Source organism: Triticum urartu, chromosome 7A (genome assembly GCF_056163025.1).
Source record: "Triticum urartu cultivar PI428250 chromosome 7A, HENAU_Tu73, whole genome shotgun sequence".
NCBI classification, from domain to species: domain Eukaryota; kingdom Viridiplantae; phylum Streptophyta; class Magnoliopsida; order Poales; family Poaceae; genus Triticum; species Triticum urartu.
Genome location: NC_141879.1, coordinates 8,231,320 through 8,302,766, shown reverse-complemented (window position 1 = coordinate 8,302,766; position 71,447 = coordinate 8,231,320). Strand labels below are relative to the sequence as shown.

Genomic DNA, 71,447 nt, shown 5'->3' with positions numbered 1-71,447 from the left:
AGGTATGTACTCATTGAAAAAACTTATCAAGCGTCTTGATCTATTTCTATAGATCTTGGAGCTCAATATGTAAGCAGCTTCACCGAAGTCTTTCTTTGAAAAACTCCTTTCAAACACTCCTTTATGCTTTACAGAATAATTCTACATTATTTCTGATCAACAATATGTCATTCACATATACTTATCAGAAATGCCGTAGTGCTCCCACTCACTTTTATTGTAAATACATGCTTCACCGCAAGTCTGTATAAAACTATATGCGTTGATCAACTCATCAAAGCGTATATTCCAACTCCGAGATGCTTGCACCAGTCCACAGATGGATCGCTGGAGCTTGCACATTTTGTTAGCACCTTTCGGATTGACAAAACCTTCTAGTTGCATCGTATACAACTCTTCTTTAATAAATCCATTAAGGAATTCAGTTTTGTTTATCCATTTGCCAGATTTCATAAAATGCAGCAATTGCTAACATGATTCGGACAGACTTAAGCATAGATACGAGTGAGAATCTCTCATCGTAGTCAACACCTTGAACTTGTTGAAAACCTTTTGCGACAATTCTAGCTTTGTAGATAATAACACTACTATCAGCGTCCGTCTTCCTCTTGAAGATCCATTTATTCTCAATTGCTTGCCGATCAGTGGGCAAGTCAACCAAAGTCCATACTTTGTTCTCATACATGGATCCCATCTCAGATTTCATGGCTTCAAGCCATTTTGCAGAATCTGGGCTCACCATCGCTTCTTCATAGTTCGTAGGTTCGTCATGGTCAAGTAGCATGACCTCCAGAACAAGATTACCGTACCACTCTGGTGCGGATCTTACTCTAGTTTACCTACGAGATTCGGTAGTAACTTGATCTGAAGTTACATGATCATCATCATTAGCTTCCTCACTAATTGGCGTAGTAGTCACAAGAACAGATTTCTGTGATGAACTACTTTCCAATAAGGGAGAAGGTACAATTACCTTATCAAGTTTTCTACTTTCCTCCCACTCACTTCTTTCGAGAGAAACTCCTTCTCTAGAAAGTTTCTGAATTTAGCAACAAAAGTCTTGCCTTCGGATCTGTGATAGAAGGTGTATCCAATAGTTTCCTTTGGATATCCTATGAAGACACATTTCTCCGATTTGGGTTTGAGCTTATCAGGTTGAAACTTTTTCACATAAGCATTGCAACCTCAAACTTTAAGAAACGACAGCTTAAGTTTCTTGCCAAACCATAGTTCATATGGTGTCGTCTCAACGGATTTAGATGGTGCCCTATTTAACGTGAATGCAACTGTCTCTAATGCATAACCCCAAAACGATAGTGGTAGATCGGTAAGAGACATCATAGATCGCACCATATCTAATAAAGTACGGTTATGACGTTTAGACACACCATTACATTGTGGTGTTCCAGGTGGCGTGAGTAGTGAAACTATTTCACATTGTTTTTAACTGAAGGCCAAACTCGTAACTCAAATACCCTTCTCTACGATCAGATCGTAGAAACTTTATTTTCTTGTTACGATGATTTTTCACTTCACTCTGAAATTCTTTGAACTTTTCAAATGTTTCAGACTTATGTTTCATCAAGTAGATATACTCATATCTGCTCAAATCATCTGTGAAGATCATAAAATAATGATACCTGTCGCGAGCATCAATATTTATCGGACCACATACATCAGTATGTATGATTTCCAACAAATCTGTTGCTCGCTCCATTGTTCCGAAGAACGGAGTTTTAGTCATCTTGCCCATGAGGCATGGTTCGCAAGCATCAACTGATTCATAATCAAGTGATTCCAAAAGCCCATCAACATGGAGTTTCTTCATGCGCTTTACACCAATATGACCTAAACTGCAGTGCCACATATAAGTTGCACTATCATTATTAACTTTGCATCTTTTGGTTTCAATATTATGATTATGTGTATCACTATGATCGAGATCCAATGAACTATTTTCATTGGGTGTGTAACCATATAAGGTTTTATTCATGTAAACAGAACAACAATTTATTCTCTTACTTAAATGAATAACCGTATTACAATAAACATGATCAAATCATATTCATGCTCAACGCAAACACCAAATAACACTTATTTAGCTTCAACACTAATCCCGAAATTATAGGGAGTGTGCGATGATGATCATATCAATCTTGGAACCACTTCCAACACACATCGTCACTTCACCCTTAACTAGTCTCTGTTTATTCTGTAACTCCCGTTTCGAGTTACTAATCTTAGCAACTGAACTAGTATCAAATACTGAGGGGTTGCTATAAACACTAGTAAAGTACACATCAATAAGATGTATATCAAATATACTTATGTTCACTTTGCCATCCTTCTTATCCGCCAATCACTTGGGGTAGTTCCGCTTCTAGTGACCAGTCCCTTTGCAATAGAAGCACTTAGTCTCAGGCTTAGGACCAGACTTGGGCTTCTTCACTTGAGCAGCAACTTGCTTGCTGTTCTTCTTGAAGTTCCCCTTTTTCCCTTTGCCCTTTTCTTGAAACTAGTGGTCTTGTCAACCATCAACACTTGATGTTTTTCTTGATTTCTACCTTCGTTGATTTCAGCATCACGAAGAGCTTGGGAGTTGTTTCCGTTATCCCTTGCATATTATAGTTCATCACGAAGTTCTACTAACTTGGTGATGGTGACTAGAGAATTCTGTCAATCACTATTTTATCTGGAAGATTAACTCCCACTTGATTCAAGTGATTGTAGTACCCAGACAATCTGAGCACATGCTCACTAGTTGAGCGATTCTCCTCCATCTTTTAGCTATGGAACTTGTTGGAGACTTCATATCTCTCAACTCGGGTATTTGCTTGAAATATTAACTTCAACTCCTGGAACATCTCATATGCTCCATGACGTTCAAAACATCTTTGAAGTCCCGATTCTAAGCCATTAAGCATGGTGCACTAAACTATCAAGTAGTCATCATATTGAGCTAGCCAAATGTTCATAACGTCTGCATCTGCTCCTGCAATAGGTCCGTCACCTAGCGGTGCATCAAGGACATAATTCTTCTGTGCAGCAATGAGGATAAACCTCAGATCACGGATCCAATCCGCATCATTGCTACTAACATCTTTCAACACAATTTTCTCTAGGAACATATCAAAATAAACACAAGGAAGCAACAACGCGAGCTATTGATCTACAACGTAATTTGCAAAATACTACCAGGACTAAGTTCATGATAAATTTAAGTTCAATGAATCATATTACTTAAGAACTCCCACTTAGATAGACATCCCTCTAATCCTCTAAGTGATTACGTGATCCAAATCAACTAAACCATGTCCGATCATCATGTCAGATGGAGTAGTTTCATTGGTGAACATCGCTATGTTGATCATATCTGCTATATGATTCACGCTCGACCTTTCGGTCTCCGTGTTCCGAGGCCATATCTGCATATGCTAGGCTCGTCAAGTTTAACCTGAGTATTCCGCGTGTGCAAAACTGGCTTGCACCCGTTGTAGATGGACGTAGAGCTTATCACACCCGATCATCACGTGGTGTCTGGGCACGACGAACTTTGGCAACGGTGCATACTCAGGGAGAACACTTCTTGATAATTTAGTGAGAGATCATCTTATAATGCTACCGTCAATCAAAGCAAGATAAGATGCATAAAAGATAAACATCACATGCAATCAATATAAGTGATATGATATGGCCATCATCATCTTGTGCCTGTGATCTCCATCTCCGAAGCACCGTCATGATCACCATCGTCACCGGCGCGACACCTTGGTCTCCATCGTAGCATCGTTGTCGTCTCGCCAATCTTATGCTTCCATGACTATCGCTACCGCTTAGTGATAAAGTAAAGCATTACAGCGTGATTGCATTGCATACAATAAAGCGACAACCATATATCTCCTGCCAGTTGCCGATAAATCGGTTACAAAACATGATCATCTCATACAATAAAATTTAGCATCATGTCTTGACCATATCACATCACAACATGCCCTGCAAAAACAAGTTAGACATCTTCTACTTTGTTGTTGCAAGTTTTACGTGGCTGCTACGGGCTTAAGCAAGAACCAATCTTACCTACGCATCAAAACCATAACGATAGTTTGTCAAGTTGGTGCTGTTTTAACCTTCGTAAGGACCGGGCATGGCCACACTCGGTTCAACTAAAGTTGGAGAAACTGTCACCTGCAAGCCACCTCTGTGCAAAGCACGTCGGGAGAACCGGTCTCGCATAAGCGTACGCGTAATGTTGGTCCGGGCCGCTTCTTCCAACAATACCGCCGAACCAAAGTATGACATGCTGGTAAGCAGTATGACTTATATCGCCCACAACTCACTTGTGTTCTACTCGTGCATATAACATCAACATATAAAACCTAGGCTCGGATGCCACTGTTGGGAAACGTAGTAATTTCAAAAATTTCCTACGCACACGCAAGATCATGGTGATGCATAGCAACGAGAGGGGAGAGTGTTGTCTACGTACCCTCGTAGACCGACTGCGGAAGCGTTGACGCAACGTAGAGGAAGTAGTCGTACGTCTTCCCGATCCGACCGATCCAAGTACCGTTACTCCGGCACCTCCGAGTTCTTAGCACACGTACAGCTCGATGACGCTCCTCGGGCTCCGATCCAGCAAAGCTTCGGGGATGAATTCCGTCAGCACAATGGCGTGGTGACGATGATGATGTTCTACTGACGCAGGGCTTCGCCTAAGCACTGCAACAATATGACCGAGGTGGAATATGGTGGAGGGGTGGGGGGCACCACACACGGCTAAGGAACAATCACGAGGATCAATTGTGTGTCCTAGGGTGCCCCCTTGCTCCCATATATAAAGGAGCCAAGGGGAGGGGGCGGCCGGCCAAGGAGGGCGCGCCAAGGGGGAGTCCTACTCCCACCGGGAGTAGGACTCCCTTCTTTCCTAGGTGGAGAAGGAGAAGGGGGGAAAGAGGTGGAAGAGAGGAAGGAAAAGGGGGGGGCGCCGCCCCCCTTCCCTTGTCCTATTCGGACTAGGAAGGGGAGGGGCGTGCGGCCACCTCCTGCCTCCTTCTCTCTTCTCCCTCAAGGCCCATGTAGGCCCAATAACCCCTTGGGGGGTTCCGGTAACCCCCCGGTACTCCGGTAAAATGCCGATTTCACCCGGAACAATTCCGATGTCCAAATATAGGCTTCCAATATATCAATCTTTATGTCTCGACCATTTCGAGACTCCTCGTCATGTCCGTGATCACATCCGGGACTCCGAACTAACTTCGGTACATCAAAATGCATAAACTCATAATAACTGTCATCGTAACATTAAGCGTGCGGACCCTACGGTTCGAGAACAATGTAGACATGACTGAGACAAATCTCCGATCAATAACCAACAGCGGGACCTGGATGCCCATATTGGCTCCTACATATTCTACAAAGATCTTTATCGGTCAGACCGCATAACAACATACGTTGTTCCCTTTGTCATCGGTATGTTACTTGCCTGAGATTCGATCGTCGGTATCCAATACCTAGTTCAATCTCGTTACCGGCAAGTCTCTTTACTCATTCTGTAATACATCATCTCGCAACTAACTCATTAGTTGCAATGCTTGCAAGGCTTAAGTGATGTGCATTACCGAGAGGGCCCAGAGATACCTCTCCGACAATCGGAGTGACAAATCCTAATCTCGAAATACGCCAACCCAACATGTACCTTTGGAGACACCTGTAGAGCTCCTTTATAATCACCCAGTTACGTTGTGGCGTTTGGTAGCACACAAAGTGTTCCTCCGGCAAACGGGAGTTGCATAATCTCATAGTCATAGGAACATGTATAAGTCATGAAGAAAGCAATAGCGACATACTAAACGATCGGGTGCTAAGCTAATGGAATGGGTCATGTCAATCAGATCATTCATCTAATGATGTGATCCCGTTAATCAAATAACAACTCTTTGTCCATGGTTAGGAAACATAACCATCTTTGATTAACGAGCTAGTCAAGTAGAGGCATACTAGTGACACTCTGTTTGTCTATGTATTCACACATGTATTATGTTTCCGGTTAATACAATTCTAGCATGAATAATAAACATTTATCATGAAATAAGGAAATAAATAATAACTTTATTATTGCCTCTAGGGCATATTTCCTTCAGGTGGGTGGTGGGTGGTGGGTGGGTTTAGGGTCTCTGACGCGCGGGCCAGGTCGCCTGGCAAGGCTGCCCCACGCGGCGTCTGGTGAGTGGGAACCAAAGTTTGCGCTGACGGGGGCAGAGGGAAGGCGGGTCCTATTTGGCCTCTGCTGCTGATCCTCAAAAATAGAAAAAAAACAATTGGTGTCTGCTACTCGTGCGGCTTGCGGCTGCTCTGCGATGGCGTCAGCACGGCGTCACCCGTGAAAAGACTCTCCCGTATCGGCTAAATTTCGTGTTTTGACCCTTTTCTGAAACTTATTTGAGATTTGACCCCAGTTCGTAAAAATTTCGGGATCTGACCCTTTTTCCTACCGCCATTGTCTCTGGCGGTAAGGTTTAACTGTCTACCACCAGAGATTATGGCGGTAGGCTTTGACTGCGCCGTAATGGACATCTAACGTGGAAAATACTCTACCGCCAGTATCCTTGGGGGTAGCCCATTATACCCTACTGCCAGGGTGCTTGACGATAGGAGCCTAATAAAATGTCAAAGCCCGTGGCAGCTAAAGCTGCGCTGCATTGCACTGCTCCATAAAGTGTGCTACTTTACAATACTAAAAAATAAGATAGATGGTGCATGTATGGGGATGGGTGAATGAATGAGCTGCATGCCATGGATGTGCTGCATGCATTGAGTGATGTGTGCATGGGAGCGCGAGCACACAACAGCGGCAAGTTGCAGGCTAGTAGAATTTTAATTACGCGCTCTCTCTCTCGTGCATGAGACTACTAGGTTACTAGGCTACTGTAGATTATTCAGATTGGCAGGGAGTGTGAAATCTGGCTAGAAGACCATACCGCCAAATACCTTGGCGGTAGGGTTGCATTGCCTACCGCCAATGACTATGGCGGTAGGGTCTTTTTCGTATTAAACGGGCGTGACGGTGCTGGCAAGTCCTACCGTCAGAGACCCTGGCGGTAGGGCCATAGACCCTGGCGGTAGCAAAAGGGTCAGATCCCGAAATTTTTACAAACTGGGGTCAGATCTCGAATAACTTTCAGTAAAGGGTCAAAACATCAAATTTAGCATCCCGTATCTAGGCTAAGCGGACCACATGATTTGATTTCAAATCCAGGTTCAATTCCCAACCCAGATCTGGCTGTGAACAGTGCAGACTTCAGATATGCCAACAACTGTACTACATACGTACGTGTCTGCCGATGTTCACGGTCTGATTGTCACTACTCCTATAAGGCCAACTCCACAGCATGACCCTAAACGGACGTCCGGTTTGGCCGGATTTTGTCCCTTTAAGGCGGCAATGGGTTCGCCCATGTCCGCATTCGTCCGTTGGGTCGTGGGTGCGCCCAACGCGCGGCCGCACACCAAATCATGTCCGGGGTGGAAGTGATAAAAGAAAACAAAAAAACTTACCTAAAAAGGTAAATAAACGTAGTTAAAAAAACTTAAAACATATTTAGGGGTCACGGCCACAAAACGGCCCAGTTTCACGGTCCACTTAAACGGCCCAGTTCCATAATTAACATAAAAATAAAATTAAAAATGCTGCTCGCGTGCTCCTGCCGCGCCCATCGATGTCGTGGCCATCGCCGTCTTCAGTGGCTGCCGGTGTCGTCGTCGTCGCTGACGAGGTCGGCATAGTCCGGCAGCGTCCACAGGAGGGCCGACGGTCCGTGGTGCACGGGGGCGGCGGGCTGGAAGGTGGCAGGTGCCTGCACCACCTCCTCCCGTGGCGAGGCGTCCCGCTCCAGTGACCGTGGCGGTGTGGGGCACCACTTCACGCCCCCACGGCGTCCGCCATCTGCTCTGCAGTGCACGACCAATTCCACCCCTGGCACACAGGCCCGGGTGGAACGCGGCCACCGGCGGCTCCTCCACCACCTCCTCCTTCGGCACCATCTCCAGCTCGGGGATGGCAACGTCGCCGACCGCGGAAAGGGCCGTCATCTCCTCGAGGCCCTCCCATTGGCGCTCGTCGTGCGTGTGCATGGAGTCCTCCAGCACACGTGCCATGAGACGGGCCTCCTCCTCCGCTGTCATGCGAGGAGGTGGGGCTGGCGATGGAGATGAGACGGGCCTCGAGGAGTCATGGAGGGGCCATGGCGGGCACCCTCCTCACCTCCGGAAACACCCATCCCGAGGTAGAGGAGTCCACGCTCCTCAATGTACTGGTATGCCTCCAGCGAGCCTCCAGGCATCATGGAGGGGCCATGGTGGGCACCCTCCTCACCTCCGGAAACACCCATCCCGAGGTAGAGGAGTCCACGCTCCTCCATCGCCTTCTCCCTCCTTTCCGTGTTCTCATACCACTCGTTTCCTCCGTCAATGATGCAGTCACCCTGCTCCAGGTGTGCCGCGAGCGTTGCGATGGTCTGGTCAACCGGAGCGCCGGCCTTGACAAGCATGATGACGACACGTGGCTTCTGAATGGAGTTGACGAAGGATGCAGGGTCATGGAAACCGTAGAGAGGAAGGTTTCCTTCTAGCTTGGCGTGCTGAACGGTCTCATCGACCTTGGAGGTGGTCCTGTTGTAGACAGAGATGGGGAAGCCTTTCTCTGCAATGTTGAGGGCAAGGTTCTGCCCCATGACGGCGAGGCCAGCAAGACCAATTCTGGTGAGAGCCATCTTGTACCTGAAAAAGATATGCACCAAACACAAAGTCAGTTAGATAATTTATTTATGCATGTCTTACTAGAAAGGATAAAAGCCTGTCTATAGAGGCCAAATGATGATGCGTATGCACTAGACGCAAGAACAAGCTTCACTCTGACAAATTGTTTGCAGCGAACAGAGGTTCCAGACAGTAGCCAACGGATAACTGAATGTGAGGTTACAAATGTCAATCAGAGTAGATGCAATCAGTATTGGATGCTATGTTCACTGGATAGATGCAGCAGGGCGGACATGTCAAATTCAAATCCATAACCAACTACAGCCTACTCTTTTATGGTCTACGGCAACATAGTTCACTAGGAAATCAGAATCGCATCGAACAGCGCCGCCGATTTGATTGAGCGAGCCACATGATGATTTGCTCAATAAACCGATAGTATACTGCAACATAATCCATAGTCCGGGTCAATCAGCCGTGACCCACGAGGCCAAGACAGCGCAGCTCAGGCACAAATCCCATGCTGGCTGCTCAGGAACATACTACAACAGCTACTAGCACTGAGATGCTCAAAACATAGCACAGTTATCATCCAGCGTCGATCATATGGTGGCATGGTTTCAGCTACAGCCACCATCACGCAGAAACAACAAGAAAAAAAGCAGAAAAAACAGGGTACCTGTAGGATCGAAAGTATGTCTAGAGGGGGGTGATTAGACTACTTGACCAACTAAAAACTTAGCCTTTTCCCAATTTTAGTTCTTGGCAGATTTTAGCTATCTTAGAGCAAGTCAAGCAATCATCACACAATTCAAGCAAGCATGCAAAGAGTTTATTGGCAGCGGAAAGTAAAGCATGCAACTTGCAAGAATGTAAAGGGAAGGGTTTGGAGGATTCAAACGCAATTGGAGACACAGATGTTTTCCCGTGGTTCGGATAGGTGGTGCTATCCTACATCCACGTTGATGGAGAGTTCAACCCACGGAGGGTAACGGTTGCGCGAGTCCACGGAGGGCTCCACCCACAAAGGGTCCACGAAGAAGCAACCTTGTCTATTCCACCATGGCCATCGCCCACGAAGGACTTGCCTCACTAGCGGTAGATCTTCACGAAGTAGGCGATCTCCTTGCCCTTACAAACTCCTTGGTTCAACTCCACAATCTTGTCGGAGGCTCCCAAGTGACACCTAGCCAATCTAGGAGACACCACTCTCCAAGAAGTAACAAATGGTGTGTTGATGATGAACTCCTTGCTCTTGTGCTTCAAATGATAGTCTCGCCAACACTCAACTCTCTCTCATAGGATTTGGATCTGATGGAAAGAAGATTTGAGTGGAAAGCAACTTGGGGAAGGCTAGAGATCAAGATTCATATGGTAGGAATGGAATATCTTGGTCTCAACACATGAGTAGGTGGTTCTTTCTCAGAACATATGAGTAGGAATGGTGTATGTGTTCTGATGGCTCTCGCCACGAATGAAGAGGAGGTGGAGGGGTATTTATAGCCTCCACACAAAATCCAACCGTTACACACAATCTACCAATCTCGGTGGGACCGAATCAGAAAACTCGGTCTGACCGAAATAGTAAACCTAGTGACCGTTAGGAATTTCGGTGGGACTGAGATGCAACTCGGTAGGACCGATTCGGTTAGGGTTTGGGCATAACGTAATCTCGGTGAGACTGATCGCACAAACTCGGTGAGACCGAGTTCGGCAATTAGCTAACCAGAGAGTTGGTCAGGCAAACTCGGTGGGACCGACTTGCTCTTTTGGTGAGACCGAAAAGTTACAAGAAGGAAACAGAGAGTTTGCATTGCATTCTCGGTGGGACCGATTCGCTCTTTCGGTGAGACCGAAAAGTTACGAAAGGGAAACAGAGAGTTTGCAACCCCATCTCAGTGTGACCGAGATCCTTATCGGTAGGACTGAATTTCTAGGGTTTGGCAGTGGCAAATGACAAGTGAAACTCGGTGGCGCCGGATTGACAGAATCGGTATGACCGAGTTTGGCTTAGGGTTTAGGTCATTTGTGGATATGGAAAGGTGGTTGGGGATTTTGGAGCATATCACTAAGCACATAAAGTAAGAGGCTCATTAAGCAACACCTCATCCCTCCTTGATAGTATTGGGTTTTCCTAAAGACTCAATGTGATCTTGGATCACTAAAATATAAAATGAAGAGTCTTGAACTTTTGAGCTTGAGCCAATTCTTTGTCCTTAGCATTTTGAGGGTTCCACTTTCACATCCATGCCATGCCAATCATTGAGCTTTCCTGAAATAATCATCTTGAAATGGCATTAGCTCAATGAGCTATATGTTGTTATGAATTACCAAAACCACCTAGGGATAGTTGCACTTTCAATCTCCCCCTTTTTGGTAATTGATGACAACATATAGATCAAAGCTTCGACAAGTGATAATAAGCATGAAATATATCGTCGCTTTGAGAAGTATGTGACACATAAGAGCTCCCCCTAAATTTGTGCATATTTAAAATTTGCTTTGGACTACAAATGCACAAGGAGTTAGAGTCATGGGTTACTCTTCCATGTCACATACATCTTGGTGGAGCGCTCAAAAATGATAAGATTGAAATACATGCACTCATCACCAAGAATAGTGAATGATCACAGACAATAGATAGAATGATAACATTTAGCAAGCATTAAGCAACCATTAAGTGTAGCTTATGATCAACCACATGATCATCGATGTCTCACAAACATAAGGACGTAGTATCTCACACACAAGCAAACAAAGTTCGAAAAACCACCAAATAAAAACAAGAGAGAATAAAAGCAACACTCTCTCTCGAAGCCTATGATCTATACATTTTCTCCCCCTTTGGCAACAAGTTACCAAAAAGTTCCTAGAGAATGCATAGTGCTAAGTCGACGCTCAGGCTTGATCTTCAGGTGGTGGTGGAGTCCGGAGCACGCCAAGGACGAAGCCTTCAGTAGATGTGGTAGGAGTTGAGGCTGTGGTGGATGCTGGAGCTGGTGGAATGGAGGCTGTAGCTGGTGCAGACGTTGTAGCTCTAGTGTCAGCAACTGGCAGTGCAGACGACCTCGGACCTCGTGGCACCCTGGCAAAAGCATCAGTTGTGGTTCTGCCTCTTCTCTCGTTCATGTCGTCCTGGAGCTGCTCCACGGCAGTCTGTATCTCAGTCACTTTGATGTCTAGGTCATAGAACCTCTGTTCCATGATCCTCTCTAGGCTCGCCTGGTTCTGAGTCAGGGTAGCTATACTCTGCTCAATCCGCAGGGTGGACGCTATCAGGTAACCGAGCTGCTCTTGTTTGGTCTTCAAGAAGTAATCAGATGCCTCCGCTTGAGTAGGCATCCTGGCAGCTTTCTCCTTCTTCGCCTTCTCCTTCTGAGCTTGTGCATGGGCAGATGAGGGTTCATTCTCAGTCATAACCACTTGGTTATCCTCAAAATCTGGACGGATGGGCAGGTGTTCCTTATCCAATAAATACACGCCCGTGCCCATCTTGGAGTTGATGAGCTCCTGAATCTGTGGGGCATACCCAGAACTCCTCTTCTGGTCCGCAGCTATCCTCTTGATTGTTTCCACAATGAGACTCATGACCTTGAATTTCTGAGGCACGTCAAAGACATGAAGCAAGTTGATCGCGTGACCTCTGATCATCTTGTGATCTCCAGATTTGGGCAGAAGGGTGTGCCTAAGGATCCAGTTGATCGTAGGCAATCCTGAGAGCAGATAGTGCACTGAGCCAAACTTGAACGTGTCGAGCGCTTCATTCGGGATCTCCTTGTACATGTTGGACATGGAGTTGTGATCCATCTTTTTCTTGGCATAAATGTCCAAGTCATCAGCTTGCTCCTCTGGGGCATTGATCAACTTCGCCCATTCTTCAACAGTGGATTGGTACCTTGTACCCTCTGACATCCATGTGATCCTGCCATCCGGATAAAAGTGTGCTGTGGAGTAGAATTGCATGATCAGCTCCTCGTTCCACTTTGTGAGCTTCTGCCCAACAAAGTCTGCAACTCCACATGCACTAAAGCTATCAAATACACCGGGGTAGTACTCTTCATTGTCCTTAATGTAGGTCCAGTCGACCTATCTCATGTCACAAACGATTGGCTTCTTGTCAAGCAAAACAGTTTCATAGAAATCTTGCTGCTCCTTGGTATGAAATCTGTAATCCACGGCAGTCCTTCTCCTAGAAGCATACGGATCTGCTTCTCTCCATTTCCTCAGCCCTGAATCTCTCCTGAGCTTCATATCCTCAGCCACAGGATGAGCATCGTTGTGGTCTGGGATCTTGGGCTTGAGCTTCCTAAGGACAATCTCTTCCTCTTCTTCGATAGCTTCAGGCACTGGGGCCTTGTTCTTTTCCGCAGCTGGGATGCTCCGTGTGTTTCTCTTTGGTGCACTCTTAGGCTTAGATGCAGCCTTAGGTGCTTCCTTGGGCTTGGATGCAGCTGTTCCTGACCTTATAGCATCTCCCATGAGTTTGGCTGCCTTGGGTGCTGGTGCAGCAACCTCTTCTTCTTCTTCCTCCTCATCTACCATGATGGAGGCCTTCCCAAGCACTCTGGCTACAGTCTTCTTCACCCTCTCTTTCCTCTTCTTGCCCTCAGCAACAACTAGCTCTGTGGGTGCAGGCTTCACAGTTGAAGCTCTAATCTTAGACATGGGCTGCCTACCTGCTGGCCTTTTGATTTTCAGCCCTAGCTTTGTGCCTTGAGCTGGTTCAGCTCTCTTTGATGTGGCCTCTTCCTCTGCCACATAGTCTTCATCCTCAGAATCAGACGTTCTCTTCTTCCTTTGACGTGTGGCAGCCTTAGGCAGATTGCTGGGGGTGCTCCTGCTGCCATCATCAGAAGAACTTGAGGGGCTAGTGCCCTCACTCATCACAACTTGCTGCTCAGACACATTCTGGCTGTCACTTTGATCAGACATGTTGCAAACTGACTGCTGACCCTGTGAATAGATTATGGATAAGATAGAGTGGATGAGCATCACAGAAAGCAGAGATTTTTGCAAAAGATTAATTCAAAAACTTAGTTTTAGTTTTCCACAGAAAGCATCTCGGATCTACCAATTTTCAAACTCGGTGACACCGAAGCAGTTTTGGCACCAGAACTGGTGAACTCGGTCAGACCGAGTCATAGTTCGGTGGCACCGAGACTGCTAGGGTTTCACAGAATTCCAAAATCGGTCGCACCGATAAGTTATTCTCGGTCAGACCGAGTTTCACTTGTGCAATGGCAAAAGCCAGATCGGTGGTACCGAGTTTTTCAACTCGTGGGTCCGAGATGGTTTCGGCGGAAACCTAACCCTAAAATTTTCGAATTAAACCTAATCTACGAGTTCATTGACTGGATAGGAGTGTTTCAATCGTGGTAAGAATCATGATGATCACAATGTGCTAGGAATCGGAGTGGAGAATAGCACAAAGATCGAGTCCATACCCTAGTTCGGCAGAGACTCGCTACGGCGGCAACGGCGGGGCAGAATTCCGTTGACGGCGGCGGAGACCAGCGACTGGAGGCTGCTGGCGGCGAGAAGACGATCCGGAGACCACGAAGGCAGAGCAGGCTATCGCGCGGGCGAAGAGGTTTCGGAGAAATTTCCAAAATTTTGCCCGTCACTATATATAGCCCGACCCTGTCGGTGTGACCGAGTGGAACAACTCGGTGGCACCGAGATGCAAAACTGTGTGCAGTTATTGCAACTCGGTGTGACCGAAAAGTTCAAATCGGTTGCACCGAGATCGAAAACCTAGATCAACTTAATGAACTTTGTAGGACCGAAAATGGAGTATTGGTCAGACCGAGATTCATAAAGAGGTTTTGGAAGTTTAAGTCTATGACGAATCGGGGACTCCGAGCGCTCCTCACACAGAGTGGTTCGAATCTGACTTGATCAAGCTTTGTGATGCAGCATGAATAGAGTTTGAGACGAGAAAAGCATAGATAGCTAGAGGAGGTTCTTAGGCATTCTTGTCCATCCACTTGGCAAAAGAAGAAAGCCAAACAATCAAAACAACAAGTGGATGTCCTCGAATGAGTAAAATATGCAACCAACATGCTCACACAATAAGATGGCAAATGAAATATGTGGCAAAGCATGCACAACCAATTATAGCATCTATCAAGCAATTTGCGATGACTAGGTCATCTATATATGAGTATATTGACTTAGGAGTCAAGTGAGAACACTTGATCATAGGTCATACTCATCGTTTAAGCTCAAGTGGGGTTACCACTTTTACATAAAGCATTGTTGTATTCACATCTTTAGAGTTGCTTTAGCTCAAGTCTTAGAGTAAAGCTCCCCCTAGATGTGATATCCCCCCTAAGAGGGATGAACTAACCTTGGGTTTTGTCGATGATGACTTCATGTAGATGTGAAGATGTGGATGCTCAATGTTGATGTAGATCACTTGGAGCTATCCATTTGAGTGAATTGCACTTTCAATACCTACATGGGTTAGTCCCACAAGGAACAAACAAGGATATCCATAGACATAGAGTGATGCACACACAAGATGATGTCCATGAAAACTTTAGGTTACCTTGTCCCTTGTCTTACCAACAAGAGGGTTTGTGACTCCTTGAACTAGTGCAAGATGTGGAAGTTGATTGCACTTGTTCTTGCCAAAATGATAAGAGTGAAGTATGTTGGCGGAGTCACCCTCAAGAACTCTCTAGTTCTTCTTCTTTTGGATCCACACCATCTTGATGGGAATCCTTGGAGTTGTAGTCGTACTTGATGTAGTGGAACTTGAAGTAGTCTTGGGAATCCACTTGACTAAGGTCTTAGGAGCTTCTTCAAATGCATCAATCTCCTCTTGAAGCTTGTCCTTGCCTTTTTGCTTGTAGTCTTGTGGTGGAAGATCATCTTGAGCTTGTGTTCCCTTGAAGGAAGTATCATACTTCTCTTGTTGAGGAATAAACTTTGTCTTGGGGTATTGATCTTCTTCCCATTCAACTCCATTGGCATTGAACTTTCGTTCAAAACCAACACCTTGATTCTTCCGGTGCATTCCTTGCTTGCACACAATTTCCTCGAATTGCTTACTTCCGGCAAGGCTCTTGTAAACACCTTTCTCTATAATTCCCTTCAATAAACTATTTTCTTTCTCAAGTGTAACTTGGCTAAGAGAATCATTAGTGGAATCAAGAGAACTACTAGAAGCAACAATATTGGATTTAGCATGATCATTGTTACTACTAGAGGAAGAATCTTTCTTATTCTTGTTACTAGTCTTGACTTGAGGCATGTAGGTGGATAAAAGTAAACGCTTGGCAATGTGAGAAGAACTTTTCTTGCGGAGATCATCATTGATTGCTTTTAAGAACTCATGCTCTTGCTCAAGATTAACCTTTTCAAAGCGTAGTTTCTCATGAGCTCTTAAAAGTTCTCGATGATCTTCGAAGATAGTTTCATGGGCTAACTTAAGAGTGTTTAGTTCTTTAGTTAGAGCCTCAATCTTCTCCTTACCATTGTCATTCGTTTTAGCATGATTAATTGATATTTCACCATAATATTCTTCACTAGAGTTGTCAACAAGCAAATCATCATCACCTAACAAGTCATCTTCATCACTATTAAAGTCAACATACTCGGGGTGTGTTACCTTAGGACCTTTGGCCATGAAGCATCTTCCAATTCCTTCATTTGGTGAGTCAAATATGTCGTAGGAGTTGGTTGACACAAGTGCTAGACCGGCAACACCTTCATCTTGAGTATCTTCGGAGTCGGAGTGATAACTTCTCTCGGAGTGGCTGTCGGAGTCGGAGCCGGATACCCATTCACCAACATGAGCTTGATGTCTTCGTTTTGCATAGCTCCTTGATGATTTTTCCTTCCTTTCCGAATCCTTGCTTCTCCGTGAGTATCTTCGTTCATAACGATCATCTCTACTCCTTCTCTCTCTTGGTGGAGATCTTTGCTTCTTCTTTTTGGAGAATCTTCTCTTCTCTTGTAGGGAGCCGTACACTCATTGGAATAGTGTCCGGGTCTTCCACAATTATAGCAGTTTCGCTCTCGACTAGAAGATCTTTTGTCATTGTAGGACCTTGACTTGAAGCTTCTATCTTTGTTTCTACTCTTGTAGAACTTGTTGAAGTTCTTCACCATTAAGCTCAATTCTTCATTGAAGTTTTGTTTCTCACTTGATGATGTGGGGACTTCACATGACGCTTTGTAGGCACCACTTGATTTATTGTGAAGTTCCTCTTTATCCTTGAGTGACATCTCATGAGCAACAATCCTTCCAATTACTTCCGTTGGCTTGAGATCTTTGTAGTTGGGCATCATTTGGATTAATGTGCACACGGTATCATATTTCCCATCCAAGGCTCTTAGGATCTTCTTGATGATGAATCTATCGGTCATCTCTTCACTTCCTAAGCTGGCAATCTCATTTGTGATGAGAGCAAGCCTAGAGTACATTTCAGCGACACCTTCACCATCCTTCATCTTGAACTTGTCAAGTTGACTTTGGAGCACATCCAACTTGGATTCCTTGACGGAGTCGGTACCTTCGTGCATATCAATCAAAGTATCCCAAATTTCCTTTGCATTCTCAAGGCGGCTGATTTTGTTGAATTCTTCGGGGCACAATCCGTTGAAGAGAATATCACAAGCTTGAGCATTGTATTGCAACATCTTCAACTCATCTGCGGTAGCTTCACGGTTTGGTTCTCTCCCATCAAAGAACTCACCTTGCAAACCAACACAAACAATAGCCCATACGGCGGGGTTATGTCCAAGAATATGCATTTTCATTTTATGCTTCCAACTAGCAAAATTAGTGCCATCAAAGTAAGGACCTCTAAGGTGATAATTTCCCTCGCTAGATGCCACACTCTCCTAGGTTGTGAAACCAAGGCTATGACCACCAAAAGCTATGGAGATCAAGGCAAATGGAGACCAAAGCTCTGATACCACTTGTAGGATCGAAAGTATGTCTAGAGGGGGGTGATTAGACTACTTGACCAACTAAAAACTTAGCCTTTTCCCAATTTTAGTTCTTGGCAGATTTTAGCTATCTTAGAGCAAGTCAAGCAATCATCACACAATTCAAGCAAGCATGCAAAGAGTTTATTGGCAGCGGAAAATAAAGCATGCAACTTGCAAGAATGTAAAGGGAAGGGTTTGGAGGATTCAAACGCAATTGGAGACACGGATGTTTTCCCGTGGTTCGGATAGGTGGTGCTATCCTACATCCACGTTGATGGAGACTTCAACCCACGAAGGGTAACGGTTGCGCGAGTCCACGGAGGGCTCCACCCACGAAGGGTCCACGAAGAAGCAACCTTGTCTATTCCACCATGGCCATCGCCCACGAAGGACTTGCCTCACCAGCGGTAGATCTTCACGAAGTAGGCGATCTCCTTGCCCTTACAAACTCCTTGGTTCAACTCCACAATCTTGTCGGAGGCTCCCAAGTGACACCTAGCCAATCTAGGAGACACCACTCTCCAAGAAGTAACAAATGGTGTGTTGATGATGAACTCCTTGCTCTTGTGCTTCAAATGATAGTCTCGCCAACACTCAACTCTCTCTCATAGGATTTGGATCTGATGGAAAGAAGATTTGAGTGGAAAGCAACTTGGGGAAGGCTAGAGATCAAGATTCATATGGTAGGAATGGAATATCTTGGTCTCAACACATGAGTAGGTGGTTCTTTCTCAGAACATATGAGTAGGAATGGTGTATGTGTTCTGATGGCTCTCGCCACGAATGAAGAGGAGGTGGAGGGGTATTTATAGCCTCCACACAAAATCCAACCGTTACACACAATCTACCAATCTCGGTGGGACCGAATCAGAAAACTCGGTCTGATCGAAATAGTAAACCTAGTGACCGTTAGGAATTTCGGTGGGACTGAGATGCAACTCGGTAGGACCGATTCGGTTAGGGTTTGGGCATAACGTAATCTCGGTGAGACCGATCGCACAAACTCGGTGAGACCGAGTTCGGCAATTAGCTAACCAGAGAGTTGGTCAGGCAAACTCGGTGGGACCGACTTGCTCTTTCGGTGAGACCGAAAAGTTACAAGAAGGAAACAGAGAGTTTGCATTGCATTCTCGGTGGGACCGATTCGCTCTTTCGGTGAGACCGAAAAGTTACGAAAGGGAAACAGAGAGTTTGCAACCCCATCTCGGTGTGACTGAGATCCTTATCGGTAGGGATGAATTTCTAGGGTTTGGCAGTGGCAAATGACAAGTGAAACTTGGTGGCGCCGGATTGACAGAATCGGTATGACCGAGTTTGGCTTAGGGTTTAGGTCATTTGTTGATATGGAAAGGTGGTTGGGGATTTTGGAGCATATCACTAAGCACATAAAGCAACAGGCTCATTAAGCAACACATCATCCCTCCTTGATAGTATTGGCTTTTCCTAAAGACTCAATGTGATCTTGGATCACTAAAATATAAAATGAAGAGTCTTGAACTTTTGAGCTTGAGCCAATTCTTTGTCCTTAGCATTTTGAGGGTTCCACTTTCACATCCATGCCATGCCAATCATTGAGCTTTCCTGAAATAATCATCTTGAAATGGCATTAGCTCAATGAGCTATATGTTGTTATGAATTACCAAAACCACCTAGGGATAGTTGCACTTTCAGTACCCCTGCATCCTCAACTACAGGCTACAGCTACTTGTAGAAACACATGATACAGTAGCTGATGATGCTACCTACAGATGAGCTATGTCCCTACCTGTCGGGCAATTCATGCTACCGCAGGACCAACTGAAGTAGCATCGCCGTTCTGAGCTTGACTGGCACGTATATGGCGATCTAGCCTAGTGTCGTGGCGGTAGACAGACGCAACCAACGCGAGATTCCCTGCCATGACCCGGTCAAGTAGATTGCTCCCGTCCCATGGATCTGAGGCGGGCACCGTCCAACCCAGCTTCAGCCCCCTACCTACCGCCCGTCCCTAAAAGCAGAAGTAGGAAAAAACTCAGCGACCCGCCTCACGTACCTCGCCGGTGTCGCCTCAATTCCTCCGTCCGCCCCGCCGGAAGCCACGCCCGGGCTGCGACGGAGATCGGGGGCGAACGAACGAACGAGGGGGGAGAGGAAGGGGGGAGATTCGGGAGGGGGGAGGGTGGCCTGACCTGCCTGCCTTGGATGGGATGAGATCTGCCTGCGCTGCGCGGGTCGAGGGAGAAGGAAGGAAGACGAGCGTGGGATGCGGATGCGATGCGAGAGCGACCACCTACCCCTCCTCGACCCCCCTCGCGCCCGGTTAAATAAGAGTCGCACCGCACCCCATGGAGATAGACCCATAGCCGTCGCCGGGCCTGGCGGCTCCCAAGCACGCACCGCACCAGGGGTGGGTGGGTGGTGGGTGGGTTTAGGGTCTCTGACGCACGGGCCAGGTCGCCTGGCAAGGCTGCCCCACGCGGCGTCTGGTGAGTGGGAACCAAAGTTTGCGCTGACGGGGGCAGAGGGAAGGCGGGTCCTATTTGGCCTCTGCTGCTGATCCTCAAAAATAGAAAAAAACAATTGGCGTCTGCTACTCGTGCGGCTTGCGGCTGCTCTGCGATGGCGTCAGCACGGCGTCACCCGTGAAAAGACTCTCCCATATCGGCTAAATTTCGTGTTTTGACCCTTTTCTGAAACTTATTTGAGATTTGACCCCAGTTCGTAAAAATTTCGGGATCTGGCCCTTTTTCCTACCGCCATTGTCTCTGGCGGTAAGGTTTAACTGTCTACCGCTAGAGATTCTGGCGGTAGGCTTTGACTGCGCCGTAACGGACATCTAACATGGAAAATACTCTACCGCCAGTATCCTTGGGGGTAGCCCATTATACCCTACCGCCAGGGTGCTTGACGATTGGAGCCTAATAAAATGTCAAAGCCCGTGGCAGCTAAAGCTGCGCTGCATTGCACTGCTCCATAAAGTGTGCTACTTTACAATACTAAAAAATAAGATAGATGGTGCATGTATGGGGATGGGTGAATGAATGAGCTGCATGCATTGAGTGCTGTGTGCATGGGAGCGCGAGCACACAGCAGCGGCAAGTTGCAGGCTAGTAGAATTTTATATGCTCTCTCTTACGCGCTCTCTCTCTCTCATGCATGAGACTACTAGGTTACTAGGCTACTGTAGATTATTCAGATTGGCAGGGAGTGTGAAATCTGGCTAGAAGACCATACCACCAAATACCTTGGCGGTAGGGTTGCATTGCCTACCGCCAATGACTATGGCGGTAGGGTCTTTTTCGTATTAAACGGGCATGACGGTGCCGGCAAGTCCTACCGTCAGAGACCCTGGCGGTAGGTTATGCAACCCTACCGCCATAGACCCTGGCGGTAGCAAAAGGGTCAGATCCCGAAATTTTTACAAACTGGGGTCAGATCTCGAATAAATTTCAGTAAAGGGTCAAAACATCAAATTTAGCCTCCCGTATCTAAGCTAAGCGGACCACATGATTTGATTTCAAATCCAGGTTCAATTCCCAACCCAGATCTGGCTGTGAACAGTGCAGACTTCAGATATGCGAACAACTGTACTACATACGTACGTGTCTGCCGATGTTCACGGTCTGATTGTCACTACTCCTATAAGGCCACTCCACAGCATGACCCTAAACGGACGTCCGGTTTGGCCGGATTTTGTCCCTTTAAGGCGGCAATGGGTTCGCCCATGTCCGCGTTCATCCGTTGGGTCGTGGGTGCGCCCAACGCGCGGCCGCACACCAAATCATGTCCGGGGTGGACGTGATTAAAGAAAACAAAAAAACTTAAATAAACTACCTAAAAGGTAAATAAACGCAGTTAAAAAAACTTAAAACATATTTAGGGGTCACGGCCACAAAACGGCCCAGTTTCACGGTCCACTTAAATGGCCCAGTTCCATAATTAACATAAAAATAAAATAAAAAATGTTACCCGGGCGCTCCTGCCGCGCCCATCGATGTCGTGGCCATCGCCGTCTTCAGTGGCCGCCGATGTCATCGTCGTCGCTGACGAGGTCGACGTAGTCCGGCGGCGTCCACAGGTGGGCCGGCAGTCCGTGGTGCATGGGGGCGGCGGGCTGGAAGGTGGCAGGTGCCTGCACCACCTCCTCCCGTGGCGAGGCGTCCCGCTCCAGTGACCGCGGCGGCGTGGGGCACCACTTCACGCCCCCCACGGCGGCCGCCATCTGCTCTGCGGTGCACGACCAACTCCACCCCTGGCCCACAGGCCCGGGTAGAACGCGGCCACCGGCGGCTCCTCCACCACCTCCTCCTTCGGTACCATCTCCATCTCGGGGATGGCGACGTCGCCGGCCGCGGAGAGGGCCGTCATCTCCTCGAGGCCCTCCCATTGGCGCTCGTTGTGCGTGTGCATGGAGTCCTCCAGCACACGTGCCATGAGACGGGCCTCCTCCTCCGCTGTCATGCGAGGAGGTGGGGCTGGCGATGGAGATGAGACGGGCCTCGAGGAGTCATGGAGGGGCCATGGCGGGCACCCTCCTCACCTCCGAAAACACCCATCCTGAGGTAGAGGAGTCCATGCTCCTCAATGTACTGGTATGCCTCCAGCGAGCCTCCAGGCATCATGGAGGGGCCATGGCAGGCACCCTCCTCACCTCCGGAAACACCCATCCCGAGGTAGAGGAGTCCACGCTCCTCCATCGCCTTCTCCCTCCTTTCCATGTTCTCATACCACTCGTTTCCTCCGTCAACGATGCAGTCACCCTGCTCCAGGTGTGCCGCGAGCGTTGCGATGGTCTGGTCAACCGTAGCGCCGGCCTTGACAAACATGATGACGACACGTGGCTTCTGAATGGAGTTGACGAAGGATGCAGGGTCATGGAAACCGTAGAGAGGAAGGTTTCCTTCTAGCTTGGCGCGCTGAACGGTCTCATCGACCTTGGAGGTGGTCCTGTTGTAGATAGAGATGGGGAAGCCTTTCTCTGCAATGTTGAGGGCAAGGTTCTGCCCCATGACGGCGAGGCCAGCAAGACCAATTCTGGTGAGAGCCATCTTGTACCTGAAAAAGATATGCACCAAACACAAAGTCAGTTAGATAATTTATTTATGCATGTCTTACTAGAAAGGATAAAAGCCTGTCTATAGAGGCCAAATGATGATGCATATGCACTAGACGCAAGAACAAGCTTCACTCTGACAAATTGTTTGCAGCAAACAGAGGTTCCAGACAGTAGCCAACGGATAACTGAATGTGAGGTTACAAATGTCAATCAGAGTAGATGCAATCAGTATTGGATGCTATGTTCACTGGATAGATGCAGCAGGGCGGACATGTCAAATTCAAATCCATAACCAACTACAACCTACTCTTTTATGGTCTACGGCAACATAGTTCACTAGGAAATCAAAATCGCATCGAACAGCGCCGCCGATTTGATTGAGCGAGCCACATGATGATTTGCTCAATAAACCGATAGTATACTGCAACATAATCCATAGTCCGGGTCAATCAGCCGTGACCCACGAGGCCAAGACAGCGCAGCTCAGGCACAAATCCCATGCTGGCTGCTCAGGAACATACTACAACAGCTACTAGCACTGAGATGCTCAAAACATAGCACAGTTATCATCCAGCGTCGATCATATGGTGGCATGGTTTCAGCTACAGCCACCATCACGCAGAAACAACAAGAAAAAAAGCAGAAAAAAACAGGGTACCCCCGCATTCTCAACTACAGGCTACAGCTACTTGTAGAAACACATGATACAGTAGCTGATGATGCTACCTACAGATGAGCTATGTCCCTGCCTGTCGGGCAATTCATGCTACTGCAGGACCAACTGAAGTAGCATCGCCGTTCTGAGCTTGACTGGCACGTATATGGCGATCTAGCCTAGTGTCGTGGCGGTAGACAGACGCAACCAACGCGAGATTCCCTGGCATGACCCGGTCAAGTAGATTGCTCCCGTCCCATGGATCTGAGGCGGGCACCGTCCAACCCAGCTTCGGCCCCCTACCTACCGCCCGTCCCTAAAAGCAGAAGTAGGAAAAAACTCGGTGACCCGCCTCACGTACCTCGCCGGTGTCGCCTCGATTCCTCTGCCCGCCCCGCCGGAAGCCACGCCCGGGCTGCGATGGAGATCGGGGGGCGAGAGAGGAAGGGGGAGATTCGGGAGGGGGGAGAGTGGCCTGACCTGCCTGCCTTGGATGGGATGAGATCTGCCTGCGCTGCGCGGGTCGAGGGAGAAGGAAGGAGGACGAGCGTGGGATGCGGATGCGATGCGAGAGCGACCACCTACCCCTCCTCGACCCCCCTCGCGCCCGGTTAAATAAGAGTCGCACCGCACCCCGTGGAGATAGACCCATAGCCGTCGCCGGGGTTGGCGGCTCCCAAGCGCGCACCGCACCAGGGGTGGGTGGGTGGTGGGTGGGTTTAGGGTCTCTGACGCGCGGGCCAGGTCGCCTGGCAAGGCTGCCCCACGCGGCGTCTGGTGAGTGGGAACCAAAGTTTGCGCTGACGGGGGCAGAGGGAAGGCGGGTCCTATTTGGCCTCTGCTGCTGATCCTCAAAAATAGAAAAAAAACAATTGGCGTCTGCTACTCGTGCGGCTTGCCGCTGCTCTGCGATGGCGTCAGCACGGCGTCACCCGTGAAAAGACTCTCCCGTATCGGCTAAATTTCGTGTTTTGACCCTTTTCTGAAACTTATTTGAGATTTGACCCCAGTTCGTAAAAATTTCGGGATCTGACCCTTTTTCCTACCGCCATTGTCTCTGGCGGTAAGGTTTAACTGTCTACCGCCAGAGATTCTGGCGGTAGGCTTTGACTGCGCCATAACGGACATCTAACGTGGAAAATACTCTACCGCCAGTATCCTTGGGGGTAGCCCATTACACCCTACCGCCAGGGTGCTTGACGATAGGAGCCTAATAAAATGTCAAAGCCCGTGGCAGCTAAAGCTGCGCTGCATTGCACTGCTCCATAAAGTGTGCTACTTTACAATACTAAAAAATAAGATAGATGGTGCATGTATGGGGATGGGTGAATGAATGAGCTGCATGCATTGAGTGCTGTGTGCATGGGAGCGCGAGCACAAAACAGCGGCAAGTTGCAGGCTAGTAGAATTTTAATTACGCGCTCTCTCTCTCGTGCATAAGACTACTAGGTTACTAGGCTACTGTAGATTATTCAGATTGGCAGGGACTGTGAAATCTGGCTAGAAGACCATACCGCCAAATACCTTGGCGGTAGGGTTGCATTGCCTACCGCCAATGACTATGGCGGTAGGGTCTTTTTCGTATTAAACGGGCGTGACGGTGCCGGCAAGTCCTACCGTCAGAGACCCTGGCGGTAGGTTATGCAACCCTACCGCCATAGACCCTGGCGATAGCAAAAAGGTCAGATCCCGAAATTTTTACAAACTGGGGTCAGATCTCGAATAACTTTCAGTAAAGGGTCAAAACATCAAATTTAGCCTCCCGTATCTAAGCTAAGCGGACCACATGATTTGATTTCAAATCCAGGTTCAATTCCCAACCCAGATCTAGCTGTGAATAGTGCAGACTTCAGATATGCCAACAACTATACTACATACGTACGTGTCTGCCGATGTTCACGGTCTGATTGTCACTACTCCTATAAGGCCAACTCCACAGCATGACCCTAAACGGACGTCCGGTTTGGCCGGATTTTGTCCCTTTAAGGCGGCAATGGGTTCGCCCATGTCCGCGTTCGTCCGTTGGGTCTGTTGGGGAACGTTGCAGAAAACCAAAAAAATTCCTACGGTTTCACCAAGATCCATCTATGAGTTCATCTAGCAACGAGTGATAGGATTGCATCTACATACCTTTGTAGATCACGCGCGGAAGTGTTCAAAGAACGGGGATGAGGAAGTCGTACACAACGTGATCCAAATCACCGGAGATCCTAGCGCCGAACGGACGGCACCTCCGCGTTCAACACATGTACGGTTAGTGTGACGTCTCCTCCTTCTTGATCCAGGAAGGGGGGAGGAGAAGTTGATGAAGATCCAGCAGCACGACGGCGTGGTGGTGGATGCAGGGCGTCACAGTAGCAGGGCTTCGCCTTATACTACGAGAGAGAGAGGTGTAGCAGGGGAGAGGGAGGCGCCAGGGCTCAAGGTGCGGCTGCCCCCTCCCTCCCCCTCATATATATAGGCTCCCCTAGGGGGGGCGCCGGCCCTAGGAGATGAGATCTCCTAGGGGGGCGGCGGCCAGGGCTGGAGTGGCCCCCAAGGCAAGGTGGGGCGCCCCCCACCCCTAGGGTTCCAACCCTAGGCGCATGGGGTGGGCCTAGGGGGGCGCACCAGCCCACTATGGGCTGGTTCCCCTCCCCACTTTGGCCCATGGGGCCCTCCAGGATGGATGGCCCCACCCGGTGGACCCCCGGGACCCTTCCGGTGGTCCCGGTACAATACCGGTGACCCCGAAACTTGTCCCGATGGCCGAAACAGCACTTCCTATATATAATTCTTTACCTCCGGACTATTCCGAAACTCCTCGTGACGTCCGGGATCTCATCCGCGACTCCGAACAACATTCGGGTTACTGCATATACATATCTTCACAACCCTAGCATCACCGAACCTTAAGTGTGTAGACCCTACGGGTTCGGGAGACATGCAGACATGACCGAGACGACTCTCCGGTCAATAACCAACAGCGGGATCTGGATACCCATGTTGGCTCCCACATGCTCCTCGATGATCTCATCGGATGAACCACGATGTCGAGGATTCAAGCAACCCCGTATTCAATTCCCTTTGTCAATCGGCATGTTACTTGCCCGAGATTCGATCGTCGGTATCCCAATACCTTGTTCAATCTCGTTACCGGCAAGTCACTTTACTCGTACCGTAATGCATGATCCCGTGACCAGACACTTGGTCACTATGAGCTCATAATGATGATGCATTACCGAGTGGGCCCAGTGATACCTCTCCGTCATACGGAGTGACAAATCCCAGTCTTGATCCGTGTCAACCCAACAGACACTTTCGGAGATACCCGTAGTATACCTTTATAGTCACCCAGTTACGTTGTGACGTTTGGTACACCCAAAGCACTCCTACGGCATCCGGGAGTTACACGATCTCATGGTCTAAGGAAAGGATACTTGACATTGGAAAAACTCTAGCAAACGAACTATACGATCTTGTGCTATGTTTAGGATTGGGTCTTGTCCATCACATCATTCTCCTAATGATGTGATCTCGTTATCAATGATATCCAATGTCCATAGTCAGGAAACCATGACTATCTGTTGATCAACGAGCTAGTCAACTATAGGCTTACTAGGGACATGTTGGTGTCTGTTATTCACACGTGTATTACGATTTCCGGATAACACAATTATAGCATGAATAAAGACAATTACCATGAACAAGGAAATATAATAATAATACTTTTATTATTGCCTCTAGGGCATATTTCCAACAGTCTCCCACTTGCACTAGAGTCAATACTCTAGTTACATTGTGATGAATCGAACACCCATGGAATTCTGGTGTTGATCATGTTTTGCTCTAGGGAGAGGTTTAGTCAACGGATCCGCTACATTCAGGTCCGTATGCACTTTACAAATCTCTATGTCTCCATCTTGAACATTTTGACGAATGGAGTTGAAGCGACACTTGATGTGCCTTGTCTTCTTGTGAAACCTGGGATCCTTGGCAAGTGCAATGGCTCCAGTGTTATCACAGAAGAGTTTGATTGGCCCCGACGCATTGGGTATGACTCCTAGGTCGGTGATGAACTCTTTCACCCAAATTGCTTCATGCACTGCCTCCGAGGCTGCCATGTACTCCGCTTCACATGTAGATCCCGCCACGACGCTCTGCTTGCAACTGCACCAGCTTACTGCCCCACCATTCAAAATATACACGTATCCGGTTTGTGACTTTGAGTCATCCAGATCTGTGTCGAAGCTAGCGTCGACGTAACCCTTTACGACGAGCTCGTCGTCACCTCCATAAACAAGAAACATTTCCTTAGTCCTTTTCAGGTACTTCAGGATATTCTTGACCGCTGTCCAGTGTTCCTTGCCGGGATTACTTTGGTACCTTCCTACCAAACTTACAGCAAGGTTTACATCAGGTCTGGTACACAGCATGGCATACATAATAGAACCTATGGCTGAGGCATAGGGGATGACACTCATCTCTTCTATATCTTCTGCCGTGGTCGGACATTGAGCTGAGCTCAATTTCACACCTTGTAACACAGGCAAGAACCCCTTCTTAGACTGATCCATATTAAACTTCTTCAATATCTTATCAAGGTATGTGCTTTGACCTATGAGGCGTCTCGATCTATCTCTATAGATCTTGATGCCTAATATATAAGCAGCTTCTCCAAGGTCCTTCATTGAAAAACTCTTATTCAAGTAGGCCTTAATGCTGTCCAAGAGTTCTATATCATTTCCCATCAAAAGTATGTCATCTACATATAATATGAGAAATGCTACAGAGCTCCCACTCACTTTCTTGTAAACGCAGGCTTCTCCATAAGTCTGTGTAAACCCAAACGCTTTGATCATCTCATCAAAGCGAATGTTCCAACTCCGAGATGCTTGCACCAGCCCATAAATCGAGCGTTGGAGCTTGCACACCTTGTCAGCATTCTCAGGATCGACAAAACCTTCCGGCTGCATCATATACAATTCTTCCTTAAGGAAACCATTAAGGAATGCCATTTTGACGTCCATTTGCCATATCTCATAATCATAGTATGCGGCAATTGCTAACATAATTCGGACGGACTTCAGCTTCGCTACCGGTGAGAAAGTCTCATCGTAGTCAACCCCTTGAACTTGTCGATAACCCTTAGCGACAAGCCGAGCTTTATGGATGGTCACATTACCATCCACGTTTGTCTTCTTCTTAAAGATCCATTTATTTTCTATGGCTCGTCGATCATCGGGCAAGTCAGTCAAAGTCCATACTTCGTTTTTATACATGGATCCTATCTCGGATTTCATGGCTTCCAGCCATTTGTCGGAATCCGGGCCCGCCATCGCTTCTTCATAGTTCGAAGGTTCACCGTTGTCTAACAACATGATTTCCAAGACAGGGTTGCCGTACCACTCTGGTATGGAACGTGTCCTTGTGGGCCTAGGAATTTCAGTAGGAGCTTGATCAGAAGTATCTTGATCACCATCATTAACTTCCTCTCTAGTCGGTGCAGGCACCTCAGGAACATTTTCTTGAGTTGCGCCCTTTTCCGGTTCAAGAGGTAATACCTCATCAAGTTCTACTTTCCTCCCACTTACTTCTTTCGAGAGAAACTCTTTCTCCAGAAAGGATCCATTCTTGGCAACAAAGATCTTGCCATCGGATCTGAGGTAGAAGGTATACCCAATAGTTTCTTTAGGGTATCCTATGAAGACGCATTTTTCTGACTTGGGTTCGAGCTTTTCAGGTTGAAGTTTCTTGACATAAGCGTCGCATCCCCAAACTTTTAGAAACGACAACTTAGGTTTCTTCCCAAACCATAATTCATACGGTGTCGTCTCAACGGATTTCGACGGAGCCCTATTTAAAGTGAATGCGGCAGTCTCTAAAGCATATCCCCAAAAAGATAGCGGTAAATCGGTAAGAGACATCATAGATCGCACCATATCTAATAGAGTGCGATTACGACGTTCGAACACACCATTACACTGAGGTGTTCCAGGCGGCGTGAGTTGTGAAACTATTCCACATTTTCTTAAATGTGTGCCAAATTCGTGACTCAAGTATTCTCCTCCACGATCTGATCGTAGGAACTTGATTTTTCTGTCACGTTGATTCTCAACCTCACTCTGAAATTCCTTGAACTTTTCAAAGGTTTCAGACCTGTGTTTCATTAAGTAGACATACCCATATCTACTCAAGTCATCAGTGAGGGTGAGAACATAACGATAGCCACCGCGAGCCTCAACGCTCATTGGACCGCACACATCAGTATGTATGATTTCCAATAAATTGGTTGCTCGCTCCATTGTTCCTGAGAACGGAGTCTTGGTCAGTTTACCCATGAGGCATGGTTCGCACGTGTCAAATGATTCATAATCAAGAGACTCTAAAAGTCCATCTGCATGGAGCTTCTTCATGCGTTTGACACCTATGTGACCAAGGCGGCAGTGCCACAAGTATGTGGGACTATCATTATCAACCTTACATCTTTTGGTACTCACACTATGAACATGTGTAGCATTACGCTCGAGATTCATTAAGAATAAACCATTCACCATCGGAGCATGACCATAAAACATATCTCTCATATAAATAGAACAACCATTATTCTCGGATTTAAATGAGTAGCCATCTCGTATCAAACAAGATCCTGATACAATGTTCATGCTCAAACTCGGTACTAAATAACAATTATTGAGGTTTAAAACTAATCCCGTAGGTAAATGAAGAGGCAGCGTGCCGACGGCGATCACATCGACCTTGGAACCATTCCCGACGCGCATCGTCACCTCGTCCTTCGCCAGTCTCCGCTTATTCCGCAGCTCCTGCTTTGAGTTACAAATGTGAGCAACTGCACCGGTATCAAATACCCAAGAGCTACTACGAGTACTGGTAAGGTACACATCAATTACATGTATATCACATATACCTTTCGTTTTGCCGGCCTTCTTGTCTGCTAAGTATTTGGGGCAGTTCCGCTTCCAGTGACCACTTCCCTTGCAATAAAAGCACCCAGTCTCGGGCTTGGGTCCATTCTTTGGCTTCTTCCCGGTAGCTTGCTTACCGGGCGCGGCAACTCCCTTGACGTCCTTCTTGAAGTTCTTTTTACCCTTGCCCTTCTTCAACTTAGCGGTTTTATTCACCATCAACACTTGATGTTCCTTCTTGACTTCTACCTCTGCTGATTTCAGCATTGAAAATAACTCAGGAATGGTCTTTTCCATCCCCTGCATATTGAAGTTCATCACAAAGCTCTTGTAGCTTGGTGGAAGCGACTGGAGGATTCTGTCAATGACCGCATCATCCGGGAGATTAACTCCCAGCTGAGTCAAGCGGTTATGTAACCCAGACATAGTGAGTATGTGCTCACTGACAGAACTATTTTCCTCCATCTTACAGCTGAAGAGCTTGTCGGAGACTTCATATCTCTCGACCCGGGCATGAGCTTGAAAAACCATTTTCAGCTCTTCGAACATCTCATATGCTCCATGTCTCTCAAAACGCTTTTGGAGCCCCGGCTCTAAGTTGTAAAGCATGCCGCACTGAACGAGGGAGTAGTCATCAACAGTGTCTGCCAAGCGTTCATAACGTCTTGGTTCTGTGGGACGGGTGCGTCACCTAGCGGTGCTTGTAGGACATATTCTTTCTTGGCAGCTATGAGGATGATCCTAAGGTTCCGGACCCAGTCCGTGTAGTTGTTGCCATCGTCTTTCAGCTTGGTTTTCTCTAGGAACGCATTGAAGTTGAGGACTACATTGGCCATTTGATCTACAAGACATATTGTAAAGATTTTAGACTAAGTTCATGACAATTAAGTTCATCTAATCAAATTATTCAATGAACTCCCACTTAGATAGACATCCCTCTTCTAGTCATCTAAGTATAACATGATCCGAGTCAACTAGGCCGTGTCCGATCATCACGTGAGACGAACTAGTCAACGTCGGTGAACATCTTCATGTTGATCGTATCTTCTATATGACTCATGCTCGAACTTTCGGTCTTCTGTGTTCCGAGGCCATGTCTGTACATGCTAGGCTCGTCAAGTCAACCTAAGTGTTTGCATGTGTAAATCTGTCTTACACCCGTTGTATGTGAACGTTAGAATCTATCACACCCGATCATCACGTGGTGCTTCGAAACAACGAACTGTCGCAACGATGCACAGTTAGGGGGAACACTTTCTTGAAATTATTATGAGGGATCATCTTATTTACTACCGTCGTTCTAAGTAAACAAGATGCAAAACATGGTAAACATCACATGCAATCAAATAATAATAGTGACATGATATGGCCAATATCACATAGCTCCTTTGATCTCCATCTTGGGGCTCCATGATCATCTTGTCACCGGCATGACACCATGATCTCCATCATCGTGTCTCCATGAAGTTGCTCGCCAACTATTACTTCTACTACTATGGCTAACGCGTTTAGCAATAAAGTAAAGTAATTTACATGACGTTTCTCAATGACACGCAGGTCATATAAAAAAATAAAGACAACTCCTATGGCTCCTGGCGGTTGTCATACTCATCGACATGCAAGTCGTGATTCCTATTACAATAGCATGAACATCTCATACATCACATATATATCATTCATCATTCATCACAACTTTGGCCATATCATATCACAAAGCACTTGCTGCAAAAACAAGTTAGACGTCCTCTAATTGTTGTTGCAAGTTTTACGTGGCTGCATTAGGGTTCTAGCAAGAACGTTTTCTTACCTACGTGAAAGCCACAACGTGATTTGTCAACTTCTATTTACCCTTCATAAGGACCCTTTTCATCGAATATGCTCCAACTAAAGTAGGAGAGACAGACACCCGCCAGCCACCTTATGCAACTAGTGCATGTTAGTCGGTGGAACCAGTCTCACGTAAGCGTACGTGTAAGGTTGGTCCGGGCCGCTTCATCCCACAATACCGTTGAAGCAAGATAAGACTAGTAGCGGCAAGAAAGTTGACAACATCTACGCCCACAACAAATTGTGTTCTACTCGCGCAAGAAGAACTACGCATAGACCTAGCTCATGATGCCACTGTTGGGGAACGTTGCAGAAAACAAAAAATTTCCTACGGTTTCACCAAGATCCATCTATGAGTTCATCTAGCAACGAGTGATAGGATTGCATCTACATACCTTTGTAGATCACGCGCGGAAGCGTTCAAAGAACGGGGATGAGGAAGTCGTACACAACGTGATCCAAATCACCGGAGATCCTAGCGCCGAACGGACGGCACCTCCGCGTTCAACACACGTACGGTCAGCGTGACGTCTCCTCCTTCTTGATCCAGCAAGGGGGAAGGAGAAGTTGATGAAGATCCAGCAGCACGACGGCATGGTGGTGGATGCAGGGCGTCACAGTAGCAGGGCTTCGCCTTATACTACGAGAGAGAGAGAGGTGTAGCAGGGGAGAGGGAGGCGCCAGGGCTCAAGGTGCGGCTGCCCCCTCCCTCCCCCTCATATATATAGGCTCCCCTAGGGGGGCGCCGGCCCTAGGAGATGAGATCTCCTAGGGGGGGCGGCGGCCAGGGCTGGAGTGGCCCCCAAGGCAAGGTGGGGCGCCCCCCCACCCCTAGGGTTCCAACCCTAGGCGCATGGGGTGGGCCTAGGGGGGCGCACCAGCCCACTATGGGCTGGTTTCCCTCCCCACTTTGGCCCATGGGGCCCTCCGGGATGGGTGGCCCCACCCGGTGGACCCCCGGGACCCTTCCGGTGGACCCCCGGGACCCTTCCGGTGGTCCCGGTACAATACCGGTGACCCTGAAACTTGTCCCGATGGCCGAAACAGCACTTCCTATATATAATTCTTCACCTCCGGACTATTCCGAAACTCCTCGTGACGTCCGGGATCTCATCCGGGACTCCGAACAACATTCGGGTTACTGCATATACATATCTTCACAACCCTAGCATCACCGAACCTTAAGTGTGTAGACCCTACGGGTTCGGGAGACATGCAGACATGACCGAGATGACTCTCCGGTCAATAACCAACAGCGGGATCTGGATACCCATGTTGGCTCCCACATGCTCCTCGATGATCTCATCGGATGAACCACGATGTCGAGGATTCAAGCAACCCCGTATTCAATTCCCTTTGTCAATCGGCATGTTACTTGCCCGAGATTCGATCGTCGGTATCCCAATACCTTGTTCAATCTCGTTACCGGCAAGTCACTTTACTCGTACCGTAATGCATGATCCCGTGACCAGACACTTGGTCACTATGAGCTCATAATGATGATGCATTACCGAGTGGGCCCAGTGATACCTCTCCGTCATACGGAGTGACAAATCCCAGTCTTGATCCGTGTCAACCCAACAGACACTTTCAGAGATACCCGTAGTATACCTTTATAGTCACCCAGTTACGTTGTGACGTTTGGTACACCCAAAGCACTCCTACGGCATCCGGGAGTTACACGATCTCATGGTCTAAGGAAAGGATACTTGACATTGGAAAAACTCTAGCAAACGAACTATACGATCTTGTGCTATGTTTAGGATTGGGTCTTGTCCATCACATCATTCTCCTAATGATGTGATCTCGTTATCAATGACATCCAATGTCCATAGTCAGGAAACCATGACTATCTGTTGATCAACGAGCTAGTCAACTAGAGGCTTACCAGGGACATGTTGGTCTCTGTTATTCACACGTGTATTACGATTTCCGGATAACACAATTATAGCATGAATAAAGACAATTATCATGAACAAGGAAATATAATAATAATACTTTTATTATTGCCTCTAGGGCATATTTCCAACAGGGTCGTGGGTGCGCCCAACGCGCGGCCGCACACCAAATCATGTCCGGGGTGGACGTGATTAAAGAAAACAAAAAAACTTAAATAAACTACCTAAAAAGGTAAATAAACGCAGTTAAAAAAACTTAAAACATATTTAGGGGTCACGGCCACAAAACGGCCCAGTTTCACGGTCCACTTAAACGGCCCAGTTCCATAATTAACATAAAAATAAAATAAAAAATGCTGCCCGCGCGCTCCTGCCGCGCCCATCGATGTCGTGGCCATCGCCGTCTTCAGTGGCCGCCGGTGTCGTCGTCGTCGCTGACGAGGTCGACGTAGTCCGGCGGCGTCCACAGGTGGGCCGGCGGGCTGGAAGGTGGCAGGTGCCTGCACCACCTCCTCCCGTGGCGAGGCGTCCCGCTCCAGTGACCGCGGCGGCGTGGGGCACCACTTCACGCCCCCCACGGCGGCCGCCATCTGCTCTGCGGTGCATGACCAACTCCACCCCTGGCCCACAGGCCCGGGTGGAACGCGGCCACCGGCGGCTCCTCCACCACCTCCTCCTTCGGCACCATCTCCAGCTCGGGGATGGCGACGTCGCCGGCTGCGGAGAGGGTCGTCATCTCCTCGAGGCCCTCCCATTGGCGCTCGTTGTGCGTGTGCATGGAGTCCTCTAGCACACGTGCCATGAGACGGGCCTCCTCCTCCGCTGTCATGCGAGGAGGAGGGGCTGGCGATGGAGATGAGACGGGCCTCGAGGAGTCATGGAGGGGCCATGGCGGGCACCCTCCTCACCTCCGGAAACACCCATCCCGAGGTAGAGGAGTCCACGAATAGGGAAAAAGTAACTGGAATTTTAAAAAGTTCACGAATTTGAAAAAAGTACCTGAACCAGAAAAAAATACGTGAACTTGGAAAAAGTATGCGGATTTGAAAAACTACACGGATTTGGAAAAAGTGAGCGATTTTTGAAAAATTATGTGAACTTGTAAAAAGTAAGTTGGTTTGAAAAATTACGCGAATTTCAAACAAGTTCATGGGTTTGAAATAATTATGCGAATTTGAACCAACATGATCAAAACCGGGGTGAGTCAGCACAAAAACCGGGCAAAACCGATGTTTGTAAGGCCTATGAATTTTGTGTTTAAGTCAACACTTTGTAAGTGTGTCCACGCTTATAGTAAGGGAACAAAAGAAACTCTGATTTCTACGATAACAAAATAGGTCCTTCCACGTTTGGCGAAGTTTATCGAGAAACAAATCAACTTCTAGATACTGTACCACATAAATTACGTTCAGAACTTTCAAAAGAATTGATGGACACAAACCCAGTGGTCCTATGAACCGGGAAGCAGAGAATGTCTCTCAAGATTTCACATTTAGCCGTTGATTCACTTGTTACCACAGTCCAAGCTCGGTGAAAAATCCACTCCCACCATCACACCACCGCATTGGATATTTTGTGCTAACGAACACATGTACGTATGCATCATAATGGATGATGTGCACATATACCACGCACAGACAATTTTTCCTTTGCCTTTGTTTTGTGTAGGTACTCACGAATACTCGTCAACCTCACAATGCCATGAGTTGAAGAAACGAGCTCTTGAGAGCAACAATGATTTGGGATTCCGTGGAGTATCCTTACTACCGCTCCCTCCACACAATGACTTCACGCATTTCTTCTACATGGCCCTCATGGTTATGGGTTATTGTCCACTACATACTCTATGCCCATCTTGCCATGTTCACTTTGCACGACATGCTTATTCCTATGCCTTTACCATGCATTTGTGACCCATACTTTGCATTACACATGATGATTGATTCTACAACTTGTATGTGTATTTGCAAGCTTGGTGGAGATATTGCTTGTTATTGACATGTTTGCTTTGTGCCCAATGCCTATGATGATACCTTGATCTTGTTTTGTGTTCGTGCTTGCGATATGCCATGTGCATTTCCTATGCCTACTACTTGCAACCATGACATGCCATGATTACCTATAGTATGTTGCATCTTCGCACTTGCACGACTTGATTGCCTCACACATGTTGCACAATTGCTATCTCATTTGTGTTGAGAGCCACACTATCTTCACCACACCATATGCATGTTATGCTTGGATTGTCTTGCACTTGCCCCATGTGTTTAGACATTTCATTTCACTCGGTGTTGTGAATGACTCTTATGCCTACCATAGACCGTTCATTGAGCACCTTGTGCATGCTTGCTATGACATTGCGGTAGATGCTTGTTCTCTTGTCACACATATTAGCACATTTACCTCGCCTTTGCATGATTGTTTCCATGATCCTTTTACTTGTGCTCAATTTATGTGTTTATTACATGCCATGTCACACTTCTTTGTCAAACCATATGCTATGCTTGATGACGACACTTGTTGGATGAATCACCACTTGAATGCTTGGTTTGGCACTAACGCCCACATTTGTTTTTCCAAGCATTTGTTGTCCTTGCTCCTTTTGAAGGAATCACAAGACGTTGCAACATTGGAGAGTGCCCATTTCGAGCTTCAACTTGATAAGTGCTTGGTGATCGTCCACTTCTACACGTCGACGCCCTCTCTTTCCCATGGTGATTTGGTTTTTGATCCGAAGATGGATCTTTCCCAAGGGGGAGGAGATGATGCGGAGCATCCCACGGTCATCCCCATGTGCATTCCATTACCACCACGAACGTTAAGTGGACCGATGACAACAACCCATGCACGTACTATTGAAACCGAGGTTACCTCTTTCCTCTTCGAGCTCCCTTTGATTTCATATGAGAAATGGCTTCTACCTCAAGCGGAGACTTAGTGCATGACTAGGTATCGAGGAGAAGACCATGAAGAAGCAAGAAGGGATCTCCAAGTACACATGGAGCCCCAAGAAGAATAAGAAGGGACCCCAAGACGAGAGAAACCGGAGGCTCTCTAGACACCCCGGGTGCCCGCACCATACACCCCCGGGTGCCCGCACCGGCCGACCAAGTGGGGCGGGATGCCTCTGACCTTCCCGGGTGCCCGGGCCTTCACCCCCCGGGTGCCCGAAACCCCCCTGGGCGCACCCCGGGTGCCGGCCCCTTAGCCCTGGGTGCCTGGCCTCCTCCTCCCAAGCATCCCCAGGTGCCGGCCCCTTAGCCCCGGGTGCCCGGCCTCCTCCTCCCAAGCATCCCCGGGTGCCCGGACATTTACACCGGGTGCCCGGACATCCCGAAATGTGCCTGCGTGCACTTAGGGTCAAATGACCCGTGTACCCCCGTTTTTCCCCCATTTCGTCCTTAGACCATAAGTACCCCTCACCTAGCTTGTTCTAGAGGGTAGCAAAGTATATGTGAGATATTGAGAGAGCTTTGCTCATCTTCCTCCTCTTGGAGATCATGACCTCCTAAGGGAGAAGATCCTCTTATGGATATCAAGGCCTCCTCTTGGAGAAGGATCCCCATCATAGGATCATCAAGACCTCTTTCCTCATAGGATTGGAATGAACTAGTTACCTCTTGTATCTTCTTATGTTGGATTTGGACCTTTGTATCTCTCTTTGTGTGATTGGATCTAGCACATGTGTGATTGGGTCAAGTCAATTTGAGTGTTCCTCTTGTTTTTCCATTTGTGTTCTTCTTGTTCTTGGGGATTTCCCCTCCATTAAGTGAAAGATCTCCATCTAGGGTTCCACCGTACAACAGAAGGGCCCCCGGTCGCCTCGCTCAGGGAGACGACGCGGGGGTACGGGGAAGGGAGGGAGGAAGGAGAAGGGGAACGGGAGGGGGAAGGGACTGGCGGCGACGGCGGGCTCCGGCCACTGCGGCGGCGGCTCCGTGCGGGGGAGCCGTCGGCGGCGGGGGGGAGGGGGGCCTAGAAGCGGGGAGCCAACTCCCACAGATATTCTTCTCTTGGATGTTCCTTACATCAGTTATTATAACAGAAGTAGGGTACTATTATGTCTCTTGCATCTTCACCATGGAAGAGAGTGGCACCAACAGCAAGTCCGGTCCTACGAACCCAAGGTAAGTCCCATACTTTGCGCATTGGATCTCTGAGGGCAACGAACAATGACAATGCCATGGTGACCATCTTCAGTTTCATGGCCACAAATCTTACAAAATATCAGCGGCGGCGAAGAGGCGGGTGAGGTGCGGTCAAATGCCTGCAAGATGCACCATAGTGCCAATGAAGTACTCCCTTCGTCCGGAAAAAGTTGTCCCCGTGATCATTTTACAAAAACACCCTCAGCTAATTTCCGACACAACCGGCACTCCTCGTCTTCTCCGGTCGACACTCCGCCGCTGTGTCGGGCGCATGAACGCCCGAGATCCCCTGCTTCGCGCTACTCCCCTGCTCTGCCGCGCGTCCTCCGCCGCCGCCGCAGCTGCCTCCTCCGCCGCTCCCTTCCCCTGCCTCCCTTGCCTGCCTCCCGAATCTTCCCTCTTTCACCCAAAAAATTGTTTCATCTTCCACCCGCCGCGTCTCCTGCTCGCGGCCACCCCCTCCCTCCTAGCGTTGATGGAAGAAGCATGGCCGGCCCTCGGCCCGACGGGCTGCGACGCGGCCTTCCCACCCCCGCCCCAGCCCCCGTGGCGTGGGGCGCGACCGCGACGCGGCGAGAGACGGTGGCCAAGGAATCGTCCGCGCAGGCGGTGAGCCGAATCGTGTCCAGCTGCGCCAACTCGAGTGGCCTGGCCGTGGCCCTCGTCGACGCCAACGCCGTCATCTCGCGCTCGCCTCCACTACGGGCCGGCTGATCACGGTGCTCGAGGAGGTGTGCGACGCTGCAGCGTGCCGGAGGCTCGCGCTCCTGCCCACCCCCGTCGAGACCGTCGAGCCAGCCCCTGAGTTCGTCAAGAGAGGTCGAATGTTTACTTAAGCCAGCCTAGCGCCTCGTACTGCTACTTTCATTTGCTGAATAGAGCTTAAACTCTGCACTTTCATGGGTTTCCATTCTCTGCTCTCTATTACTGCTTGATGCTCTTTGCATTGCTGTGTTCAGTAGGGCCAGCTTGAACCGTGTGCACCAGGAAGAAGACCAGCCCAAAGTTGATGAAGGGAGACAACCAACAGGATGCCCTGCAAATCAATTTCGAGCAAGGTGTGTGTAGATTCAGAAATGTTCAGACTGAGTGTTCACCGAATTAGTAAATCTTGTCTTTCCTAAAAACTGAATTTGTATATTCAGCCTTTGCTGAATGCCAGCTTCCAGAGTTTAAATGTTCAGTCTTGTCTTCCCTAAAAACTGAATTTGTATATTCAGCCTTTGCTGAATGCCAGCTTCCAGAGTTTAAATGTTCAGTCTTGTCTTCCCTAAAAACTGAATTAGTAAATCTTGTCTTTCCTAAAAACTGATCATGTCTTCGAACAAGGTGCATATGCCAGTGTTGTGTTAACACTTAACACTGAATGTTCAGTCTTGACTTAGAATGTTCACCGAATTTGCAAATCTTGTCTTCGAACAAGGTGCATATGCCAGTGTAATCCCAACAGCAAACTGAATTACTCTGAATATTCAGAAAATATGATGTTAGAAAAGATTGTGAATTACTCTGAATATTTACATGGAACAGCAAACTGAATTTTTTTGACCATTTGACCTGGTGTAAACCGTAGGCAAAGCTGTTTGGATCCTCAAATACAGGTGTAATTAAAAGAGCATGTACCATTACCATCTGCAGCATCTCAAGAAATTCAAAATACGGTACAGCATCTCAAGACATCTGCCCACCTTTTATTTTGGTCAGATGACCAGATTGTGCCAAACTGTGCCCAACCACAAAGACAAAAGGCGCTAGCACCACATAGTTGCATTGACCAAATAGACTTGTTTCATGAGTGCTTAATTTGCATTGATCGAATATACTGTAATTGCAGAAATTTTAGGAATATTGCTTGTCCATTCTGTGTGTAGAAATTTTAGGACTACGTGAATTAAAGGCTTTCAACTAAGAAGATGATTATTTGGACTACATACTCCTATCATATGGAGCTACATACTCCTATCATGTGGAGCCAAAGTGCTCTTTTATTTAAATTTTATATGGAGCCAAATTTTATTTAAGTTTGGTGACAAAATAGTTCTACAGTTCTTACTTGAGGCCTGCCAAATTATGTATTATAGTGTTGCCTAGAGTTACTGCCTGAGCTTAAAAGTCTATTCAGGAAAACCTTTTATATGAAACCAATCTTCTTCCCTTCAAAAAGTCTGTTCCTTACAAATTATTAAAAGATGCTTCAATGACTTCTGAGAGATTAAAAGTCTCCTTGTTCATTTTGGTAACTAGAGGAACATGATGGCCATTCCTTACAGAAACATGGTAACTTCAACAGAAGAAACATCAATCAACTCTTGTACTGCTCTGCTCCCTGCTTGCTTTTTAGGGCTTTCCAGTGACATGATATTTTCATTCAGAGGAGGTTGCACTGCTCTGCTCTCTGCTTGATTTTTAGGCTTTCAAATAATTCCAAATTCATTCAAATAAATCTAGCTAATTCAAATAATCCCAAATTAATTCGAATAAATCTAGCTAATTCAAATAATTCTAGCTAATTGAAATTAATTAAAAGTACTCCTTGTTCATTTGAGCACGTACTCCTAGTGTGAAAAGAAAACCATGATGAATTAAGCAAGTACTCCTAGTCTAACACAATCAAGTACTCCTAGTCTAACACAATCAGTTTTCAGTTTGTACAAAATACTGAAAACTACAGTAGAAACAATGACTAAACAACAATAATTCAGTAGTTTTCTCAAATTTTTGCGGTATGTAGACTCTATTTAGAAATTCAGAGATAATGAAAAGATTGTGCTAGGATGTTCTGAAGCTGTCAAATTTTTTTATATAGATTTTGCTAGGATTTGCACAAATTGATGTCACTTTTTTATATAGATTGGGCTAGGACATTGCAGGTTACGGAATTTGCCTCTCTCACTCTGCTTTTGACTGAATTAGTGCATCAAGTGATGTCACACTCACTCTACTGCTCCATCCTGCTACTGCTACTGACTGAACTGGTTTTGAGCTCACTAACTGATGCCACTCGCTCACTCACTGCTCTCAGGGAGGCTGTGCGGCGCCGAGTGGATGTACGGCGAGGTTTTCGTAATGGCGTCAAGTCACCCTTGCCATATGGAACATCTGTAAGCTCTTCCTGCTAACCTACAGGAGTACATTTTCGTGCTTAAAGTCTGAACCTATGTATGGAAAATGCATGCTTCAAATCTGAACCTATGCACTCCATTTTGTGGTGATTAGTTGCCACTTCTATATGCACTAAGAAAAAGAAGCCTGAACATGGCATGCATGCTTTCTTGTGGTGTTAGCATCCTAGCACTGATCAACACAGCTTGTCCTCGCAAGCACATAGAAAATGACAGGTTCTGAACATCAAGTTGATTGAACACAGCTTGTCCTCACAAGCACTTCTATTTGTTTTATGAAACTTCTTGTAATATGCATATTACATCATTTAAATTCAGTGTCAAAACATGGCCAAATTCAGTTGTCAAAACACCTCAAACATGGCCAGATTCATTATCAGTCCAAAATTTTCATGTTTCAGAGAAGTTTACAATTTTTGTGGCCTCTTGATACACTTTTTTAATCAAGAACTGTCAATTTTACATCCATTTAACTCCATTGATGGTGGAACAGGAGGAGCAGCAGCAGCACAAGGAGCAACTCCTTACAGTACAATTTTGGAGTACTCTTGGTGTAAATCAACTTCACTAATTTTCAGGTACAGTACTCTGATGGAACAGCAAAGATTTCACAAAGAACAGCAAAGATTTCACAAAGTACAATGCTTACATAAGTGTGCTGATAATGCAATTCACACTGTAACTGAAACTGCAGTTGACACAGGTTCAGATCAATCAGCCACAATCAGTCCATTTTTCAGGAAGTACCTGCAGCCAATGCAGTCGCCGACATCAGCAGCAGATGCAGTCGCCAACAGCAGCAACAGGTCCGCGCGGACTCGATCGGGCGGGCTGCAGCGGCAGCAGTAGGTGGCGGGCGACGGCAGCGGCAGGTGGCGGACGGATGGCAGCGGCAGCAACAGGTCCCGCCACCTGGGAAGACCCGCGTGGCCCTGCCTGCGGAAGTCAGGGAGAGGGGAGCGGCGGCTGGGGTTGCCGCAGGCACGAGGAACCTGCGCCGGCGAGGAGGGCGACGAGGAGGAGGCGCCCGTCGAGGTGGTCGCCTTGGAGGAGCAGCTGCAGTCGGGGTCGGGCTCCTTGGTGGATGGATCGGGCGACGGAGGAAGGAGGAAGAAGCTGAGGGGGGGCTGATTTGCAACAGTTTAAGACGTAGAAGAGGTTTTTTGCAAAATTAGAGTTGAACTAAGTCGCGGACAACTTTTCCCGGACGGAGGGAGTAGTAGGAAACAATACCGGAAGCAGAGTAGCAAACTCGGTTTACGCACTGCAAAGAAGAGCTGTCTTTGCACGACACGCACCAGGAGACTCCCTGGTCAGACTAAGCACTGATGATTGGCAATCAAGTACAGACAGTTGAGTCCAGCATCTACAGGATGCGGGATGAAAGTTGGTTCAGAATATAAATGGATGAGGGATGTTAATTGGTTCAGGCCCTGTTTGTTTGAGCTTTTGCTTTTGCTTTTGCAGCTTTTTCATTTTGGCCAAAAAGTTATAAAAGCTCCTAAATGGGTGCTTTTGGAGCTTTTATGGTTTTTGAAGCACCTATTTAGGAGCTTTTATAGTTTTTTGGTCAAAGTGACAAAGCTGCAAAAGCGGAAGCAAAAGCCCAAACAAACAGGGCCTCAGAATATAAATGGGTCGATCTCAGATGAAACTCAATGTAATATTTTATCGAAATGAGCTGATTTCTTACAAACTTCCGACAAAACTGACTCATCTTTGAACTACATAGAGGCCAGTAGTACCACACCTTTCATGATTACTTATGTTCACAGTTGTAACTTTCTTTTGACAGTGTGTCACAACTCAACTATGTAACACAAGAACTGTACCATACCTGATCCAGTACCCAAAAAAACCATAAACAGGGTAGGCAAACATGGCCTATCTTCCAAACAAAAAGGAAAGGACTGTCACATGCTACCATAGACACGAGATAGCAACAAAATTTTGTGAGAATCATATGACACAACAAACAAGCAACAAGTAAAGCAGCCTTGAGAAAGCAGGAACACTGGCTATCAAACACAGGTAGGTAAAAACACATTTTATTCAAACTAATTCAGAATGGCAATGTCTTCCCTCCAGGGTTGATCAATCACATGGAAGTAGCGGAGACTGGAGAGAATATGTGATCTCCTTGTAGAAAATAAATACAGGACTCGTTACTCAAATAATAAAAATTAAACGGCGGTTCCTCCCCTACAGGAAAAGGACTCATGACTGGCAGCAACAAAGGATACCGGAAAGACGAAACCTGATGGACCGTCTCTTGGTAGAGCAGCAGCAGCATCTTAGATCTTTGAGTTGGCAATCTTGTACCACTCGGTGTGGAAGGAGCCGGGCATGTCAACCCTCTCGTAGGTGTGCGCCCCGAAGTAGTCCCTCTGGGCCTGGACGAGGTTGGCAGGGAGCCTGTCCCTCCGGTAGGAGTCGAAGTAGGCCAGACTCGCGGACATGCCAGGGGTGCTGACGCCGTTGTTGATGGCGAGGCAGACAACCCTCCTCCATGCAGCTTGCCTGTCCATGATCTCCTGCGCGAACTCGGGGTCGATGAGGAGGTTGGCGAGCTCACCGTTCCTGTCATACGCCTTCTTGATGCGGTCCAGGAAGCTGGCGCGGATGATGCACCCGCCCTTCCAGATCCTGGCCAGCTCGCCGAGATTGAGGCCCCATCCCTTCTCCGTGCTCTTGGCCTTGATGATGTTCATGCCTTGGGCGTAGCTGCAGATCTTGGAGGCGTAGAGGGCCTTCCTCACATCCTCGATCAGCTGTGCCTTGTCGACAGTTTCACCACTGGAGTAGTCACCCTGGAAGATCTTGGAAGCCGCGACACGCTCATCCTTCAGCCCGCTGAGGAACCTGGAATCCAAGGACGCCTCAATGGTAGGAGCAGCCACAGAGAGCTCAGCAGCTTGCTGCACTGTCCACTTCCCGGTTCCCTTCATCCCGGTCTTGTCCAGGACCTTGTCGACCAAGTAGCCCTCACCCTGGTCATCCTTGATGCTGAAGATATCAGCAGTGATCTCAACCAAGAAACTGAGGAGTTCACCCTTGTTCCACTCCGCGAAAACCTGCTGCAGCTCACCGTTTGTGAGCTTCCCAACCGACTTGAGAACGTCGTACGCCTCAGCAATGAGTTGCATGTCACCGTACTCAATGCCATTGTGAACCATCTTGACAAAGTTTCCGGATCCACCCTTCCCAATGTATGTGACGCACGGGCCGCTGTCAGGGACCTGAGCAGACACCTTGAGAAGAATGTCTTCAATGTACTGGTATGCCTCCAATGAGCCTCCAGGCATCATGGAGGGGCCATGGCGGGCACCCTCCTCTCCTCCGGAAACACCCATCCCGAGGTAGAGGAGTCCACGCTCCTCCATCGCCTTCTCCCTCCTTTCCGTGTTCTCGTACCACTCGTTTCCTCCATCAACGATGCAGTCGCCCTGCTCCAGGTGTGCTGCGAGCGTTGCGATGGTCTGGTCAACAGGAGCACCGGCCTTGACAAGCATGATGACGACACGTGGTTTCTGAATGGAGTTGACGAAGGATGCAGGGTCATGGAAACCGTAGAGAGGAAGGTTTCCTTCTAGCTTGGCGCGCTGAACAGTCTCATCGACCTTGGAGGTGGTCCTGTTGTAGACAGAGATGGGGAACCCTTTCTCTGCAATGTTGAGGGCAAGGTTCTGGCCCATGACGGCGAGGCCGGCAAGACCAATTCTGGTGAGAGCCATCTTGTACCTGAAAAGAGATGCAGCAAACACGTCACGCACAGAAGAGAACAGTGTCAAGTAATTTATGCAAATCTGACTCGATAGGTTAAAAGTCTGGCTTTACAGAACAAATGATGATGCATATGAACTAGACGCAAGAACAAGATTCATTCCGAACAATTGTTTGCAGCGAACAAAAGTTGAAGGAAATTAATAATCCAGAAAGCGACCAGTGAATAACTGAATATGAGGTTACAACGTCAATCAGAATTGACGCGATGTCCTCAGGATAGATGCGACAGGGCGGACAGCACGGCATGGGATTGAGATGACAGATTAAATCCGTAATCAACTTGCAGCTAATTGTATCATGGTGTAGAGCAACATAGTTGAGGCAGCAGAAGATCAGAATCGAACAGCAGCACCCGCCCGCGTGATTGAGCGAGGCACATGGATTGTTGCTTAAGATGACTCAAGAAACCGACAGTATGCTGAAACATAATCTGCAGTCGGGGCTGCTCAGGAGCACTAGCAACATTCACCAAACACAGCGCAGCTACCATCCAGCATCAGACGGCATGGTTTCAGCATCATCGACCATACAAAATATATATATATATATATATATATATATATATATATATATATATATATATAACAAAAAAGAAAGAATCAGAGTTATGGCGTGAGAGTAAACAGGCTGTCTTGCATCCTCGACCACGGCTATCACTACCAACACCTTGGCCATACGGTACATACGGGTAGAAGCGCAGGGCAACTAGTGTTGGCTGGCTGTACGTCCGTCCGGCACACGAACTGCCGAGGAAATCAACTAGCGCTGGCTCGTGGTACAATCTAATCTAGTGTTTGAGCAGACTTGGGACGCAATCAGCGCCGCCGGATTCCCTGCCACGCCACTAGTTGGTCAACTGGACTGCTCCCTCCCAAAGTCCCACCCCATCCCGTGGATCTAATCTGAGGCGTAAACCAGGAAACTCGTGGACCCATCTGCCTAGAACTAGCTACACCTCGCCGGTATCGCCTCGGATCTTCCGCCCGCCCCGCCGGAAACCTCGACCGGGACCGGGACCGGGCTGCGGGGGCGGGGCTCAAGCAAAGAAGCAAACGATGGGGAGGAGATTCGGGGGAGGGGGAGAGGGGAATTGCCTGACCTGCGCCTGCCTTGGATGAGATCTGCGTGGGTCTAGGAGCAAGGGCGATGCGAGAGCGACCACCTACCCCTCTGCAACCCCCCTCGCGCCTGCTTAAATAGAAGAATAGCGTTGGCCGACGGGTGGGCCCGGCCTGGCGGCTCCCAACTCCCAAGCGCGCACCGCACTACCATCAAAAAAAAAAAGGGGTGGGTGGGTGGGTGGGTAGGTTTACGGTCTCTGACGCGAGTGGGAACCAAAGCTAGCGCTGACGGGGGCGGAGGGAAGGCGGGTCCTATTTGGCCTCTGCTCATGATTCTCAAAAGAAAAGAAAAGAAAAGAAAAGAAAAAACCACTATGAGGCTTGATTTATCCGGTCTTGACAATTTAAAGGGGTAAATTATATGGTATTGGAGTTCAGGGGGTTATGGATCCATCAATGTGGATTTGAGGGGGAAAACTATACTGTTTTCTCATATATATAAACAGCCCCAAGAAACCCGACGGATGGAGGCCAGCCGGCGACACACTCTGGTCCTGGGCCCCTGGGAAGAACGCGAGAGCAGCATGGCCGTCCATTGTCAGTTAGATGTGATCAGTGTGTGAGGGCAAGCGATGCAGACGTGAAGTCCAGGCATTGTTGAAGCGAAGCAACAAAGGGCTTTGCTGATTCAGGTAATTTTTAGATCATAATTCCTTGATCTTTGTCTACTTATTTCTGTTATGATCAGTTGACATAATAGTCAAATTGATGAGATGAACCATTGCTGATGTTTAACCTACTCGATTCCTCTTTTTTTTTGCACAAATTGCAGTCATGTAAATTCAGCAGGTTGTGTCGTTGCATGAACTTTGATTATTGGATAGATGGAGCGTAGAATTTCTTCTAATTTACTCCAAAACCAAGATTCAAGAACTCAGGTGCTCTCTCCTTTTTTTTGTAAGAATGTTTCAAAAATGCAATTATCATCAAGTTGTGAGAAAAGTAAAAGGAGCTAACATGTAAATCAATTAATTGAATCTAAAAACGGTGCTACGTCCTTTACTGAAAGAAAAATTGAGTCAATTATAAGGGCCCATTATACGAAGCTCGCACAAGGGCCTCTAGGATGCCAGGGCCGGCTGGCCCGGCCCTGTCCGTTGGTTCTTTACGTGTGAGGAGAATGTACGGGAGGAGGGGCAGATGAAGGATGGTAGAAGGTAGAATGGTGTTCTGCCAGCACGAAAAATAACACTGTTTTTTTTAAGTAGTGTATATAGAAATAGCTGTTGCATGTTTTCCGGTGTTTAAGAAAAAATCGGCTTGTTTTTCTAAGCACCTACGTAAGCACTTTGCATTGTTGATGGGGCATGGGCTACAAAAATTATTACTGTACTTTCGACAAACTGTACTGTAAACATGGCAAATCAAACCATGCGTGTAAACCGTACCACCGCCAGCCATGCAATCTACTCCTAGATCGCAACTTGCCACGACAAGGGTGAGAGATGATACTAAATGCTGATGCAGCTTTTGTTATCAATCAGGCTAATCAATCAACAAGAGAGACTGATCACTGTTGGTGGAAAACGCTTGGGACGTGCAAGTGACAGCGACGCTTACGTAGTGCACGTCGTGGAAGATGCCGCGCGAGTGGTTTAGATAGAATCCATAAGTTTAACATATTCTTAAACTTAAAAAAAAAGAATCCATAAGTTTAAGGTTTTCAGCGAGCGACACTACGTGACGTGCCGGTTAAACTAGGGAGAAGAGATTGGGACTTGCGGAAGCATTTTGTAAAGTAATACTACCTCGTTTGACGATTTCACCTGAATGTGAAAAAACTTGCTTCTATAGAGCATGTTGGGATTCGCCTACAGATTAGTCACATGAAAAAAATACAAACACACACACGCGCGCGCATCTTTTTTTCTCTTTTTCTCACGATACAAGCCCCTAGTCCAGCACACAAACCGGCTCTAACTATTATCTCCGGTTGGGTTTATAAGTCGGGCATGGATTTTTAGGTCTTCATTCAGATTGAACAAGTGAAATGCAAAACACCTCAAAAGCGGTGTCATCAGTAAAAAAAAAAACCACCACTTTTATTGTGATGGATCAATTCTCTCGGATTTTCTGCTAATGACACTGTCATTATGTTTTTTCTTTTTCATTCCACTCAGATTGAACATCTGTATTTTATTCAATGCAACACTTCCCTGATTTGTTCTAGAGTTGCACCTTTTAATAATCGTGTGTACCTACCCAAAGTTTGGTTCGTCTAATGGATCAATTTCTCCTGTGAAGTCGTCGGTGGTGACGGACCAACACATCACCTCTACACGTTCAAACAATGATATATATCGAGAGGTTCGCTGACGTATTGCTTCTCATTGTCTACCTGCCTGACCTGCTCCAGCTGGTCAACTTGGGCGTCTCCTCACACGACCTGCCTCACATTCTTCGTGTCCCCAAAAGCCATCAGTTTTCACACGGTAAAATTTCTTTTTACAGCACAAGGAGAGGGAGGCTCGTTGGCATACATAATGTTACTAACAAATAATCATCCTTAGTACTAAGATAAGCATGTCACCACAGACCAAGATTTTCTAAACGAGGCAAAAGCTTTGCTTCATCTCATTTGCTCATTGATAAAAGGAATTTTATCACCAGACTGGTCATCGAGAATAAAAATCCAGACTGGTCATCGAGAATAAAAATCCACTCCTGCCCCATTAGGGAGCTCAACTTATTTGGCCCGACACATTTTCAAAAGACCGCCTCAAACTTAAGCTTTATCAAAAGAGAAAAGTATACCTTTTGCCCCTTGATTTTTGGTGCAGTCTAGATTTAGCCCCCAACTACGAAACCGAACAATTCACACACCCAATTATTGAAACCGGACAAGGTTCGTCCCCTGGTCTCGGTTTTGACCGGTTTTACTGCAAACTCACCCCGGTTTTGAGCGGTCCTGACTCAAATTCACATATTCTTTTTAAATCAGTGAACTTTTTTTGAAATTTACATACTTTTTTTCAAATCCGCGTACTTTCTTCAAGGCCCCATACTTTTTTCACATTCGTGTACTTTTTCAAATCCGTCAGTTTTTTAATTTCTCATAGTTTTTACAAGTTCATGTAAATTTTACAAGTTCGAGTACTTTTAACAAGTTTGCATAATTTTTTCAAACCCACACACCTTTTCAAATTCCCGTACATTTTTTCAGATCTGTGTACTTTTTTCATGTTCGTTTACTTTTTTTCGAAACCGCCTGCTTTTTCCAAGTTCGTGTTCTTTTTAATCCAGGAACTTTTTCCAAACTTGAAAAATTACACGAATAGGGAAAAAGTAACTGGAATTTTAAAAAGTTCACGAATTTGAAAAAAGTACCTGAACCAGAAAAAATTGCCTGTCCCTCCGGTAGGAGTCGAAGTAGGCCAGACTCGCGGACATGCCAGGGGTGCTGACCCCGTTGTTGATGGCAAGGCAGACAACCCTCCTCCATGCGGCTTGCCTGTCCATGATCTCCTGCGCGAACTCAGGGTCGATCAGGAGGTTGGCGAGCTCACCGTTCCTGTCATAGGTCTTCTTGATGCGGTCGAGGAAGCTGGCGCGGATGATGCACCCGCCCTTCCAGATCCTGGCCAGCTCGCCGAGGTTGAGGCCCCATCCCTTCTCCGTGCTCTTGGCCTTGATGATGTTCATGCCCTGGGCGTAGCTGCAGATCTTGGAGGCATAGAGGGCTTTCCTCACATCCTCGATCAGCTGTGCCTTGTCCACAGTTTCGCCACTGGAGTAGTCGCCCTGGAAGATCTTGGAAGCCGCGACACGCTCATCCTTGAGTCCGCTGAGGAACCTGGAATCCAAGGACGCCTCAATGGTAGGAGCAGCCACAGAGAGCTCAGCAGCCTGCTGCACCGTCCACTTCCCGGTTCCCTTCATCCCGGTCTTGTCCAGGACCTTGTCGACCAAGTAGCCTTCACCCTGGTCATCCTTGATGCTGAATATATCAGCAGTGATCTCGACCAAGAAACTGAGGAGCTCACCCTTGTTCCACTCGGCAAAAACCTGTTGCAGCTCACCGTTTGTAAGCTTGCCAACCGACTTGAGAACGTCATACGCCTCAGCGATCAGCTGCATGTCACCGTACTCAATGCCATTGTGAACCATATTGACAAAGTTTCCGGATCCACCCTTCCCAATGTATGTGACACAGGGGCCGCTGTCAGGGACCTGAGCAGACACCTTGAGAAGAATGTCTTCAATGTACTGTTATGCCTCCAATGAGCCTCCAGGCATCATGGAGGGGCCATGGCGGGCACCCTCCTCTCCTCCAGAAACACCCATCCCGAGGTAGAGGAGCCCACGCTCCTCCATCGCCTTCTCTCTCCTTTCCGTGTTCTCATACCACTCGTTTCCTCCGTCAATGATGCAGTCGCCCTGCTCCAGGTGAGCTGCGAGCGTCGCAATGGTCTGGTCAACAGGTGCGCCGGCCTTGACAAGCATGATGATGACACGTGGCTTCTGAATGGAGTTGACGAAGGATGCAGGGTCATGGAAACCGTAGAGAGGAAGGTTTCCTTCTAGCTTGGCGCGCTGGACAGTCTCATCGACCTTGGAGGTGGTCCTGTTGTAGACAGAGATGGGGAAGCCTTTCTCTGCAATGTTGAGGGCGAGGTTCTGCCCCATGACGGCGAGGCCAGCAAGACCAATTCTGGTGAGAGCCATCTTGTACCTGAAAAGAGATGCACCAAACACGTCAGGTACAGAGCAGAACAGTGTCAAGTAATTCATGCATATGTTTGACTGAAAAGGTTAAAAGCCTACCTTTATAGAACAAATAATCATGCTAATATGAACTAGACGAAAGAATAAGCTTCACTCTTGAGCAATTGTTTGCAGTGGGCAAAAGTTTGAGAAATTTATCCCAAAGCAGCCAATGAATAACTGAATACACAGTTACAAATGTCAACCAGAGTAGATGCGACAGGGCGACGGCACAACATGCGGTTGAGATGACAAATTAAACCCATAATCAAGTTGCAGCTAATTCTATCATGGTGTACAGCAGTACAGTTGGGCAGGAAACCAGAACCGAACAGCACGCCCGTGTGGCCGAGCAAATCACAGTGATTGCCTAAGACGAACACAATAAATGAAGCGATCGTGTGCTGAAACGTAATTCAGATTACGGGGCAATCAGCCATGTCCCATGAGGCCAAGACAGTAGATCCTATTATGCTAGCTGCTCAGGAACATGGTACTGCCAGTACCCAAAGTGCACAAAACACAGTACAATTAGCCTCCCGCATCAGACAGCATGGCCTCGGCATAACCGATCATGCAGAAAAACAAACGGAAAAGGAAATACTAGTAGATAAACAGGCCACCCACCATGCATCTTGTACTAGAGCTGCTAGTAGCAGTACAAAAGAGAGGATGATGCAGTGGAAGCCCAGGGCAAGAGAGTGCGTGCCGGCGGTCCGTCCAGCCGGCAATCAGGTCAGCGTGCTGTGCCGGGCAATTCAACTGCCACCGCCGATTCCCGCTTGGGTGGCCCGTCGAGTCCAGCGTCCCGGCGCGAGATTCCCTGCCGTTACTCGGTCAACTCTCGCGGCCTCCCGTGGATCTGAGCCAGCCACCGCGTCGCGTGCGTGGCTCAGCTTCAGCCCCCCGCCCGCCCCTACGACTAGGACTAGGAACACGCACCGAGCGCCGGGGACCAGGAAATCCGTTCGGCGACGCGGCCCGCCCACCGAGAGTATCTAGCTATTGCCTGCCTCACCGACGGTGCCGCCTCGGTTCCTCCGCGCCGGCGGAACCCTCGCCCGGGCCCGGGCCGGCGGGCTCGCGGCGGAGATCGTTCGGGGCACAAGCAAGGAAACAAACGAGGGGAGGAGATTCGGGACGGGAGGGGAGGGGACGAGTTGCCTGACCTGCCTGCCTGCCTGCCTTGGATGGGATGAGATCCGCCTGCGCTGCGCGGGTCGAGGGAGAAGGAAGAGGAGTGTTGGGTTCGCGGTGCGATGCGGATGCGATGCGAGAGCGACCACCTACCCCTCCTTGACCCCCCTCGCGCCTGCTTAAATATAATACCGTCCGTGCAATTGCCTTTTCGCACCTCGTGGAGATAGCAGCCCCGTTGGCCGACGGGTGGGCCCGGGGCTGGCGGTTACAAGCGCACCGCACCAGGGGTGGGTGGGTGGGTGGGGAGTGGGGGTGGGTGGGTTTAGGGTGCCTGACGCCTGGGCCCGGCAAGGCTGCCCCACGCGGCGTCTGGTGAGTGGGAACCGAAGCTAGCGCTGACGGGGAAGGCGGCTCCTGTTTGGCCTCTACTGATGATCCTCGAAAGAAAAAAAAAATGCAATTGGCGTCTGCTACTTGTGCGGCTTGCTGCTGCTCTGGGATGGCGTCAGCGCGGCGTCACCCGTGAAAAGACTCCCCCGTGTCTAAGCTGAGCAGACCACATGATTTGATTTCAAATCCAGGTTCAATTCCTAACCCAGATCTGGCTGTGAACAGTGCGGACTTCAAATATGCCAACAACTGTACTATACGTAGAAATTAATCCCAAAGCAGCCAATGCATAACTGAATACGAGGTTACAAATGTCAACCAGAGTAGATGCGACGGGGCGGACAGCACAACATGCAGTTGTGATGACAAATTAAACCCATAATCAAGTTGCAGCTAATTCTATCATGGTGTACAGCAGTACAGTTGGGCAGGAAACCAGAACCGAACAGCACGCCCGTGTGGCCGAGCAAATCACAGTGATTGCCTAAGACGAACACAATAAATGAAGCGATCGTGTGCTGAAACGTAATTCAGATTACGGGGCAATCAGCCATGTCCCATGAGGCCAAGACAATAGATCCTATTATGCTAGCTGCTCAGGAACATGGTACTGCCAGTACCCAAAGTGCACAAAACACAGTACAATTAGCCTCCCGCATCAGATAGAACGGCCTCGGCATAACCGATCATGCAGAAAAACATATGGAAAAGGAAATACTAGTAGATAAACAGGCCACCCACCATGCATCTTGTACTAGAGCTGCTAGTAGCAGTACCAAACAGAGGATGATGCAGTGGAAGCCCAGGGCAAGAGAGTGCGTGCCGGCGGTCCGTCCAGCCGGCAATCAGGTCAGCGAGCTGTGCCAGGCAATTCAACTGCAACCGCCGATTCCCGCTTTGGGTGGCCCGTCGAGTCCAGCGTCCCGGCGCGAGATTCCCTGCCGTTACTCGGTCAACTCTCGCGGCCTCCCGTGGATCTGAGCCAGCCACCGCGTCGCGTGCGTGGATCAACTTCAGCCCCCGCCCGCCCCTAGGACTAGGACTAGGAACACGCACCGAGCGCCGGGGACCAGGAAATCCGTCCGGCGACGCGGCCCGCCCACCGAGAGTATCTAGCTACTGCCTGGCTCGCCGACGGTGCCGCCTCGGTTCCTCCATGCCGGCGGAAACCTCGCCCGGGCCCGGGCCGGCGGGCTTGCGGCGGAGATCCGTCGGGGCACAAGCAAGGGAACAAACGAGGGGAGGAGATTCGGGAGGGGAGGGGAGGGGACGAGTTGCCTGACCTGCCTGCCTGCCTTGGATGGGATGAGATCCGCCTGCGCTGCGCAGGTCGAGGGAGAAGGAAGACGAGTGTTGGGTTCGCGGTGCGATGGGGATGCGATGCGAGAGCGACCACCTACCCCTCCTCGACCCCCCCTCGAGCCTGCTTAAATATAATACCGTCCATGGCATTGCCTTTTCGCACCTCGTGGAGATAGCAGCCCCGTTGGCCGATGGGTGGGCCCGGGGCTGGCGGCTCCAAGCGCACCGCACCAGGGGTGGGTGGGTGGGTGGGGAGTGGGGGGTGGGTGGGTTTAGGGTGCCTGACGCCTGGGCTCGGCAAGGCTGCCCCACGCGGCGTCTGGTGAGTGGGAACCAAAGCTAGCGCTGACGGGGAAGACGGCTCCTGTTTGGCCTCTGCTGATGATCCTCGAAAGAAAAGAAAAATGCAATTGGCGTCTGCTACTCGTGCGGCTTGCTGCTGCTCTGGGATGGCGTCAGCGCGGTGTCACCCGTGAAAAGACTCCCCCGTGTCTAAGCTGAGCGGACCACATGATTTGATTTCAAATCCAGGTTCAATTCCTAACCCAGATCTGGCTGTGAACAGTGCGGACTTCAAATATGCCAACAACTGTACTATACGTAGAAATTAATCCCAAAGCAGCCAATGCATAACTGAATACGAGGTTACAAATGTCAACCAGAGTAGATGCGACAGGGCGGACAGCACAACATGCGGTTGAGATGACAAATTAAACCCATAATCAAGTTGCAGCTAATTCTATCATGGTGTACAGCAGTACAGTTGGGCAGGAAACCAGAACCGAACAGCACGCCCGTGTGGCCGAGCAAATCACAGTGATTGCCTAAGACGAACACAATAAATGAAGCGATCGTGTGCTGAAACGTAATTCAGATTACGGGGCAATCAGCCATGTCCCATGAGGCCAAGACAGTAGATCCTATTATGCTAGCTGCTCAAGAACATGGTACTGCCAGTACCCAAAGTGCACAAAACACAGTACAATTAGCCTCCCGCATCAGACAGCACGGCCTCGGCATAACGGATCATGCAGAAAAACAAACGGAAAAGAAAATACTAGTAGATAAACAGGCCACCCACCATGCATCTTGTACTAGAGCTGCTAGTAGCAGTACAAAATAGAGGATGATGCAGTGGAAGCCCAGGGAAAGAGAGTGCGTGCCGGCGGTCCGTCCAGCCGGCAATCAGGTCAGCATGTTGTGCCGGGCAATTCAACTGCCACCGCCGATTCCCGCTTGGGTGGCCCGTCGAGTCCAGCGTCCCGGTGCGAGATTCCCTGCCGTTACTCGGTCAACTCTCGCGGCCTCCCGTGGATCTGAGCCAGCCACCGCGTCGCGTGCGTGGCTCAGCTTCAGCCCCCCGCCCGCCCCTAGGACTAGGACTAGGAACACGCACCGAGCACCGGGGACCAGGAAATCCGTTCGGCGACGCGGCCCGCCCATCGAGAGTATCTAGCTACTGCCTGCCTCACCGACGGTGCCGCCTCGGTTCCTCCGCGCCGGCGGAACCCTCGCCCGGGCCCGGGCCGGCGGGCTCGCGGCGGAGATCGTTCGGGGCACAAGCAAGGAAACAAACGAGGGGAGGAGATTCGGGACGGGAGGGGAGGGGACGAGTTGCCTGACCTGCCTGCCTGCCTGCCTTGGATGGGATGAGATCCGCCTGCGCTGCGCGGGTCGAGGGAGAAGGAAGAGGAGTGTTGGGTTCGCGGTGCGATGCGGATGCGATGCGAGAGCGACCACCTACCCCTCCTCGACCCCCCCTCGAGCCTGCTTAAATATAATACTGTCCGTGGCATTGCCTTTTCGCACCTCGTGGAGATAGCAGCCCCGTTGGCCAACGGGTGGGCCCGGGGCTGGCGGCTCCAAGCGCACCGCACCAGGGGTGGGTGGGTGGATGGGGAGTGGGGTGGTGGGTGGGTTTAGGGTGCCTGACGCCTGGGCTCGGCAAGGCTGCCCCATGCGGCGTCTGGTGAGTGGGAACCAAAGCTAGCGCTGACGGGGAAGGCGGCTCCTGTTTGGCCTCTACTTATGATCCTCGAAAGAAAAGAAAAATGCAATTGGCGTCTGCTACTCGTGCGGCTTGCTGCTGCTCTGGGATGGCGTCAGCGTGGTGTCACCCGTGAAAAGACTCCCCCCTGTCTAAGCTGAGCGGACCACATGATTTGATTTCAAATCCAGGTTCAATTCCTAACCCAGATCTGGCTGTGAACAGTGCGGACTTCAAATATGCCAACAACTGTACTATACGTAGAAATTAATTCCAAAGCAGTCAATGAATAACTGAATACGAGGTTACAAATGTCAACCAGAGTAGATGCGACAGGGCGGACAGCACAACATGCGGTTGAGATGACAAATTAAACCCATAATCAAGTTGCAGCTAATTCTATCATGGTGTACAGCAGTACAGTTGGGCAGGAAACCAGAACCGAACAGCACGCCCGTGTGGCCGAGCAAATCACGGTGATTGCCTAAGACGAACACAATAAATGAAGCGATCGTGTGCTGAAACGTAATTCAGATTACCGGGCAATCAGCCATGTCCCATGAGGCCAAGACAGTAGATCCTATTATGCTAGCTGCTCAGGAACATGGTACTGCCAGTACCCAAAGTGCACAAAACACAGTACAATTAGCCTCCCGCATCAGACAGCACGGCCTCGGCATAACGGATCATGCAGAAAAACAAACGAAAAAGAAAATACTAGTAGATAAACAGGCCACCCACCATGCATCTTGTACTAGAGCTGCTAGTAGCAGTACCAAACAGAGGATGATGCAGTGGAAGCCCAGGGCAAGAGAGTGCGTGCCGGCGGTCCGTCCAGCCGGCAATCAGGTCAGCGTGCTGTGCCGGGCAATTCAACTGCCACCGCCGATTCCCGCTTTGGGTGGCCCGTCGAGTCCAGCGTCCCGGCGCGAGATTCCCTGCCGTTACTCGATCAACTCTCGCGGCCTCCCGTGGATCTGAGCCAGCCACCGCGTCGCGTGCGTGGCTCAACTTCAGCCCCCCGCCCGCCCCTAGGACTAGGACTAGGAACACGCACCTAGCGCCGGGGACCAGGAAATCCGTCCGGCGACGCGGCCCGCCCACCGAGAGTATCTAGCTACTGCCTGTCTCGCCGACGGGGCCGCCTCGGTTCCTCCGCGCCAGCGGAAACTCGCCCGGGCCCGGGCCGGCGGGCTTGCGGCGGAGATCGGTCGGGGCACAAGCAAGGAAACAAACGAGGGGAGGAGATTCGGGAGGGGAGGGGAGGGGACGAGTTGCCTGACCTGCCTGCCTGCCTGCCTTGGATGGGATGAGATCCGCCTGCGCTGCGCAGGTCGAGGGAGAAGGAAGACGAGTGTTGGGTTCGCGGTGCGATGGGGATGCGATGCGAGAGCGACCACCTACCCCTCCTCGACCCCCCTCGAGCCTGCTTAAATATAATACCGTCCATGGCATTGCCTTTTCGCACCTCGTGGAGATAGCAGCCCCGTTGGCCGATGGGTGGGCCCGGGGCTGGCGGCTCCAAGCGCACCGCACCAGGGGTGGGTGGGTGGGTGGGGAGTGGGGGTGGGTGGGTTTAGGGTGCCTGACGCCTGGGCTCGGCAAGGCTGCCCCACACGGCGTCTGGTGAGTGGGAACCAAAGCTAGCGCTGACGGGGAAGGCGGCTCCTGTTTGGCCTCTGCTGATGATCCTCGAAAGAAAAGAAAAATGCAATTGGCGTCTGCTACTCGTGCGGCTTGCTGCTGCTCTGGGATGGCGTCAGCGCGGTGTCACCCGTGAAAAGACTCCCTCGTGTCTAAGCTGAGCGGACCACATGATTTGATTTCAAATCCAGGTTCAATTCCTAACCCAGATCTGGCTGTGAACAGTGCGGACTTCAAATATGCCAACAACTGTACTATACGTAGAAATTAATTCCAAAGCAGTCAATGAATAACTGAATACGAGGTTACAAATGTCAACCAGAGTAGATGCGACAGGGCGGACAGCACAACATGCGGTTGAGATGACAAATTAAACCCATAATCAAGTTGCAGCTAATTCTATCATGGTGTACAGCAGTACAGTTGGGCAGGAAACCAGAACCGAACAGCACGCCCGTGTGGCCGAGCAAATCACGGTGATTGCCTAAGACGAACACAATAAATGAAGCGATCGTGTGCTGAAACGTAATTCAGATTACCGGGCAATCAGCCATGTCCCATGAGGCCAAGACAGTAGATCCTATTATGCTAGCTGCTCAGGAACATGGTACTGCCAGTACCCAAAGTGCACAAAACACAGTACAATTAGCCTCCCGCATCAGACAGCACGGCCTCGGCATAACGGATCATGCAGAAAAACAAACGGAAAAGGAAATACTAGTAGATAAACAGGCCACCCACCATGCATCTTGTACTAGAGCTGCTAGTAGCAGTACCAAACAGAGGATGATGCAGTGGAAGCCCAGGGCAAGAGAGTGCGTGCCGGCGGTCCGTCCAGCCGGCAATCAGGTCAGCGTGCTGTGCCGGGCAATTCAACTGCCACCGCCGATTCCCGCTTTGGGTGGCCCGTCGAGTCCAGCGTCCCAGCGCGAGATTCCCTGCCGTTACTCGATCAACTCTCGCGGCCTCCCGTGGATCTGAGCCAGCCACCGCGTCGCGTGCATGGCTCAGCTTCAGCCCCTCGCCCGCCCCTAGGACTAGGACTAGGAACACGCACCGAGCGCCGGGGACCAGGAAATCCGTTCGGCAACGCAGCCCGCCCATCGAGAGTATCTAGCTACTGCCTGCCTCACCGACGGTGCCGCCTCGGTTCCTCCGCGCCGGCGGAAACCTCGCCCGGGCCCGGGCCGGCGGGCTTGCGGCGGAGATCGTTCGGGGCACAAGCAAGGAAACAAACGAGGGGAGGAGATTCGGGAGGGGAGGGGAGGGGACGAGTTGCCTGACCTGCCTGCCTGCCTGCCTTGGATGGGATGAGATCCGCCTGCGCTGCGCAGGTCGAGGGAGAAGGAAGACGAGTGTTGGGTTCGCGGTGCGATGGGGATGCGATGCGAGAGCGACCACCTACCCCTCCTCGACCCCCCTCGAGCCTGCTTAAATATAATACCGTCCATGGCATTGCCTTTTCGCACCTCGTGGAGATAGCAGCCCCGTTGGCCGATGGGTGGGCCCGGGGCTGGCGGCTCCAAGCGCACCGCACCAGGGGTGGGTGGGTGGGTGGGGAGTGGGGGTGGGTGGGTTTAGGGTGCCTGACGCCTGGGCTCGGCAAGGCTGCCTCACACGGCGTCTGGTGAGTGGGAACCAAAGCTAGCGCTGACGGGGAAGGCGGCTCCTGTTTGGCCTCTGCTGATGATCCTCGAAAGAAAAGAAAAATGCAATTGGCGTCTGCTACTCGTGCGGCTTGCTGCTGCTCTGGGATGGCGTCAGCGCGGTGTCACCCGTGAAAAGACTCCCCCGTGTCTAAGCTGAGCGGACCACATGATTTGATTTCAAATCCAGGTTCAATTCCTAACCCAGATCTGGCTGTGAACAGTGCGGACTTCAAATATGCCAACAACTGTACTATACGTAGAAATTAATCCCAAAGCAGCCAATGAATAACTGAATACGAGGTTACAAATGTCAACCAGAGTAGATGCGACAGGGCGGACAGCACAACATGCGGTTGAGATGACAAATTAAACCCATAATCAAGTTGCAGCTAATTCTATCATGGTGTACAGCAGTACAGTTGGGCAGGAAACCAGAACCGAACAGCACGCCCGTGTGGCCGAGCAAATCACAGTGATTACCTAAGACGAACACAATAAATGAAGCGATCGTGTGCTGAAACGTAATTCAGATTACGGGGCAATCAGCCATGTCCCATGAGGCCAAGACAGTAGATCCTATTATGCTAGCTGCTCAAGAACATGGTACTGCCAGTACCCAAAGTGCACAAAACACAGTACAATTAGCCTCCCGCATCAGACAGCACGGCCTCGGCATAACCGATCATGAAGAAAAACAAACGGAAAAGGAAATACTAGTAGATAAACAGGCCACCCACCATGCATCTTGTACTAGAGCTGCTAGTAGCAGTACAAAACAGAGGATGATGCAGTGGAAGCCCAGGGCAAGAGAGTGCGTGCCGGCGGTCCGTCCAGCCGGCAATCAGGTCAGCGTGCTGTGCCGGGCAATTCAACTGCCACCGCCGATTCCCTCTTGGGTGGCCCGTCGAGTCCAGCGTCCCGGCGCGAGATTCCCTGCCGTTACTCGATCAACTCTCGCGGCCTCCCGTGGATCTGAGCCAGCCACCGCGTCGCGTGCATGGCTCAGCTTCAGCCCCCCGCCCGCCCCTAGGACTAGGACTAGGAACACGCACCGAGCGCCGGGGACCAGGAAATCCGTTCGGCAACGCGGCCCGCCCATCGAGAGTATCTAGCTACTGCCTGCCTCACCGACTGTGCCGCCTCGGTTCCTCCGCGCCAGCGGAACCCTCGCCCGGGCCCGGGCCGGCGGGCTCGCGGTGGAGATCGTTCGGGGCACAAGCAAGGAAACAAACGAGGGGAGGAGATTCAGGACGGGAGGGGAGGGGACGAGTTGCCTGACCTGCCTGCCTGCCTGCCTTGGATGGGATGAGATCCGCCTGCGCTGCGCGGGTCGAGGGAGAAGGAAGAGGAGTGTTGGGTTCGCGGTGCGATGCGGATGCGATGCGAGAGCGACCACCTACCCCTCCTCGACCCCCCTCGAGCCTGCTTAAATATAATACCGTCCGTGGCATTGCCTTTTCGCACCTCGTGGAGATAGCAGCCCCGTTGGCCAACGGGTGGGCCCGGGGCTGGCGGCTCCAAGCGCACCGCACCAGGGGTGGGTGGGTGGATGGGGAGTGGGGGGGTGGGTGGGTTTAGGGTGCCTGACGCCTGGGCTCGGCAAGGCTGCCCCATGCGGCGTCTGGTGAGTGGGAACCAAAGCTAGCGCTGACGGGGAAGGCGGCTCCTGTTTGGCCTCTACTTATGATCCTCGAAAGAAAAGAAAAATGCAATTGGCGTCTGCTACTCGTGCGGCTTGCTGCTGCTCTGGGATGGCGTCAGCGCGGTGTCACCCGTGAAAAGACTCCCCCGTGTCTAAGCTGAGCGGACCACATGATTTGATTTCAAATCCAGGTTCAATTCCTAACCCAGATCTGGCTGTGAACAGTGCGGACTTCAAATATGCCAACAACTGTACTATACGTAGAAATTAATCCCAAAGCAGCCAATGAATAATTGAATACGAGGTTACAAATGTCAACCAGAGTAGATGCGACAGGGCGGACAGCACAACATGCGGTTGAGATGACAAATTAAACCCATAATCAAGTTGCAGCTAATTCTATCATGGTGTACAGCAGTACAGTTGGGCAGGAAACCAGAACCGAACAGCACGCCCGTGTGGCCGAGCAAATCACAGTGATTGCCTAAGACGAACACAATAAATGAAGCGATAGTGTGCTGAAACGTAATTCAGATTACGGGGCAATCAGCCATGTCCCATGAGGCCAAGACAGTAGATCCTATTATGCTAGCTGCTCAAGAACATGGTACTGCCAGTACCCAAAGTTCACAAAACACAGTACAATTAGCCTCCCGCATCAGACAGCACGGCCTCGGCATAACCGATCATGCAGAAAAACAAACGGAAAAGGAAATACTAGTAGATAAACAGGCCACCCACCATGCATCTTGTACTAGAGCTGCTAGTAGCAGTACAAAACAGAGGATGATGCAGTGGAAGCCCAGGGCAAGAGAGTGCGTGCCGGCGGTCCGTCCAGCCGGCAATCAGGTCAGCGTGCTGTGCCGGGCAATTCAACTGCCACCGCCGATTCCCTCTTGGGTGGCCCGTCGAGTCTAGCGTCTCGGCGCGAGATTCCCTGCCGTTACTCGATCAACTCTCGCGGCCTCCCGTGGATCTGAGCCAGCCACCGCGTCGCGTGCGTGGCTCAGCTTCAGCCCCCCGCCCGCCCCTAGGACTAGGACTAGGAACACGCAGCGAGCGCCGGGGACCAGGAAATCCGTTCGGCAACGCGGCCCGCCCATCGAGAGTATCTAGCTACTGCCTGCCTCACCGACGGTGCCGCCTCGGTTCCTCCGCGCCGGCGGAACCCTCGCCCGGGCCCGGGCCGGCGGGCTCGCGGCGGAGATCGTTCGGGGCACAAGCAAGGAAACAAACGAGGGGAGGAGATTCGGGACGGGAGGGGAGGGGACGAGTTGCCTGACCTGCCTGCTTGCCTGCCTTGGATGGGATGAGATCCGCCTGCGCTGCGCGGGTCGAAGGAGAAGGAAGAGGAGTGTTGGGTTCGCGGTGCGTTGTGGATGCGATGCGAGAGCGACCACCTACCCCTCCTCGACCCCCCTCGAGCCTGCTTAAATATAATACCGTCCGTGGCATTGCCTTTTCGCACCTGGTGGAGATAGCAGCCCCGTTGGCCAACGGGTGGGCCCGGGGCTGGCGGCTCCAAGCGCACCGCACCAGGGGTGGGTGGGTGGATGGGGAGTGGGGGGGTGGGTGGGTTTAGGGTGCCTGACGCCTGGGCTCGGCAAGGCTGCCCCATGCGGCGTCTGGTGAGTGGGAACCAAAGCTAGCGCTGACGGGGAAGGCGGCTCCTGTTTGGCCTCTACTTATGATCCTCGAAAGAAAAGAAAAATGCAATTGGCGTCTGCTACTCGTGCGGCTTGCTGCTGCTCTGGGATGGCGTCAGCGCGGTGTCACCCGTGAAAAGACTCCCCCGTGTCTAAGCTGAGCGGACCACATGATTTGATTTCAAATCCAGGTTCAATTCCTAACCCAGATCTGGCTGTGAACAGTGCGGACTTCAAATATGCCAACAACTGTACTATACGTAGAAATTAATCCCAAAGCAGCCAATGAATAACTGAATACGAGGTTACAAATGTCAACCAGAGTAGATGCGACAGGGCGGACAGCACAACATGCGGTTGAGATGACAAATTAAACCCATAATCAAGTTGCAGCTAATTCTATCATGGTGTATAGCAGTACAGTTGGGCAGGAAATCAGAACCGAACAGCACGCCCGTGTGGCCGAGCAAATCACAGTGATTGCCTAAGACGAACACAATAAATGAAGCGATCGTGTGCTGAAACGTAATTCAGATTACGGGGCAATCAGCCATGTCCCATGAGGCCAAGACAGTAGATCCTATTATGCTAGCTGCTCAAGAACATGGTACTGCCAGTACCCAAAGTGCACAAAACACAGTACAATTAGCCTCCCGCATCAGACAGCACGGCCTCGGCATAACGGATCATGCAGAAAAACAAACGGAAAAGAAAATACTAGTAGATAAAGAGGCCACCCACCATGCATCTTGTACTAGAGCTGCTAGTAGCAGTACAAAAGAGAGGATGATGCAGTGGAAGCCCAGGGCAAGAGAGTGCGTGCCGGCGGTCCGTCCAGCCGGCAATCAGGTCAGCGTGCTGTGCCGGGCAATTCAACTGCCACCGCCGATTCCCGCTTGGGTGGCCCGTCGAGTCCAGCATCCCGGCGCGAGATTCCCTGCCGTTACTCGATCAACTCTCACGGCCTCCCGTGGATCTGAGCCAGCCACCGCGTCGCGTGCGTGGCTCAGCTTCAGCCCCCCGCCCGCCCCTAGGACTAGGACTAGGAACACGCACCGAGCGCCGGGGACCAGGAAATCCGTTCGGCGACGCGGCCCGCCCATCGAGAGTATCTAGCTACTGCCTGCCTCACCGACGGTGCCGCCTCGGTTCCTCCGCGCCGGCGGAACCCTCGCCCGGGCCTGGGCCGGCGGGCTCGCGGCGGAGATCGTTCGGGGCACAAGCAAGGAAACAAACGAGGGGAGGAGATTCGGGACGGGAGGGGAGGGGACGAGTTGCCTGACCTGCCTGCCTGCCTGCCTTGGATGGGATGAGATCCGCCTGCGCTGCGCGGGTCGAGGGAGAAGGAAGACGAGTGTTGGGTTCGCGGTGCGATGCGGATGCGATGCGAGAGCGACCACCTACCCCTCCTCGACCCCCTCGAGCCTGCTTAAATATAATACCGTCCGTGGCATTGCCTTTTCGCACCTCATGGAGATAGCAGCCCCGTTGGCCGACGGATGGGCCCGGGGCTGGCGGCTCCAAGCGCACCGCACCAGGGGTGGGTGGGTGGGTGGGGAGTGGGGGTGGGTGGGTTTAGGGTGCCTGACGCCTGGGCTCGGCAAGGCTGCCCCACGCGGCGTCTGGTGAGTGGGAACCAAAGCTAGCACTGACGGGGAAGGCGGCTCCTGTTTGGCCTCTACTGATGATCCTCGAAAGAAAAGAAAAATGCAATTGGCGTCTGCTACTCGTGCGGCTTGCTGCTGCTCTGGGATGGCGTCAGCGCGGTGTCACCCGTGAAAAGACTCCCCCGTGTCTAAGCTGAGCGGACCACATGATTTGATTTCAAATCCAGATTCAATTCCTAACCCAGATCTGGCTGTGAACAGTGCGGACTTCAAATATGCCAACAACTGTACTATACGTAGAAATTAATCCCAAAGCAGCCAATGAATAACTGAATACGAGGTTACAAATGTCAACCAGAGTAGATGCGACAGGGCGGACAGCACAACATGCGGTTGAGATGACAAATTAAACCCATAATCAAGTTGCAGCTAATTCTATCATGGTGTACAGCAGTACAGTTGGGCAGGAAACCAGAACCGAACAACACGCCCGTGTGGCCGAGCAAATCGCAGTGATTGCCTAAGACGAACACAATAAATGAAGCGATCGTGTGCTGAAACGTAATTCAGATTACGGGGCAATCAGCCATGTCCCATGAGGCCAAGACAGTTGATCCTATTATGCTAGCTGCTCAGGAACATGGTACTGCCAGTACCCAAAGTGCACAAAACACAATACAATTAGCCTCCCGCATCAGACAGCACGGCCTCGGCATAACGGATCATGCAGAAAAACAAACGGAAAAGAAAATACTAGTAGATAAACAGGCCACCCACCATGCATCTTGTACTAGAGCTGCTAGTAGCAGTACAAAAGAGAGGATGATGCAGTGGAAGCCCAGGGCAAGAGAGTGCGTGCCGGCGGTCCGTCCAGCCGGCAATCAGGTCAGCGTGCTGTGCCGGGCAATTCAACTGCCATCGCCGATTCCCGCTTGGGTGGCCCGTCGAGTCCAGCGTCCCGGCGCGAGATTCCCTGCCGTTACTCGATCAACTCTCGCGGCCTCCCGTGGATCTGAGCCAGCCACCGCGTCGCGTGCGTGGCTCAGCTTCAGCCCCCCGCCCGCCCCTAGGACTAGGACTAGGAACACGCATCGAGCGCCGGGGACCAGGAAATCTGTCCGGCGACGCGGCCCGCCCACCGAGAGTATCTAGCTACTGCCTGCCTCACCGACGGTGCCGCCTCGGTTCCTCCGCGCCGGCGGAACCCTCGCTCGGGCCCGGGCCGGCGGGCTCGCGGCGGAGATCGGTCGGGGCACAAGCAAGGAAACAAACGAGGGGAGGAGATTCGGGAGGGGAGGGAAGGGGACGAGTTGCCTGACCTGCCTGCCTGCCTGCCTTGGATGGGATGAGATCCGCCTGCGCTGCGCGGGTCGAGGGAGAAGGAAGACGAGTGTTGGGTTCGCGGTGCGATGCGGATGCGATGCGAGAGCGACCACCTACCCCTCCTCGACCCTGGTTAAATAGCGTCCGTCCGTGGCATTGCCTTTTCGCACCTCGTGGAGATAGCAGCCCCGTTGGCTGACGGGTGGGCCCGGGGCTGGCGGCTCCCAAGCGCGCACCGCACCAGGGGTGGGTGGGTGGGTGGGGAGTGGGGGGTGGGTGGGTTTAGGGTCTCTGACGCGCGGGCCCGGTCGCCCGGCAAGGCTGCCCCATGCGGCGTCTGGTGAGTGGGAACCAAAGTTTGCGCTGACGGAGAAGGCGGCTCCTGTTTGGACTCTGCTGATGATACTTAAAATAAAAGAAAAAAGCAATTGGCGTCTGCTACTCGTGCGGCTTGCGGCTGCTCTGCGATGGCGTCAGCACGGCGTCACCCGTGAAAAGATCAGCTGTGCTCTGTGATGGGTTTTTTTCATTGTTTTTTTTACGTGTGAGGGGAATGTACTGGAGGAGAGGAGGGGCAGATGAATTATGCCAACAGGTAAAAGAAACACTGCTTGTTTTTTAAGTACATTAGTATATATAGAAATAGCGGGGTGTGCATGTTTTATGGTGTTTAAGCAAAAATCGGCTTGTTTTTCTAAGCATCTATTTAAGCACTTTGCATTGTTGATGGGGCATGGGCTACAAGAAATTCCTACTGTACTTTCGACAAACTGTAGATCGTACCTTTCTGTAAACATGGCAAATCAAACCATGCGTGCAAACCGTACCGCCGCCAGCCGTGCAATCTACTCCTAGATCGCAACTTTGCCACGACAAGGGTGAGAGGTGACACTAAATGCTGATACAGCTTTTGTTATCAGCAGAGGCTAATCAATCAATGAGAGAGACGGATCACTGTTGGTGGAAAACGCTTGGGACGTGCAAGTGACAGTGACGCTTACGTACTGCATGTCGTGGAAGATGCCGCCGGAGTGGTTTAGGTAGAATTCATAAGTTTAAGGTTTTCAACCAGTGCAAGTACGTGACGTTGGGATTAAACTAGGGAAAAGATATTATTGGGACTTGTGGAAGCATTGTGTAAGGTAAGTCATAGTGGGGAGTAAGTTACTACCTTCATAATGCAAAATAACATAATAGTAGTATCATAGATGGCTTTATTTATTAGCTCGTAGACTCATCTTGTCTTAGAAAACGCTATGTTACAGTAACATATTATGTTACCACCTTTCATTAATTACTTGCCACATAAGCATAATTTTCTTGAAGTGCGCTATGTTACTACTCCCTCCTTCCATCTATATAGGGCCCAATGCGTTTTTTAAGACATCCTTTGACTATTGACAAGATTAATAGTACATGACATGTATAATGTGAAAATTATATCATTGAAAGCTCCTTTCACATATGAATTTGACGATGTGCTTTGTGTAAGTTGCATGTCATATATTATTGCTCTAACATTTGGTCAAAATTAGCCTCGAAAAATGCATTAGGCCCTATATAGATAGAAGGAGGGAGTAGCTAAGTTACTCCTACTATGACTAGCCTAAAGCACTACTACCTCATTTGACGATTTCACCTGAATGTGATTTTTTTTTTGCTTTTCCAGAGCATGTTGGGATTCGCCAACGGATTAATCACATGAAAAAACACAAGCACACATGCACGCGAAAATCCTTTGGCCAAATGCATATGTCGTGCCGTGTTGTATATGTATTTCTTCTCTTTGTCTCACGATTCAAACTCCTAGGCTTAGCACACAAAACCGGCTCTAACTATTCTTTTTGGTTGGGTTTATAATCGGGCACGGGTTTTTAGGTCTTCATTCAGATTGAACAAGTGAAATGCAAAAACAAAAAAAAACACCTCAATAGCGGTGCCATAAGTAAAAAACCACCACTTCTATTGTGATGGATCAATTCTCTCAGATTTTCTGCTAATGACACTATTATTGTGGTGTGTTTTTTCATTTCACTCAGATTGATCATCTATATTTTATTCAATATAACAATTCCCTAGTTTGTTCTAGAGTTGCTTGCTTAGAGCCTTAGGGCATGGCCAATGCATAGCCTCAGCGTGATACCTCGTATGCCATGTGGGATCGGATATCAGAAAAAGTAGGTTCGGATGAGGAAGCGGGATCCTCTGCAGGAGGCGGGTGTTTGAAAAAAAAAAGTATGATCTGGTGAAAAAGCTCAAAAAGTTAAAAGTGGAAAATAGAGATGCATGTGCATTAGAGTCTTTATTTTTAATTCTTTAATAAGGCTCACTAGATAGCTTGCACTGGGGAGAAAGAATTCGTATAGATGTCTCGAAAAACTTTTTGTCACCATATGCCATCATTGTACACGCCCTTAGAGGCGCACCTTCTAATAATCTTGTGTACGTACCCAAAGTTTGATTCGTCTGACGGATCAATTGTCCAGTAAAGTCGTCGGTGGTGACGGACCAACACATCACATCTACAAGTTCAAACAACGATATACTCCTAACGAGAGGTTCGCTGACGTATTGCTTCTCATTGTCTACCTGCCTGACCTGCTCCAGCTGGTCAACTTGGGCGTCTCCTCACACGACCTGCCTCACACTCTTCGTGTCCCCAAAAGCCATCAGTTTCACACGGTAAAATTTCCTTTTAGAGCACACAGGGAGGGAGGCTCGTGGCATACATAGTGCTACTAACAAATAATCAATCCTTGGTACTAAGATAAGCATGTCACCAATGACCAAGATTTTCTAAATAAAGGCAAAAGTTTCGCTTCATCTCATTGATAAAAAAGAATTTTCAAGTATTACAAGTCTAGTCATCAAGAGTAAAAGCCTATTCTCGCCGCATATTCAAAGGGCCATCTCACACTTAAGTTCATCAAAAAAGAAAAGTACAAATTTTGTTCCTCAACTTTCTGGCGGAGTCTAGATATGATCCACCAACTTTGAAATCAGACAACTTGCACCCTCAACAATTGAAACCGGAAAAGGTTTGTCCCTGTTCTCGATTTTGACCGGATTTAGTGCAGACTCACCCCTGTTTTGAGCAGTGCTGACTCGCTGACTCAAATTCATGTACTCTTTTCAAATCCGTGATTTTTTTTAAAATTCAACTACTTTTTTCAAATCCACGTACTGGTCCGCATACTTTTTTTCAGAACCGCCTACTTTTTCCAAGTTCATGATTTTTTTCAAATTCAAGAACTTTTTCCAAATAACGTACGTGAACACTAAAAATGTACATGAATTTGAAAAAAAAACATGCGTACATGGGAAAGTATGTGAATTAAAAAAGTTAATGAATTTGAAAAAAGTACGTGAATTTGAAAAAATTACAGGAACTTGCAGAAAGTACGTGGATTTGAAAAAAAGTACATGAATTATAGAAAAACAAAAATTTGGAAAATGTACATAAATTTTGAAAAGTTATGTGAACTTCAAAAAATTAAATGGATTCAAAATTACGCAAGCTTCAAACATGTTCATGGATTTGAAATAATTGCGCGAATTTTAGTTAACACGGTAAAACCCGGGGTGAGTTGGCACTAAAACAGGTCAAAACCGAGTCCATGGATGAATCTTGTCCGGTTTCAGAATTTCGGGGTGCAAGTTATCCGTTTTTGGAGTTCAGGGACAAAAGGTATTACCTTTCTCTTATAAAAAAACCTAAGGAGGAGGAGGCCAAATACTAATTTCCTGGCGGTGAGGATGGGGGTGGGGGCACTAATTGTTGGTTGTTTTACATGATTTTTTGAAGATTGTATACACATTTTTTTCTCAATCTTGGAGAAGGCAATGGCTCCCCCCTATCGCCGTCAATGCTTCCATACTTCCAATGCGACTAGCATCACCAAATATGTGATGGCTTTACGACGAGTCTGATGAAGACTTGTGATGGAACTTTAAGAAGTCTTACTTAAAATGAAATATGTAGGTCTTATACACTGTGGAGCATAGTAACTCTAAAGATATTCTTCTTAACCCATAAACATCCAAATTCATTCTAGTTCTAGAGTTATTTATCTGCTACTTCCTCCACTCCGAAGAGTGTTTGGTGAGACTAAGGCACAATGTGGTGGTTCTTTCCAGTTTGGAAATTGCTTTGATAAGAGAGCCACAGTTGCTCATCACTAACCTGGATCTTGCCAAACTCGCGAGTAGTCCCTCCCTCATTTTGGGTTTAACCCATACCGTCTCGTAATAAATTCCCCTGAAAGACGGAGCAAAGGGAGGGCGATTGAGGGAAAACTGAACTCATTCGTGTGAGGGTTTCCCTCCTAAACATTTGCAGATAATATTTGGACATGAATACATAATTGTCCAAATTTGTTCATACAGTTTTTTATATTTACACAAATTTTTTTGACGCGTAGGATGAAATACTCCCCAGAGCCGAATTGGATAGCAGGTTTCTGATTTCTAAGGCTTGTAGATTTTAAGTTTGGCCAAGTTTATATTTTAAAAAGGCTAGTGCGATACTATTTTGTTATAAACTTTTTTGAACTTCAAAATGTTTTACTTAAAAGCAAACCTGCATGTCTTATATATTTCAGAGAAGAGTGTCTTCGAAGATTTGCCTTTTCTTTATCCATAGACATCATATGTTGTCCTATGTTCATTCCAGCTTCAAAGTTCTTCATCTACTACTTCCTCCATTTGGATATTGCTAGGCCAGGTCTTTTTTAGCAAGACGAAAGCACAAAACGACGATTTTTGTTGTTGTTTGGAAACTACTTTTATGAGAGTGGTATAATTGCTCTACATTACACCGCCAACCCCGCACGCAATCCTCCGTCATTTGAAGTTAACCCTCAATAGATGGAGTGAAGGGAGGGCGATAGAGGGAAAATTAAATGTGTTTCTCCCCACGGCCTAGTAGAAACGGACGAGCTTCCTTCGCCCACGGGCATGATCATGCCCGCTCCCATGTTCGTAAGGCCTATGAATTTTGTGTTTGAGTCACCATTTTGTAAGTGTGTCCACGTTTATAGTTAGGGAAGAAAAGAAACACCGATTTCCATGATGACCAAATATGTCCTTTTACATTTGGCGAAATTTATCGAGAAACAAATCAACTTCCAAGATACTGTACCAAATAAATTACGTCCAAAACTTTCAAAAAATTGATTGATACAAAACCAGTGGTCCTATGAACCGGGAAGCAGAGAGTGTCTCTCAAGATTTCACATTTAGCCGTTGATTAGCTTGTTACACAGTCCAAGCTCGGTGAAAAACCCACTCCCACCAACACACCGCAGGCACCAGCGGCGAAATATCCCCAACGGCCGTCGTCTCCTCCCCAAGTCTGAACCCGCTCTCTCCCTCTCGCCCACCATTTCCACTTCCAAGTTCGGCGGTAAATCTCGATTCCGCGGTTGGTGGCGCGCGTCCGTCCAACCGCGCCGTCCCTTTCCCCGCCCGGCGGCTTGACCGGTTCCACAAAGATTTGGATTTTCCTCTTTCCTCCGGTTGACCGGCCTTGCCGATGTGCGGTGGTGGTTGGCGGGGCGGGGAGCGCAGGGACTTGACCGTCGCCCAGGCAAGCCAGGCCGGATAGGGCGACGGCGGCGACGAAGCGGAGAAATTCCCCACCAAAAGGTTAGAGCTTTTTCCGACTCCACCGCGCTCTCCTTGCCCGGCGGGTGTTCGGCGGATTGCGCCAGAGGAGCGGAGGGGAGGGGGAGATGGCGGGGGCGACTGAGACGGCGACCTGGGAGGAGATGCTGCGGCGGATGCTGCCGCCGGGGACCGCCATCCCGGAGGGCGCGGCGGGGAACCTCGACTACTCCATCGCGCTCGAGTACGACGGCCCGCCCGTCGCCTACGAGGTCCCCAGGATCGCGCCCGTCGACATGGCGGACGTGCCCACGGCCGAGCCCGTCTCCGCGTCCTACGGGCTCCTCGGGAACGGCGGCGCCCGTCTTCAGGCCGCCGGCGAGCCGGGCGCGCGCCGAGCCGCCGCAGGCCAGGAGACGCGCGGGGCCGGCCGACTCGGCGCCGCGTGACGAGGCCTCCAGGCCGGCAACCCGGGCGCGCCAGGAGCCGCCATCGCCCGTGCAGGTTAGGAGGAGCTCAGAGTTTGCCCATTCAGGCCCCCAGAATGAGGGGTACTCCGACTCTGACGACGACTCCCGGCGCTCCGTGTCGGCGTGAGTCTGCGCCGAGTTACCG

General features: G+C 49.3%; 4 protein-coding genes, 1 long non-coding RNA gene and 2 pseudogenes across 6 annotated transcripts; 3 read left to right on the top strand and 4 right to left on the bottom strand.

The window, feature by feature from the left end:
• Positions 1–8,177: 8,177 nt before the first annotated feature.
• LOC125523368 (6-phosphogluconate dehydrogenase, decarboxylating 1-like) lies at positions 8,178–8,772 on the bottom strand. The gene has a single exon (XM_087531465.1). The coding sequence runs from the start codon at positions 8,766–8,768 to the stop codon at positions 8,178–8,180; it is 591 nt and encodes a 196-aa protein (XP_087387591.1). The 5' UTR covers positions 8,769–8,772.
• Positions 8,773–22,025: 13,253 nt separating this feature from the next.
• LOC147956822 (6-phosphogluconate dehydrogenase, decarboxylating 1-like) lies at positions 22,026–22,729 on the bottom strand. Its single transcript, XM_087537444.1, has one exon. It carries the CDS (start codon positions 22,722–22,724, stop codon positions 22,134–22,136), a length of 591 nt encoding a protein of 196 aa, XP_087393570.1. The 5' UTR covers positions 22,725–22,729; the 3' UTR covers positions 22,026–22,133.
• A 15,163-nt stretch (positions 22,730–37,892) lies between these two features.
• LOC147956821 (uncharacterized) lies at positions 37,893–39,001 on the top strand (annotated as a pseudogene).
• Positions 38,845–43,441, top strand: LOC125523634 (uncharacterized). 2 transcript variants are annotated; one of them, XR_015611975.1, is made up of 6 exons: positions 38,845–38,984; positions 39,125–39,223; positions 39,739–39,826; positions 41,188–41,266; positions 41,781–41,865; positions 41,991–43,441. It is a non-coding gene; the product is annotated as an uncharacterized LOC125523634 (long non-coding RNA). The 2 variants fall into 2 exon arrangements; XR_015611974.1 differs by having other exon boundaries at positions 41,982–43,441.
• On the bottom strand, positions 43,320–46,329 carry LOC125523633 (6-phosphogluconate dehydrogenase, decarboxylating 1). Its single transcript, XM_048688678.2, has 2 exons — positions 46,173–46,329; positions 43,320–45,028 (listed from the first exon to the last, which is right to left on the bottom strand). Exon 2 carries the CDS (start codon positions 45,019–45,021, stop codon positions 43,582–43,584), a length of 1,440 nt encoding a protein of 479 aa, XP_048544635.1. The 5' UTR covers positions 45,022–45,028; positions 46,173–46,329; the 3' UTR covers positions 43,320–43,581.
• A 3,171-nt stretch (positions 46,330–49,500) lies between these two features.
• LOC125518048 (6-phosphogluconate dehydrogenase, decarboxylating 1-like) lies at positions 49,501–50,863 on the bottom strand. Its single transcript, XM_087531464.1, has one exon. It carries the CDS (start codon positions 50,299–50,301, stop codon positions 49,501–49,503), a length of 801 nt encoding a protein of 266 aa, XP_087387590.1. The 5' UTR covers positions 50,302–50,863.
• Positions 50,864–70,507: 19,644 nt separating this feature from the next.
• LOC147956820 (uncharacterized) overlaps positions 70,508–71,447 on the top strand; it is a 1,146-nt pseudogene continuing 206 nt past the window's right edge.

Excerpts from the sequence above, each read along its gene's own strand:
- LOC125523368 (XM_087531465.1), bottom strand. The coding sequence starts at position 8,768 with ATGGCTCTCACCAGAATTGGTCTTGCTGGCCTCGCCGTCATGGGGCAG.
- LOC147956822 (XM_087537444.1), bottom strand. The coding sequence starts at position 22,724 with ATGGCTCTCACCAGAATTGGTCTTGCTGGCCTCGCCGTCATGGGGCAG.
- LOC125523633 (XM_048688678.2), bottom strand. The coding sequence starts at position 45,021 with ATGGCTCTCACCAGAATTGGTCTTGCCGGCCTCGCCGTCATGGGCCAG.
- LOC125518048 (XM_087531464.1), bottom strand. The coding sequence starts at position 50,301 with ATGGTTCACAATGGCATTGAGTACGGTGACATGCAGCTGATCGCTGAG.